The sequence below is a fragment of the Podarcis melisellensis genome (genome assembly GCF_964234715.1).
Source record: "Podarcis melisellensis genome assembly, chromosome: 10".
NCBI classification, from domain to species: Eukaryota; Metazoa; Chordata; class Lepidosauria; order Squamata; family Lacertidae; genus Podarcis; species Podarcis melisellensis.
Window position 1 is genome coordinate 61,717,416 of NC_138542.1, and position 72,089 is coordinate 61,789,504.

The window sequence follows — 72,089 nt, forward strand, 5'->3', positions numbered from 1 at the left end:
TTCCGATCCAAGCACTCAGCACAGGTATGTTCAACTTCTGAGCCCCTCTGAGCCATAGGCAGAAAGCCAGCCAGCAGCCAAACAAAGCCTCAAGGAAAACCACCGTCACCTTTCCTCTGGGAAGTGCTGAGCAAAGGCGAGTCCCCAGGCAACGCAGCTGATTTGATCAGCACAAGGCATGCAAGCTCCACCCCCCAGTTGTTCTTAGACTTCTTATTGGGTGAGCAACGCAGCCAAGCAATACAGTTGGAGCCTCCCTCCTCCCTGGCCGGCAGGTAGAGAGGGAGAGGAGCTGCTTCCTTTGAAATTTAAGGGACATAATCTAAGGGACATTTAAAGGACATCCATCAATAAGGGACAGCAGCGGGTCATGGCACTGGAATAAGGGACTGTCCCTTCAAATAAGGGACGCTTGACAGCTATGATCTGACTTGGCTGTTGTGACTGACACAGAACAATGATTCAGCAAAGCAACTTTCATATGGCCTTTATGCATACTGAATACCATTGGCTCACACAAGTAAAAATAAGTTATGACAGTAACAAAGTAGTACTATTAAACCATGGTTTCTTTATTGAGGATTCAGGCTGCTGAGGGAGCTCTGTTAGCAAACATTATTGGTTAAAGTACCAAATATGCACAAAGAGTGAAGCAGGACGCAGGTTGACACCAAGTTTGGAAAAAAGTGGAACCTGGCGATAACCTGTAAATGCAATAGCAATGAATGAGTGGATTACAGGCAAAGCGATTCACAAAGACATGTAAACCTTAGTTCTGTCCCAAGAAATGGAGCCTAGGAGGGAGCCATGTTCAGTCCTCTTCACATCTTCAGGTAGGGCTGGTAAAGACTTCTGCCTGAATCCCCGGAGAGTCACTGCCAATCAGTGTAGACAGTGCAGAGCAAGAACCCAATGTTTAACTTGCTAAAAGACAAGTTCCTATGTTCCTATAAGAACCTATGAGCGCACAGAGCAGTCACTGGGCTTGCAACCTTGAAGATGTGGCCAGTGGCATCCTGGGAATCAGGACGGATACAGAAATACAGTCAACATGGAGGTACCGGTTCACACAAATAGGTTGTAAGCACCATTATGGACCTGCACACTCCTAAAACAACTGTATGTGAACCAATGTATTAACCGCCCCCTACATTCACCTAGAAGGGTCAGCTACAATTGTAAGTATTAACACAGTAAGCATGTGGTAGAGCACAAGACAGCTCCTGCAGCTGAAATAAATGAAGATTGCAGAAATTCCAAAAGGATGTACATAAAAAGACAACATTGTTGATCTGTATAAAAGGGAAAGCAGAGTTCACACTTTTAGGAACAGTGAGGACTCAACAAGTAATGCAATTAACACCCCATTCAGTTCTGCACAATGTCACAAATTAAAGCTAGCCAACTAACATGGTTAAAAATAGTAACACCACAGCATTTTTTTGAACAGGTCTGGTTTCAGCAATGATAGTAACACAACCACTGTACCTTGGAAGCACTCAATTTAAGGCTATGTTGCATATCATAATCAAGAAGAGAAAAATTTGTTGTTAGGGATTTGTGCATGGGGACGGGGGGACGGGGACTAATACCTTTATTCATGCTCAGAAGTGGTAAAGTATATTGCCCAAGGAAGTCATTGGAAGTGAGAGAAAGCTGATCTTCTACAACAAACCGTACTAAGGCAAGCTCTGGAACTTGGATGTTAAATGTGAATGTTTCATTCCACCTGGGACTCAAAGCTGAAATAAAGAAAGCAATATAAGACAAGCAATGATCTGTTAAAACAACTCTACATTGCTAATTGTGTTCTATTCACTGACCACTAAAAATAAAACCTCCATTTGTTTCCTATTTCTTTCCCTGTTCATTGATGATTCTCACTGATTGCAGGAGTACAAGTCTGAAATGCTCCCACAAATGCAAAACAAAGGCTGGCTAAGTAGAAACTCTTCTTATGTTTTTAGCTTTTCCTGTTTTATATCTATGCTTTTCTATTTTTTTATCTGTAAACCACCTTGAGTCCCAGTCTGGGGGAATATTGTAGAATTGCAAAATTGGAAGAGACACTAAAAGTCACCTAATCCAACCCCCTGGAATGCAAGAATCTCAACTAAAGCATCCATCACTGATCGCCATCCAATGTCGTCTTAAATATATATTATTATTTTTATGATTGGACAACATTTAGCTTGCTTTAAGTTTGATGAAGAAGCACATAAACTGCTTTTGGAAAACTAGAGAATTTTAATTTATACCTTCTGAAAATGTCAGGTAATGCTAAATAATAATAAAATAATAATGGTAACATATAACTGCACGTACTTGGCAATCATTTTTAGTGATCTCTGTGCAATTTTACACATGTTTTGCTTACCAAGCAAAAGTAAATTACATTAATTTAACCAAAATATCTTTTGAATTCTCAAGTCATGTTCCAACTTTTTTAGCACGCCTCATTTTTGGGAATTTGAAAGCTGAAAAATTCAACTACACCTAGTCTTGTTTGCCTGATGTTAAAACTGGCATTACACTGCAGTGGAGCTGTCCCTTTGGAATTTAAATGATCCACTGACAGGCTTCTTCTTTTTAGTTTAATCACAACTATGCACAGTTTCCAGCAGTGAACCATAATGAGGTGAACCATTTGGAGTGACACAGTGATTTGATTCCTCCCTTAATTTTGTCGTAATGCTTCTTTTCTTTCTTTTTTTGCAGATAGATAGTGGAAAGACACCAAGGATGCATAAAAGACACAACTTTAAACATTTGCCAGGATTTTTTTTTCCTACTGCAAGCCTAAGAAAGCAACCAAGCCAAAGGCTTCTCTAATCTGGCACCCTGTTCTCACAGTGGCCAACCTGTTGGCTGTGGGAAGCCTGCAAGGAGTTAGATGCAGTAGTGTCTCCATAAAAATTTACACGTCACTTGGGAAGACAGGCAAACTAATGCCAGTGTACTGGAAGAAGGAAAGATCACCAGTGTCCAAGCAATGATTCTTCAATATCAGCTTCGTTGGACTAGTTATGTTGTGTGGATGCCTGATGATCGTCTTCCAAAGCAACTACTCTATTCCGAACTTAAAAATGTTAAACGTGATGCTGGTGGTCAACAAAAGAGGTTCAAAGACTCTCTCAAGGCAAATCTAAAAAAATGTAGTATATACACTGACAACTGGGAAACACGGGCCTGTGAGTGCTCCAATTGGAAAACAGACTTTACCAAAGGTGTCACGGGCTTTGAAGATGCTCAAACTCACGTGGTAAGAGGAAGTCCCCACTGTGGAAGGATGTGTGGGTCCGGAACTGGCCTCCACAGTCACTTACAGACTCACTTTTAAAACCATGTTTATGGTAGACCATCTTACTCAGCCACGGGTGATGGCCAAAGAAGAAGAAGAAAGAGCTCTCGGGATGAAACAGACTTTCCTGCAGGGATGGCCTTATCACTAGGCAGATCCTATAGAGTTGCAGTGAGATGCAGGAGGACACAGCTTGATGCATTCCCCACTGTCTGCCCTGCTTCCCCCAAACTAGTCTGCTGTCCTCAGGCATTGCCTCATCTCCAGTGTTGAAGCAAGATTCACCTGCAATCAGGTCAGTTTCTATAGATGACAAGGATGGGAAACCTCTGGCTCAGGGACCAAATGTGGCCTAGAGACCTCTCCATCTGCCCCAGATAGAGACATACCCCCCCCAGTGGCCCCACTTCATTCCCCAAGTGTTTTTGCCTGGATGGAATGTGTCCTTGAACTCTGACAATGCCGCCTGCTTGTCCAGATAGAGAACAGAGAGGCATGTGTGAGGTTATGTAGAATGCAGCCTACTACATACAAGTAAAATATTTATCTATTGCTCCACCCACTTTGGGCTCTGGCCCAACCCATCACCAAAAGGAAAGGGGAATTTGTGGTGTTGCAGGCACCAGGCAATCAGCGCTGCACACGGCTGGCTTGGGCTGCCAGCCTAAAGAACCGGCTTTCTATGAGCTTGTTTCCGCAAACGAAAGTGTGTGTATGTCTGTACACAGTGTGGGGACCTGTATGCTTCTGTCGTGGCTCAACTGTTCAAGTAACACACATTTGTACACACCCCAGAAGAAGCACAAAAACCACAACGGACAACTAGGGACAAGCAAAAACACAGAAAGAGAGGTATACTGTTACTACAAACATACAAATTCCTGCATTTTTCTCTGTCTGTTTTCTTCCACTGCCCACTTACAGCTCTGACGTAAACAATGAAGGCAGGAAACAAACCTGTCCACCTCCACAGAATGCAATTAGAACAAAGCTTGATCTTTCCTTTGTTCTACTTTTCCCCATACACGTGTAAATGTATGTATTTTAGCCTGTCCTTTCTAATTCATTCAAATAGTGGAATTTTAGATTTTCCATATAAGAACTCTGTCTGTGTGTGTATGTACCATTCATGCTTTCCTTACTAATTCATGCACTGCTGTTTCTGTATATAGGCCCAGACAGTTTCTGTATATAGGCCCAGTTTTGCCAAAGACAAAACTTTGATAAGCTATGTAAGCCCATGAGTTAAATCCCTAAATTACTGAAACATTACGCAACCAATAGACTGTTGCACTTACCATTGCCCTTAACTACACAGCTCTGTTGCTTTGCATGGTCTTCCGGAACACCATAAATTTCTACTAGAACTAGGGGGTCAGCTTTATTACTCCTGGAGAGACTGCTAGGTGGTAACTGATGACCACTGATAAGCTGCACAGAAAAACAACAACAACAGTGCATAAGCTTCAACTGGGATATACAGTGGTACCTCAGGTTACATACACTTTGGGTTACATACGCTTCAGGTTACAGACTCCGTTAACCCAGAAATAGTACCTCGGGTTAAGAGCTTTGCTTCAGGATGAGAACAGAAATCGTGCTCCAGGGGCGCGGTGGCAGCGGGAGGCCCCATTAGCTAAAGTGGTGCTTCAGGTTAAGAACAGTTTCAGGTTAAGAACGGACCTCTGGAACGAATTAAGTACTTAACCTGAGGTACCACTGTAAAATGCAATTGATTATTATTCTAGCATCAATGGTTTTACTGAAAAACAGACAGGGAAGCCCACCATACAGGACAAAGCTAATTGAGCATTATTTACCCTTAACTATGAAACAGCTGTAAAAACAAGTGTTTGAGCTGCTATTGGGGCAAGAGGAGTGGTGGGAGGGAGGGGCTGCTTAATCATGTCCTCTCAGTTTTCTGTGTAACACTGGGGATTCCAAGCTTCTTTTCCTCCCATATACATGTTATCGAATCACCACAGATGGAAAAGCAGCAAGAGGAAGGGCAATTTTGAATGGGGGAAAAAATGACTACATGGGTGTCAGGGAACTGCCATCGGAAGAACCGGAGGTGCAAAGGCTCATTGAGGTTGAGAGAGAAGTAGCAGCGGAAGAGGGAACCAGTAGAGGGCGAGCAAGAACTCCAAGGGAAAGTGAGTCGGAGGGATGGCTCAGAGACGCTTCCAGCGAAAACAGTGGGGAGGTCTCAGGACCTCCTATAGGGACACCCACTCCTCGCCGGAAACTGTCACGCCGAGAGTCCAGAAGACGTGTTTCCGTTAAAGAGCTTTTATGTTGGAAACGATTCCGAAAGCAACCACTTTCGGATTCTACTAGCGATTGACGCAGCCATGCCGGAGGGGCTCCGTCACAGGCAGAGGTTTGAAAACCTGATCAAACTCTGAGGGACTTGCATTTTACGCACAAGCAGCTCATCATCCCATCACAGCAATCCGAAAGTCTCCGAAAGCCAGCTTGTGCAGGGAGAGGCATCATGAGCAACCCAGCCGGAACCGGAGGAGCAGGAGCAGCTGGAGGGGGTCCAAGCCTGGAAGAAAGGTACAGGGCGTTGGAGATCCAGCTGGCGCTGCAAACAGCGAGGCTTGAGGAGAGGAGGGCTCAGGATGCAGAAAAGGGAAAGGAGAAAACCACCCCGCTCGCCAGAAAGGTGCCAGGATTGGTGCAGAAATTCGGGGGGGGGGGTCCCAGGAACTATCATGCCTTTAGAACAGAGATGCAATACGCTCTCAACCTGCAGTTTGATGACTTCCCCGACGAGGAATCGTGAGTGGCTTTTGTAATTGGCCATCTCGAATCGGGGGCGAAGGACTGGGTTAGACCCCTGATGGCAGCGAATAATGAGATCCTAAAGGACACGAGGAAGTTTTTTCGTGCCATGGACCTGATGTTTTCCAGCGACATTGAGCAGGGGGTGGTGCGAAGGCAGTTAATGGCTTGCCAGCAGGGAAGCCGATCTGTCCGTGAGTACTGGACTGAGTTTACTATGCTGATTCATAAATTGGGGTGGGACCTATCGGCGGAACCCATCCAGATGCTTTTCGAAGAGGGGCTTTCTTCGGCCGTCAAAGATGAACTTTCCCGGGGGCCCAGGGCGGAGTCTATGGATCAGCTGACTAAATCTGCGCTGTCCATAGGAGCGCGCCAGGAGGCGAGGGCTTTGGAAAAGCGGGAAGGGAAAGGAGACCGTTGGAGGGAGCTCCGCATTCCAGACATTCCAGAGCCACCTTTCCCGCCGGCAGAGCCGATGGAAGTTGGAACAGCGCGGGCGCGCGCAGTTTCAAATCCCAGTGAAGGGCGGAAGAAGGAGGGAAAGAGCGCCAAGAGATGTTATCTCTGCCAACAGCCAGGGCACTTTGCCAGAGTCTGCCCACAAAGAAAGGAATGGCAAGGGATGGCAGGAGCTGTTGGGGAAAAGGAAGAGGAAAGCAAGGAGCAAGTAAAAGCCAACGCCTGGCTGCCACCGTCGGGGCACAGCAGCCAGGCCAAAGAGCAGTGAAAGTGCCCACGCCGGAACCTCCCAGACCTGCTTTAGTGATAGAGGTGTTACTAGAACTGCCAAACGGACACCCACTAAAGATCAAGGTGCTTTTGGATTCAGGCAGCTCCTGTAATTTCATGAGTAAGGAGTTTGCAGCTGAGCACCAGATACAGACCATCCCTTTAAGTAACCCCTTGCAGGTGACTACGATTGACGGCAGAGAGCTGTTGGGGGGAGAAGTTAGCCAACAGACTGTCCCGATGATAATGAGGGTGGCAAGGCACACCGAACGGATAGCGTTTAATGTGGCCACCTTGGGAGGAGCTCCCATCATTTTGGGGATGAGCGGGCTGGCGCTACACGATCCGCTAGTGGGCTGGCATCAGAGGGTGGTCTCCTTTGGGTCAGCGCATTGCCTAGAACACTGCAAGGAGGGGAAGGTTCCGGGAGGAGCCAGAGTCACCCTAGCCGGGATGGAAGTAATGGACAAAGGGAAGGTGCCCCCGCAATACACAGATCTGAGCAACGTATTCAGCGAAAGGGAAGCAGACAAACTGCCACCGCATAGACCCTTTGACTGTCAAATCAACCTACTCCCTGGGGCCCAACTCCCAGTGGGCAAGCTGTACGCCATGTCAGACAGGGAGATGCAGGAGCTGAGGGAGTTCATTGACAAAAACCTGAAGCGAGGTTTCATCAGAGAGTCCCGAGCGGTGGGGGGCAGCCCAGTGTTTTTTGTGGACAAAAAAAACACAGATAAGCCGAGACTTGTGTGTGACTTTAGGGCCCTGAATGCAGTGTCGGAACCCCTGGCTTTCCCTATGCCCCGAATTGATGACATTTTGACCAGGGTAAGGAAGGGAAAGATTTTTACAAAGCTGGACCTGCGGGGGGCGTACAATCTGATACGCATAAGGAAGGGGGATGAATGGAAGACCACCATGTTCACCCCTTTGGGAGCCTTTGAATACCTCGTTATGCCCTTCGGTCTACAAGGAGGCTCCGCGTGCTTTCAAGCTTTTATTAACCACGTTCTGGGACCTTTGCTCTACAAGAATTGTGTGGCCTTTTTAGACGACGTGTTGGTGTATTCGGAAGATGAGGAGCAGCATGTGAGGGACGTTCGAGAAGTGTTGGGCAGGCTGCAAGCCAACCAGCTGTGGGTGAAGCTGGAGAAGTGCCAGTTTCATACCAAGGAGGTGGAATTCCTGGGGTACCGCTTGTCAGACAAGGGATTGGCCATGGATCCAGGCAAGGTCCAAGTGGTACTGGAATGGAAGACACCGAAGACCAAGAAGGATGTGCAAAGATTCTTGGGGTTTGGGAACTTTTATCGGAAGTTCATCAAGAACTTTGCCCACTTGACGGCGCCCATCACCGACTGCCTCAGCAGCAAGAAGAAATTTGTTTGGACGGCAGAGGCGGAGCGAGCATTTGAAGAACTGAAAAGGGCTTTCGCCTCGGAAGAACAACTTCTGCATGTGGATTTACGAAAACCCATGAGAGTGGAAACCGATGCGTCCGACCGGGCGGTAGGGGCGGTACTTCTTCAACCGGGGAGGAGTACGTCGGAGTGGAGACCGTGTGCCTTCTTCTCGCGGAAGCTGAATAAATCCGAGAGGAACTACACGGTGTATGACAGGGAACTACTTGCCATTCACGAAGCGTTCCGGAGGTGGAGACATTTATTAATTGGGGCACAACACAAGGTGCAAGTGTGCACCGACCACAAGAATTTAGAGTATTGGAGAACAGCTCGAGTGCTCAACCAACGACAAGTGAGATGGGCACAGGAATTCTCCAAATTCCACTTTGAAATTTGTTATGTGCCAGGCCCAGAAAACGTCAGGGCGGACGCGCTCTCACGCAAACCAGAGTATTGGGAGGGGGAGGGGGCGATCGAAGAGAGACATGTCATCCCTGAGGACCGCTGGGTGTGTGGGGCGGCGCTGGTGGGGCAACGAGAACTGGTAGAGGAAACGGAAAATGATGAATATGCCCAGGATAAGCTCAGAGGTCTCAGGGGGGAGGGCGAGAGCCCCGGAGGTTTTGAGGAAATAAATGGGGCATTGTATTACAAAGGGGCACTGTATATACCCGAAGGTGAATTGAGGGGGAGAGTACTCAAGCAGTTGCACGATAGCCCCACGGCGGGACATTTTGGGCAACACAAGACCATGTGGTTGGTTACCAGGGAATTTTGGTGGCCCAAGGTGAGGGAAGATGTAAGGGAGTATGTAAGAGGGTGTGACCAATGTCAGCGAGCCAAAGGGGAAAGAAGGGCACCGGCAGGGTTATTAGAACCATTACCCACACCAGAACGGCCTTGGGAAGCGGTATCAATAGATTTTATGACGGATCTGCCGAAGTCCAAGGGGAAAACAGCCATCATGGTAGTAGTAGACCTGTTAACTAAGATGTGCCACTTTGTAGCATGCTCACATGCAGTCACAGCGGAAGAAACAGCGAAGTTGTTTGTAGAACACATCTTTAGGTTGCACGGGGCTCCCTTGAGGGTGATCTCAGACCGCGGCAAACAATTTACTTCCAGGTTCTGGAGGAAGCTCATGAGCTTGCTGCACGTGGAAGTCAATTTTTCAACTGCCCGGCACCCTGAAACCAACGGGCAGGCGGAAAGAGCAAATGGCATTCTTCAACAATATCTGAGGTGTTATGTCAATGACAGAGAGAACGATTGGGTCGAAAAGTTGGCGCTGGCAGAATTTGCCTACAATAATGCGGAGAATGTGTCCACAGGGATGAGCCCCTTTTTGGCTAATTACGGGTGTCACCCCAGGGCATTTCCAGGGGAAGGAGGGGAGAGATGGAGCGTCCCAGCGGCTGAACATTTTGTAGAAGAGATGGAAGCGATCCATCATCAGCTCCAGCTCAACTTAGAAAGGGCCAAGGCACAATATAAGAAGCAGGCAGACAAGAACAGAAGGGAAGGTGAAACCATAAGGGTGGGGGATCAAGTGTGGCTGTCAACCCAAGGGTTGCCGTTCAAAGGGGGTTGTAAGAAATTGAGGCCCAGAAGATTGGGACCCTTTGAGGTCATTCAGCAGGTCAACCCGGTGGCTTTCAAACTCCGGTTACCCAACCACATGAAATTGCACCCAGTGTTCCACAGGTCGTTACTGTCACCATACAGGGGGGGACGTGAAGGGGAGCACGTCAGGGGACCAGCCTTGGAAGAGAGGGAACGCCGCAACCATGTAGCGGAAATCCTCGATTCCAGGTGGAAGGGAAATCAGGTGGAGTATTTGGTGGCATGGGAAGGGGAACCGGAGTCAGAAAACACCTGGGTGATTGCAGAGGAAGTCAATGACGAGGTTTTAATAGAAACGTTCCACCAAAGATTCCCGAGGAAACCTCAGCCAGTAGCAAGGTTTAGGAGGGAGTATTTCGGCACCACCGACGAGGAAGAGGAACTGGAAGGGTTCGCGGAGTCGGAGTTGGAAGAGGGAGTGGACTCCGATGACGAAGAGTACCGAGAGACCAGGGACAGCAACAAGTGGAGGGAAGTGTTCGAGACTTCGGAAGATGAGGGAGGTTCTTTCAGGGGTTTTACCTCCTCACCGCCCGTAGGGGAGGAGACGGGAGGGGGTGAAGGGGGCCCTGGAGGGGAGGTGGATGTCAGGGAACTGCCATCGGAAGAACCGGAGGTGCAAAGGCTCATTGAGGTTGAGAGAGAAGTAGCAGCGGAAGAGGGAACCAGTAGAGGGCGAGCAAGAACTCCAAGGGAAAGTGAGTCGGAGGGATGGGTCAGAGACGCTTCCAGCGAAAACAGTGGGGAGGTCTCAGGACCTCCTATAGGGACACCCACTCCTAGCCGGAAACTGTCACGCCGAGAGTCCAGAAGACGTGTTTCCGTTAAAGAGCTTTTATGTTGGAAACGATTCCGAAAGCAACCACTTTCGGATTCTACTAGCGATTGACGCAGCCATGCCGGAGGGGCTCCGTCACAGGCAGAGGTTTGAAAACCTGATCAAACTCTGAGGGACTTGCATTTTACGCACAAGCAGCTCATCATCCCATCACAATGGGAAAGGATCAAGAAACTCCTCACCTGCTATTCCTCCACTTGGGATTACAATTCCCATGGCCACTTTTCATTTTAAAAAGAATGTTTTAAAAAAACCACACATCTGACATATAATATACCCAGTTTACCTGAAGGAGCGTCTCCACCCCCATCGTTCTGCCCGGACGCTGAGGTCCAGCGCCGAGGGCCTTCTGGCGGTTCCCTCATTGCGAGAAGCAAAGCTACAGGGAACCAGGCAGAGGGTCTTTTCGGTAGTGGCGCCCGCCCTGTGGAACGCCCTCCCATCAGATGTCAAAACGATAAACAACTACCTGACATTCAGAAGACATCTGAAGGCAGCCCTGTTCAGGGAAGTTTTTAATGTATGATATTTTAGTGTTTTCTGGTTTCTATGGAAGCCGCCCAGAGTGGCTGGGGAAACCCAGCCAGATGGGCGGGGTACAAATAATAAATTATTATTATTATTATTATTATTATTATTATTATTATGCCTAGTATGAGCTTCTGTTTTCCTTCATTTATGTGCAATCTTTAGCATTTTCTGCACCCAAGACCCCCAAGTGGATCTGTAACTAGGTAAGAGGAGGTCCTCATTCCCTCTTGCAAGTAAAAATAAGTACAGTGAAATTGAGCATGTTTTTCTTCCGCACTTCCCCTCCTCTCCATCTTCTGTGCCTCTTTTTGTCTCTGTTCTGACAGAATGCTGCTTGCAACAAGCTTCTTGGGACAAATACTTCTCCTTTTTGCTCATGCTACTTTGCAAATCACAGTGTGTACCAACGGTTCTATATTTTATACCGAGTAATGATGACTTATGATTTCAACACCACTTTTGAAAATCCCAATGGATAACAGCAGCAGTTTGTCACTGGCAAAATATACTCAGTCCTTGGTACTAGATGGGCTTCTTGCTTTGCTTGTTATTTGCATAAATCTCTTTTGTATAGTTAGACCAATCCTGCAAAAGCTAATGCCCATAAGTCTTCTCTCAGAGTATATCAGGCGAAGTTTGAGTAGAATGCTATGCAACACATCTTATATCCTGCTCCAAAGGGTGTTTCCATGCCTGTATTTCTCAGACTTAGGCACTGCCAGACAGTTGCTATTCTCAAGTGGAATTTAAACATATATTTGGCAAATTCAAATTGTGTGTTTTATAGTTGATTGGGAGGTCTTGTGCAAAAACCCCGCTTCCCCAAAAGATCGGACTTTTGCAATAAAGAAAACGATGGGAAAAGGCACTGCGACGTATGAGTTTACATATGCTTTGACACAAACTCATCTAACCTCAATGCAAACAAATAAGAATGAATTCTCAATAAACAATCAATGTCGTCTAATCATCCTGCAAACAAATCAGGGTGAATGCTCGATAGGTCAACTGGAAATGCCCTTAGTTTCTCATAAAAAAGGCCCTAGTATTACTGCAATACTCTCTATATTGCAAGGGCATTTCATTTCATCACATCTCTTAGCAACTGATCCACCACAAAACTGTCTTATTAGAGGGGTGTTTTTTAGTACATATTACCCATTCACTAATCACTTGCTTCAATCACCACCTACTTAATCCCTTCTCTCTCTCTCTGACCTTGAACAATCCTGATCTCCTCACAACCCCACAGACATTTTATAGTCTTTCCCAACCTTTCACTGGAGAAAAAGAAACTCACTCAGTCTCAGTAGAGCTATTGATATGGGTATGTGCATACACTGAGCTGTGTTCTGGCTCCTAAATGTAATAACCCCATTCCAAAGCCTAGCCCCACGTTTTAAGCAGAGGCACTACACATTTACAGAAAACCCATTAAAAAAGGGTTATGGGATGTCAGAGGGCTAAGAGGGGTGGACCAAAAGCCACTAAAAGGGGGGGGGGAGAATGGCAACAAAGAGAAGTCGCTCAAGCAACTTCATTGAAAAGGCAGGGATGCCTGGAGTATCATAGTCATAATACTTCGACACTGATATAGGGCTTGGGGTACATTATCTCAGGGTGCTTACAATAACCTTGTACAGCAGGTTAAGTATTATTATACCATACTGCTGGAGTGACACTGAGACAGAGAGAGCATTGGCTTCCTCAAGGCAATCTAGTGAGGTCATGACAGAGGTGACATTTCAACCAGGGATTTCCCACTTCACTTCCTTGCAGAGCAACCCTAAACCGTGGTTCTGTACTCCTCTGGGCAAGGGAGCGGCGGGTTCGGATGCGGCAGAGGTTTCTCCACCACCAACAGCTCCACAGGTGGCAGGGGGCTGTTTCTGCTGTGCCCACCAACAGCACAAGCTGTTGACAACCTACCCGGGGTGTTTGCTTCCTTCAGGAGGCCCTGAAATTTGTGGGGATGGGGGGAGTGGCAGAGCTGAGCCAGCCATGGATCCTCCTGGCAGCCACAGATGGGGCCCAACTGGGCCTTTCTGCAGCAGAAGCCTAGAGCTAGCAAAACGTAAAATAGGCTTCTACGCAGGCCAGTGCCAAGAGCAGAACTTTGAATGCCGTAGTGTTGCTGTCCCTCTGCCCAGCACTACTGTTCCTTGGCTGGGACTGTGGATTGCTCCCTTAGCCTTGCAGCAGCTCCCTTAAACAAAAGGCTCAAAGCCCAGTAAAATTGCAACATGTTAAGTGTTTTTTGGATCAAACCAGAGAGACAGTCCTTACTTAAGTGAAGAATTACTCTTAATTAAAAGCACACACTGGCATGAACAAAATATTTCAGTCTTTTTTCTTCTTCTTGCAATTAATTAAGTGGGGCAAACTTTTTGAGTGCATTTTTAAAAATCTGAATCGGTGTTACAAAGCTGGCTCGTTGTCACGTTTGCAAATGCAGGGCAAAATGGCAACTGTGTAACAAGACAATGAACTACAGCAGTGGTATTTAATAATGTGCCAAATGCCTTTGATGACTAAATAGCATTTGCAAGAAGCTAGTCTCAGCATCTGTGGTACTCAAGGTATTTATTTCCAACAGCAAGCAGAGGAAAAGCACAAGGAAATATTACAGATAATAAATCAAGCAGGTGTGATTTATTTTAGTTCTGACTGGCAATTTTTCAGTACCACTGCTATGTATGAGCCTCACAGCTTGAACTAAAAGGTCTATTTCACAAAGTTTTAGCACACAAATGATATTTATAGGTTATATGTGAAAAATAAGCTGGTTAATCTCATCATAACAAAAACAATAGCTGATAAGAGGAAAGCCGACCTGCCTTCTGAAAGCAGTAAGGTACAGGAATGGATTCAGACCGCATTACTAAACTGAGTGCAAGCCCTGATTTAACTGGATGGTGCCCTGCAGGTTCAAGCAACCCAAAGTTGAGGCCACTTACAGCAACGTCTGAAGAAATTTGGAACATGCTGCAAATGTGCCCTAAACCTTCCTCCAAGGAGGTCAGTTTGCCATTTAGCCTCACAACATGCCTGTGGGGCAGTTCACAAAAGATCCCTACAACCAGTCATTAAACTTTGCAGTCCAGAGGGGATCTGAAGCAGAGTTTTCCATATCCAAACCTGACCCTCTAGCCACCATGATTCTCCAGCATCCATCACTAAGATGGATGGACATCTGATCAGCAGCACCAGCTGTGGGGGCAAGGTCCTTATGAAGTCAAAGGCAAACAAAACAGAACAGGCAGGGAAAGGGTAAGCTCTTGTTTTTGAGCTCTTTAAGTCACGGGGCAGAACAAACCACCAGTATGGGAGCCAGATCAAGCAGCTTTGGAATAATCAAAGGATAAAGTCGGACAAAAATAAATAGAGATGATTTCTGTGACCAGGTAAAGGTAAAAAGTGGTAGCGTACCCCTGGACAGTTACGTCCAGTCAAAGGTGACTATGGGGTTGCGGTGTTCATCTCGCTTTCAGGCCAAGGAAGCCGGCATTTGTCCGCAGACAGCTTTCTGGGTCATGCAGCCAGCATGACTAAAAAACTTCTGGTGCAATGGAACACCTTGAGGAGTGCCAGAGCACACAGAAATGCCATTTACCTTCCCACCGCAGTGGTACCTATTTATCTACTTGCACTGGTGTGCTTTCGAACTGCTATGTTGGCAGGAGCTGGGACAGAGCAACAGGAGCTCACCCCATCACAGGGATTCTAACTGCTGACCTTCTGATCGGCAAACCCAAGAGGCTCAGTAGTTTAGACCACAGTGTCACCTGCATCCCTAGTTAATAACCAGGTAGAGACTAGCAAACATACACTGGAATAAAAACCCTGTTGTGCTCTGGGTGTGCTAAGGGCTCTAACTCTTTCCACAGACAACGCTTCCCCAAGCTAGTGCCCTCCATTTGTTTTGAACACCAATCAGTTCCCACCAGCACAGCTAGAGCTGATGGGAATCGTAGTCTAAAACATCTGGAGGGCACCAGGTTGGGAAAGGCTGCTCTGGAGCTATCTATGTTTTAAAACCTGTATCCTGTTGATGTAATGCACAAACTTTTGGAGGCTAAAGTGGTATTTGCTGCAGCCAAGGCTATTTGGTTGGATGGTTGTTCATTAGTCATTTAAAATATTTATATTCCACCTGTCTCAACAACCTGATTAAAACAATTCATTAATCAATTAAAAATAATTACACAAATTAAAAAAAGAAGCAGGTAATATACAGTAAGTATAAAACAGAGCAGGTAGTCAATCAAGTGCCACCAGACACCTGAGCAAACAGGAGTTTTTAATTAGCACCTACAATTTGACAATGTAGGCATATCCCCTTGCAATCAACTCATTTCATACTTGCATCAGCCCCAGGACTTCCCTTTGCACATTCCTAGGAGGAAAATTCAGAAACTGCTTATGCAGTGTCACTGGAATCAGTGGGACTGCAGCAATATATATATGTGTGTGTATCGTTCCTCCACATTTCATAATGGCTGATCTATAAGTGTGACTTGAATCATGTTTATAGCTGAGTAAGTGCCTTGAAGCTATTATGCATCTTCACAAATCTACCGGAAAGCAAAGAGAGAGGAACCATATACAAACAATAGCACAGGGGTCCTGCTGGTACACATTTTTATTTTAAATTAACTATAGGCCACCTTTCACTGTGAAAAATAACAAGGTAGTTTACAAAATAAAACCAGTACAACACAATAACAATAAAACATTACGCAGAATATCAAGGGTTTGGTAAAGTCAGTATTAAGGATCTGAGCTTGGGAGTGCCCATGTAAATAGTTCAATATCTACCAAGCTGCAGAACACCTGCACCATAGGTGCCCATCATATATTTAAGTGGAGCTCATTATACAATGTGGGGGCTAACACAAAAAAGGCCCTCCTTCGAGTTGCCAGATGTGTCTCTACTAGATGCCTAGAAGGACCTCATCTGACAACCTAAGGGAACAAGCAGGTCTAGGTAGAAGGGTCCTCCTTCTCAGATAACCTAGTCCTAAGCTGTGCAGGACTTATATGTCAACAACAAAATCTTAAACTCAGCTCGGCAGCAATTATGCTGCCAATTGACACCAATCAGCTATCGGGTACAGGTTACGTGAAGTGCTTATCACGAGCTGAGGTGGAAAATACAGAGAAAGTATTAGTATTTATTTGCAAAAAAAAAAAAAAAAAGCACAAGTGGTCTGGCAAATTAGATAAAAGAATGTTATCAACAAAATGAACTGACCTTTATAGTAAGAAGCACCGGTTGACAGTTTGCAGATATAGCATGTGGAGTAAATTGTGTGTCTCTATTTCTTAGGTATTCTGGTTTTAGTATATAGCCAGAACCACCATTATCCAAAAATTTCCCAGTTTGAAGATCCATTTGCAGTCCTGCTGTTTGGAAATTTAAGGCCACTGTATGAAAAAGCAGAATGTTCAATTACAGAAAGGTAGACAGCAGGAGGCTACAATTTAAATATATATATTTACAATATCCACCCTGCAAGCTGCTTGAATATACACACCACAGTAACTCCAGCTATGGATTCAAAGCACTTGAGTAGATACAGCTATTATGGTGTCTTCTTAGAAGGTTTTCCATTTTTAAAATAAGCATATTATGGACAAACTAACCAATCTCAGACTGAGTAGAGCAAATCAGTAGGACATTAAGAGGATCAGGCTGGAATTAACTGATCAGGCTGCCTTAGTTGACGGCACTTTGAAAGAGGGATCATAGCACATGGTTATGTAAATTCATCCAATGCTTTTTGTTTTGCAAACCCGGGTATATTGCAAGGCTGTGGGTGAAATTTTACTGTGGTGCAGTAACAAGGCTACAACTTTTATTGGCAGCAGTGCCTTAGCAGTTTGGCTTCACATATGGCAAGGATCAATTCATGACCTAGCTCATCTACTGTATGATGTGAAAGCCCCACCCTTGGTCCATGTGCTGGGTAGTTAATACACATTTTGCTGCTGCTTCTTTTTTTCTCTTTCTTTTTTTATTTGTTAGCTTCTTTTTAAAAAATGCTTTGTAGTTTTACTGCCTCCAGAGGTCCTCCCCTCCCCCAAATGTATAAAATGGAAGGCTGCTCTGATTTGTTTGTTCAAACACTCATTTTTGCCTTCATAAACCAGTATGTGCAAACTCCATCTATAATAATTTTTCTGCTTATTGCGGGCAGCAGTGCTCCAAAAATATGACCAATCTTTCAAAATTATGGAAGAGTGGCAGCCATACCTCTCTGGAATTCCCAGTTATTAAAATTCTCTGCATGTCTCTAGTGTATGGAATTGCAACAGATGAACAAGAGCGATGTCGGCTGCAATCCTAAACACACTGTACTAAGGAGTAAGCTTTGTTTGTTTGTTTTAGAGGATTTGAAATATTCAAGGCAAACCCTCCCAAGGCAGGTTACAAAGATAATTAGCTGCATATGCATAGCAGGAACATGATGCTTCCAAATAATTTATAGAACAGCCCAGCTGCAATTATTCCAGCCCAGGTCCTCAATGACAATCTTTTTACCCATCCACTCATAATCTCTCCTGTCCTGCCTATCCACAGAAGTTGTTTCCAGCTATCAGGCATTGGCCCACACTGGTTCCACTTCTCTGGTAAGGGTGGTCCAGTGCCTCAGTTAGTGGAAGTTTTGTTCTAATGATGAAAAGATTTGGGGATTTGGGTGGGAATGGCTAGACCACCTTTCTGTTTTCCAAAACCTTTGAGGTCTACATAACATTAGTGATGGGGAGGAAATTAGATTCAGTTCGCATGTATAGTGGTACCTCAGGTTACATACGCTTCAGCTTACAGACTCCGCTAACCCAGAAATAGTGTATCTGAAGAAGTGTGCATGCACACGAAAGCTCATACCAAGAACTAACTTAGTTGGTCTTTAAGGTGCTACTGGAAGGAATTTTTTTTGTCCAGAAATAGTGCTTCAAGTTAAGAACTTTGCTTCAGGATGAGGACAGAAATTGTGCTCCGGCGGCGTGGCAGCAGGAGGCCCCATTAGCTAAAGTGGTACCTTAGGTTAAGAACAGTTTCAGGTTAGGAACAGACCTCCAGAATGAATTAAGTACTTAACCCGAGGTACCACTGTAAAGGCAAATGTACCTAATCAACACTTTCTGAAACAATATGCAAACTGAAACACAGCCGTCCATTGAAAATTCCCTGAATTTTGCAATGTATTATTATTATTTTATTATTATTTATTTGATTTCTATACCACCCTATACCCGAACGTCTCAGGGCAGTTCACATAAAATATCAAATACATAAAATCAAAACAAAACCAACAACCCAAGCAGACCCCCCCCCCAAAAAAAAGAGGCAGCATTTTTTTAAAAAGGGTGTAGATCAAGTCAGGCAAAGGCCTAGTTGAAAAGGAACATTTTTGCCTGGTATAAAGGTGTATAGTGAAGGCACCAGGTGGACTTCCCTGGAGACAGCATTCCACAGACAGGGAGCCACTGCAGATAAGGCCCATTCTCGTGCTGCCACCCTCCTGACCTCTCACGGAGGAGGCACACGAAGAAGGGCCTCAGAAGATGATCTCAGGGTCCAGGTAGGTTCATATGGGAAGAGACAGTCCTTGAGGTATTGTGGTCCTGAGCCATTTAAGGCTTTATAGGTCAAAACCAGCATTTTGAATTGGGCCCGTATTGAATGTAGTTTTCTAGCCAATGGTGTGTACAAAAACGCATACTATACTAAGAGAAAGGCTCCATAAACTGCACACACACACATTCACCTATACACACATGCACTAGGGGCTGTGCCCCTGCTTATCTTACTGGCAAATCCAGCCTACCCCACTCCTCTTAAACCTTGCCAATCTCTCAATCCCCTAACCTTACAACATGACAACGCCCCCTTCCTCTAACGGATCACCAACCCCACCTCTCTCCTTAAATTGTGGTAGCAGCAAGTGTTGCTCTGCCACAATCCCAACAGCACAGGTAACACTTGGCATTAGCTGTGTGGCCACAGGCTAAGGGCCCAGTGGCATCACTAATACGTCGCCAGCCTCAGATGCTCTGATGTGGAAGAGGACCTTGCAAACATTGGCCTCAAACAGCTGACTGCTTTATGGCTTCGTGGAAAATGTACTGATCCAACATGCTGAGACACATTTATTCACAGGGTGCAGTTCCTTAGTCTGGAGGTAAATTTCATTTAAAAAAAAAAAACACATCATACTTCAATTAAAACAGTAAAAAAGTAAGTTTTGAAAAATCCATTTACCTAGGTGCATGTACATAAAAAGAAATATATTCCATGTGCTATATAGCAGGACTTTATGAATTTGTACTTTTCAATCAAACTGAAGGGTTAGTTTGGTACCTGCACACCAATGAATTCTGCAGCTCCCAATTTTCTGTATGGATTTTAGAGTTCCATTCAGAGTGGAGATCGCACAGAAATGGAACCAATGGCCATAGCTCACTGGTAGAGCATCTTGCTTTGCATGCAGAAGGTCCCAAGCTCAATCAAAGAGGGCTGGAAAACAACCCAGACTGAAACCCTAGGTAAAAAGGTAAAGGGCCGACTCAATCTCGCTTTAGTGGCCGAGGGAGCTGGCGTACAGCTTCCGGGTCATGTGGCCAGCATGACTAAGACGCTTCTGGCGAACCAGAGCAGCACACGGAAATGCTGTTTACTTTCCTGCTGGAGCGGTACCTATTTATCTACTTGCACTTCATGCTTTCAAACTGCTAGGTTGGCAGGAGCAGGGACCAAGCAACGGGAGTTCACCCCGTCGCGGGGATTCGAACCGCCAACCTTCTGATCGGCAAGTCCTAGGCTCTGTGGTTTAGCCCACAGCACCACCTGCGTCCCGAAACCCTAGGTAGTCACAGCTATTAAGTGTAGACTAGAGGTGGGGAACACGTGGCCCCCCAGATTTTGCAGGACTACAATCCCATCCTCCATGGCCATTGACAATGCTAGCTGGGAAGGATGTGAGTTGACAATTCTGAGCTAGATGGAGCAATGGTCTCCGTATAGGATGTTCTGTGAGGTCTAGTCATGCCAAAACACCGGGGGAAAGCCTACCTGGAATTCTTGAGTGCCTTTCAGATTTAATTCCCTTGTGCTATGAGGTTTGAAGGAGCTGTAAGAAAACTACGAGCTGCACAGAAAAGACTGCATTCTCTCAGATGCTTCTAGCATGTTTATTCAACCACACAGGGACAAATCTGGTAGCAGGGTTGGTGGAACCCTTACCGTGCAGGCTGAAAAACTGCTCAGGTGCTTCTATGTCATTGTATGCACTAATGCAGAGCTTTTCTCAGCCTGAACTCACTGGAAGTCAGTTCCAGCACCTTTCAGGTGGGTGCCATTGCCATTCTAAGAGAACGAGGGAGGTGTTCATAGTAAGTCCTGGCACCTCTTTTTCTAGAAAACTTGCACTGCACCAATGCCATAATATACATGAAAGTGCCTGTTTATAATTAATTTGGACAGCCATGGTTTCTGAATTAACTATTCTGCAGCACCCCTAATAAATTTAAATTATGAATTAATTACAAAGCAGAGCTGACAGATCCCACTCACCCTTCAGCGGCTGTTCAGTGTCGAATGAAAGAGAGAGAGAAACAAGATCTGCTCTTCTAATTTAACGATAAGTAGTAAAACCTAATTATAGTAAAAACAACAACACCTGTACTGAAAATATGCTTGACAATCTATGTAAGTTATGTGAAAATGCACCATTCTGTTGTCTAAACATTTTGAATTGCTACCCAAGCCCTCCTTGCAGTTTAATCATAAAGCACTGGTCTTTATCTTGAACACAAAACTGTCAGAATTTCCTTTTCTCAGAAGCTCAAAACACTTTCCGTTGTTTTGCTGCTGCAGTTTTGGAAATAAAACAGCACACTGCCTGGAACAGGATATTATAATTCATGGGGAAAAGACAGCACAGTTATCACTGGCATGAAGTAAAATCTTCCCTTGTCTAGGACTGTGGTGCTCCTCATATTGAAAATTCACTAGTCAGCCTAGTAAAGCACAAACATGACACACATAAAATAGATAAATGATTTTGGGTTTTTAAAAAATCAAAGGAACTTGATTGTTTGCCAGAGAGAAATACCGACCCAAAGAGGCACAAGTCATGTTTAAGAGTAATTCAGAAGAGGCTTATTCTCTCTTCCTATGAGATAAATGTAGAGCTACTGACTGCATGCTGTCAACTTCACATTTTATATCTGAGGAAGAAATGTCTGAATTTTAGAGTCCTTGGTTTGTTATGCTGTGTGGGATGTGTGCGTGTGGATCCTTCTTGGTGTCACTGTTTTGAGTTCTGGATTCTGAACTGGCATCCTTACAGGCTGATCTATAACTGATATTTCCGGACTCACTGGAAATTCAGAATTCCCAAAACAGCATGCAAACAAAAATGCAGCTATTTTTCAAAATTTGCACTTCTACAAAATTTGCTGCCCTGTGTGCAAACATGTGAATATTAGGCGAAAGTGTGCATTGAAAATGCATATATTTGTGAAAACAGCATTATTTAGAACTTTAGAAAGATAGGAAATGGAGAGAAATTAAAAAAGAGGTGTAGATAAGCCCCTGGTCAGTTTGTGCTGGTCTACTGCATTTCCAAATATGTGTACAAACAGTGGTGCTGTCAAGGCAGGTCTTTGAGGCAGATTTCCAGGGGGCCTACTCAGCAGAATAAGCAGAAGCAGGGCAGGCTAACTGCTTACTGAAGTAAATGAAGTAATACACACCAGCATCTAACGAGGGCACTTAAAATGCCCAATTTCATCGCTGCATATTAATGATCAAATCAGGAGTGCAGGAAGCACTCGGTCCATCTAGATCAGGATTGTCCACACCAGGTGTGGGAAATCTTTGGCCCTCCAAATGTTTCTAAGCTATGCTTCCCATCAGCACAAGCAAGTATGGCCAGCTGTGGTTCAGCAACATCTGGAGAGCCAAAGGTCCCCCCCACACACACACACCTAGCCTGCCCTGAGTGGCAGAGGCTCTCCAGGGTTCAACATGGGAACATTCCCAGTACTGCATGGAGATGCTGGGGTTTGAATCAGGAGCCTTCTGGGTGCAAATCAGAGGTTTCTGCTACTGAGCTATGGCCCTTCCCTAAACACACAAGGAATTTAGCCCCATTGAACAGCGTGGGACTCACTTCCAAGTAAACATGCAAAGGGAATGTATGTCATCATTCACTTTCAACGTAACTGTTATAGGTAAGAATGATGGTGGGTGCGGGGAGGGAAGATCTCAGATGAGGCATATGGAAGGGCATATGCTTTGTGAGATTTGGCAGAAATTATGTAAGCAGCCGCAGTGTCAAGAAAAGTTTGGACTAATTACATTTTATAGCTATAAAGTCATTTTCATCTGCAAAGTTAAAGGTCTCGGTTACTTTAATGTTTTTAATTACATTCATTTTCCCCATTTAACTGCAAATGTTGGTGCCTCCGCTGCAAAAGCATTTTTAAAGTTATTATAAATCATTCATTGCCATTTCCCAATTACACCTGAAAACGCATTTCCACCAGGATCCTTTGTATATGGGGGTAGGAGAGGAATATCTGTGGGGTGGGGGGACTGCTCATTAAAAGAAATCTAAGCTGGGGTTTTACTGAAATGGGCAAATCAATCTGATATTCACACTTTGGCCTAAAAGAACTTCCTGAAAGAGACCGGGGAGATGTTTTTAATATCATCTAAAATGCATTGTGTTTTTGACAGCACACTGCCTTTAGTCAGGTTCATTATTCCCTGTTGCCAAAGTAGGCCTTTAATACATTAATTAAGGAAATATGATAGCAAAACCCTTAAGATTGTCAGGAAGACTCAAGGGGAAGTTTAATACCTGAAATCATTTTGGTTCCTTATTAATTACCTAGACTGGATTTCAAGATCACTGTGTCCTCTAAAAAGTCTGTAGCATACACACACAGAGAGAGAGTGAGGTGGGGGGAGTATTTGATCCCCTGCCAAATTTGCCTGTTTGCTCTCTGATGAAGAAACGACCAGTCCATAATTTTAATGGTAGGTTTACTATAGCTGTGAGAGACAGAATAACAACAGGAAAACCCCCAGAAACCCAGAAGACAAAAGCCAGAGATAGATGTGCATTATAATGAGTGAAATAAGTATTTGATCCCTTTGCAAAAAATGACTTAGTACTTGGTGGCAAAACCCTTGTTGGCAATTACAGAGGTCAGAGGTTTCTTGTAGGTGGCCACCAGGTTTGAACATATCTCAGGAGGTATTTTGTCCCAGTCCTCTTTGCAGATCCTCTCCAAGTCAGTAAGATTTTGAGGCTGATGTGTAGCTACTCGAACCTTCAGCTCCCTCCACAGATTTTCGATGGGATTAAGGTCTGGAGACTGGCAAGGCCACTCCAGGATCTTAATGTGCTTCTTCTTGAGCCACTTGTTTGTTGCCTTGGCCGTGTGTTTTGGGTCATTGTCATGCTGGAATACCTATCCTCAACCCATTTTCAATGCCCTGGCTGAGGGAAGGAGGGCTCACCCAAGATTTGATACATGGTCCCGTTCAATGTCACTTCAATGCGGTCCTGTCTCCTTAGCAGAAAACACCCCCAAAGCATAATATGTCCCCCTCCATGTTTGATGGTGGGGATGGTGTTCTTGGGGTCGTAGGCAGCATTCCTCCTCCTCCAATCACAGCAAGCTGAGTTGATGCCAAAGAGCTCAATTTTGGTCTCATCTGACCACAACACTTTCACCCACCTCTTCTCTGGGTCATTCAGATGTGCATTGGCAAACTGCAGACAGGCCTGTACATGTGCTGTCTTGTGGGCTCTGCAAAATCTCAGTCCTTCACGGCATAGTGTATTACCAACTGTTTTCATGGTGACTATGGTCCCAGCTGCCCTGAGATCATTGACAAGTTCCCCCTGTGTACTTCTGGGCTGTTTCATCACTGTTCTCATGATCATTGCAACTCCACGAGATGAGATCTTGCATGGAGCCCCAGACCAAGGGAGGTTGACAGTTATTTTGTGTTTCTTGCATTTGTGAATTATTGCACCAACTGTTGTCACCTTCTCACCAAGCTGCTTGGCAATAGTCTTTAGCCCAGTCCAGCCTTGTGCAGGTCTACAATCTTGTCCCTGACATCCTTGGACAGCTCTTTGGTCTTGGTCATGGTGGCTAGTTTGGAATCTGCTGGATTGATTGCTTCTGTAGACGGGTGTCTTTTGTACAGGTACTGTAACGAGCTGGGATTACAGGGGAACCTTCAGCCTTCCAGATATTAAGGACATAGGAAGCTGTCTTATACAGAGTCAGACCACTGGTCCATCTGGTTCAGTATTGACTATGCTGACCACTATCAGCTCTCCATGGTTTCAAGCAGGGGATAATCCCAACTCTACCGGAAGATGCTGGGATTGAACCCGAGACCTTCTGCATGCAAAGCAGATGCTCTACCACTGAGCCACAGCCCTTCCTGTTGCTGAACTACAAGTGCCCTCAATCCCAGGCAGAATGGAAGGAAGTTGGCCAGCAACATCTACAGAGTCAATGGTTCCCCACACCTGCTCTAACAGGAGACAGTGGACCAGGTTCTCTTCTGCAGCTTTACTAAGCAGCTGCAAAGATGATTGTGGATGCAATAAAATTCCAAGGCTGGGGACAATTTTGGCAACTAGTCCAACTCTAGCTCCAGCTCCACAGAGTTGGGGTCTTGGATTTATTTGGAAAACATTCTGAGAGCTTCTGTTTCACACATTCTATCCAAGAAGACCCCAGGACTAGTCTGGGGCATCTACATTCTCATGAGCTCAGCACCTAGACTTCTAATATTTTTAATGGGTAAGTATATAGGTAGTAATGATCGGGGGAGGTAGAGTCTCACGCTCTCATTTTGAAATGTTGCCTCCTGACTGTGGGGTGTGAATGTTCAGACTGACTCTTTTAACAGTTAAATAAAAAGAATATGTACGCCAAATGTTACACGGATGCTGCAAAAGATAATATCTAAGCTCACAAGGCAGGCAGCGCCCGATATGCATGGGTCATGCCTAAAACATTCATGCCATATATCGCTCATGCTTAAAATGGTTGCTGCATGTAACTCCAATGTAACACTTTTACTCCAATGTTATTTTAAAAAACAAAAACACAACAAAGTAGACATTATATTATTTTAAGACTTCATTCAAAAAAGAACCAAACCGGAACCACAATGAAAATGGCTCTGCTTTCTCAGGCTTTGTTTTTTGGGGAGAAAGCAGCAGCAAAAAACATCTTATACAAAATAAAGAAACACTTTAATCCATTCACATGCATAGTTTCAAGATTTAGTCTTGGAAAGAAAGGGTCGTGAACTTTTTGCTTTCCCAGACTCATATTCCTTGGGAATCCTCAGATTTATTTATTATCCCCACCCCTGCACAGGGAGTAAACACGTGCTTATAGAAACTGTGAAGCATGAGTTGGTCATTTCAAAACAATAATACTGATTCATGATTCTCTTTGCTTAAAAGGAAACCCAGACAGCAGAGGTAGGACCTGGTATACTGGACATCCTTCTAAATGTCCTGCTGGATTTCACAAGGCATATTTCAAGCTGACCTTATACCTAGTATAACTTCTCCGAGTCAGGGCCAAATAAGACACGACTCTCAGGTCCACAATTAGGATCTCATGTTGGGTGGTGGTGGTGGCTGTTTTTAAGTAGACACAGTGAAGTTGTAGGGGTTTTGGACTGTGGGAGGGTAGGTCAAGCCTTTCCCCTCACACATTTTCCCTGATCAAAATTGCCCCTCCTGGAGCCGCACAACTTATTGGTATAATGTGGGTATCTTTAAGTTTCTCCATCAGGCCAATAATAACTTGGAGGGGGAGAAAAGGGTGCAGAAGAAAAGGGTTAACCCCACTCCCTTCAATATTGCAGTCCCAATCTGATTTCACTCACCCCATATCTGCCATTTTAAAAAAAGAAAGAAAAGAAATTTTGTGGGAGATCTCTCGTGACGCATCTAGTTATGCCCTCAGACCCACAGCTAAAATGAAGGTTTTCCCTCCTCTTAGGGCTTCTTTCCTCTAAAAATTGGCTGTAATTCTGCAAAGACTGGAATTTTCCCCATCCTGCCGATACCTCCCTCTTGTGTGTGCATGTGCTGTCTTAGAACTCACAGCCTGAACACTGGAAATAGGTAATACTGGGGAAGATCTTGTGAATATAATAGTTCCATGTGAAAGTCTGATCTTCCATGTCTGGCAATAGCTTATGGACTGGACTGTTAACTGTTCATCTATAAACAGTTCGGATGCATTGTACTGTTGCATGGAACATTAATATCTCTAACTTGATTTTGATAACATGATAAATACTTCAAAAATATTTGTTGGCATTAAATGACTATTTAGCATTGCTACAGTTGCACTACGGATGCAACCACACACACACACACCTGTGAGTAAATCCCATTGAACCCAGGCTTACTTCTACTTCTAGACATGCACAGGATTGCACTGCATTTGTGTGAAAAGTTCCCATTTCATTAATGCTAAGGCAATACCTCAAAAAGCATTTTGAATTCTACAACCTTTTTTTGTTATCTCTTACTGTGTCAGATAAATGCAATGCAGACAATAACACTTTATTTAAATAATCACCGTGCATTTTCCTCTAGTGTATATATCACTGCTTTTCATTTTACTTCATAAATAAAAGAAAATAATTGTATAGCTGTACTAACCCAGTTGTTTCCAACCTACACTGCAGTTGCGTGTGGGAGGCATACTAATTTTTGCTGAGTGTAAGGTTCTATTGTATATGTTTTGCTACATTAGAAGGCTTGTCTTTCAGGGGCCTTGCTATTCCCAAAAGTGTGATTTGATTCTACAATTTACCCATGCCAATTTCCTCACTGCACGCCATGTTCCTGTTTTAACATTTACGGATGCGGTAGCTAAATACTGCGTGTGAGATATCTGTCTGTGATCTGTCTCAATATCAGCAAATCTTCAGCTACAACAAATGTTAGCTACAACAAAGGAGGGCGTAGATTTAGACAGACAGCTCAATACATGACTCACTCTTAGCTCTATACTGCAAAGCATGCAGCAAGACAGGAGCGGCTATAATGGGTGGAGAAGCAGGTGGGACCTGGAGTCAGGATAGTATGTAAAAGAGGCAACAGCAGAAACAGGTTCTCTCACCTACTCCATGGACAGCAAGCAAAGAAGAGCAAACGTCTACATGGGGAAAGCCAAAACACTTGCACTCTTTTACTGGAACTCAGGTGTCTCCAGTGATCTGACTGTAGCAGGAAGAGGCTGGGAATGTCTGGGCAATGCTTCTGAAGCTAGATACATAGACTAGTCCAGTCTCTTCATCAGCAGTTCACAATCCACAGAAATAACTCCACTGATTTGAATGGGAATTAAGCACCCTTTCTTTGCGTTGTATCCAAGGTGTGCAAGAGCAAAAGGTTGAAAAGGAATCCTTGCTGACAATCTTTCACAGGAGTGAAAAATTCTTGTAATGAAATGTCAAGCCTTGTGCCATACATAAGCAAGAAGACATGTTCTGAACGACAATAACAACCACGAGAACTTGAAATCACCTACCTATCTGACACCCAACGTTCCAGAATTCTTGAGGGTTATAATTGGAAGAGTTGGCCCGGGTTCCTTTTGGGTATATTCTTGTAAGAAATCTGACGGTATGCTGAACAAATTCATTAGCTACAAGACATTTTTAAATTCATGTTATTGGTACACAATAGCCTAACCAATTGAAAGCAATGGTTTTTTTAAAAAAAATCTGTTTGAGTACATGTGCACATTTAAAATTTTCTGATGTGTATTGATGTGACCGTTCATTTTGTCATAATCTGTTCCTTTACCTTAATTGTTAATGTCCTGGAAGGATGGGGTAGTACAAAGTCATTATCAAAAATCCATATATTTATTAGCTATACTTATATTAGCTATAAAAACATTCTTTATATAAATCAAATGGTGTGATCACTAAAAGTGAAGAAATTCTGATTGTCTCAGGTATATACAGAAGACAGTAATTTCTGGTAGTGGAGCACATGTGACTTGAAATTGGATGGATATTAGCCCTATATTTTATTTATCAGGATCTTTAGGCACCAGGCAAAAACTTTCCTCTATAACCAGGCCTTTGGCCTTGAACTATCTGTCTGTCTTTTAGAAATGGGTGGAATGTTTTTAATGTATTTCTTTTTCCTCTTGATTTTGATGCAACTATGGGGTGTTTGTTTGTTTGTTTGTTTGGCACTCTGGGTTGCCCTGGGCAAGACAGAGCAAAGAACAAATTCAATATGTAATAATAATTATGATAATGATAAATACTGTGGCCCAATTATTTGTTATTCACTTATTTGACAGTGTTCTTAAACTAGCCACCATTTTGAAGGAAAAAAGCAGCCATGAAGCCCAATCTGGAACATCTTCCTGATGCAGATTAGGGGCTCGCACCCATTTCCTGCTGACCCTCCCTCTCTATACCTGCTACTTGCCCCTGAAACGGCTGTTTACTGCAAAAGAAGGCACTCAGCAGCAAACAGCAGCCAGAGGGGGGTAATTTTCAATAGGGAATGAGTATGAGGCCCTGATCCAGATGAAGAGCAAGCTCTGAACAGGGAGCTCACAGCTGCTGACCCCCACCCCAAGTAAAATTCAAGCACCCATTGCCCCCAAAACGCATCAATAAAATAACATGCAGTTTGGCCTGTACCTGATATATTTCTGTTTCTGGGGACTTTACGTCCAACACAGTAGAAGCAGGTCTTATGGATCAAGAGACAGTCACAGACTCAAAGCTTACTGCATCCTACTTAGGCACAAATCACTTCCCACCCCCCTTTTTCTGGTGTGGTGTCCTGATTAAAATGTACCTGGTTCAGTCTGGTCATGAACTTACTTTGGAAACCCTGATGAAAACAGTACTCTCTGTATCAACCGAGAAGAGTATTCAGGCTTATTTTAATCAGGGTTAGCAACAGATAAATTATGCCAAACCAGTTTAGAGAGTGAGTGGGCGTTTTTGTTCATTTGTTTGGGGGTTTTTTTGTCCCACCACTTCCCTCAGGAAAACCCACTGTTTACCACTCAGTCTGATCAAATGTCAACCCACGAAAAACCCAATTGACGTATTTTCTGCAGAGCGAGGCAGAAGGGAAGATACAGTCCTGCATTCCAGGCCAGGCTCAACTCTGCCTGGACTGGATCCAAGCAACACTGGACAGCGGAAGAAAACTGCAGTCACTTATCCCAGATTTCTTTTATTTTTATTTTTAAAAAAACAAAAGAAAACCCTGCAAGCTTCCACTTACTGATATTTTTCTCTTTACGTATATTTTTGGCTTGGATGAAATGTAGCTAACAGCCAATCAACACAAACCTTTAGCCACTCAACTCATGCAGAGCGCTGAATCAACGCTCAAAACATCTCACTGCCTGCCAGCTGGTGACAAGCTGCCTCATAAAGTTTATTGACAGTTCAGAAGGCTTAAGCAAGAGAAAACAGCAACATTACCTGCGAGTTTTGCCAGCTTTCGGGCTTTTAGCTCACCAATTGAATTGTTTTCATAAAAAAACTGCTTTTCTCTGGAGTCTTCAAAGCTTACAAACTTCCGAGATTTGGTATAAATCACAAGTTCTGACAGTGCCAAGGCAATCTTTATTTTCTTCATCTATAAATAATATGGGAGATGACTGAAGGTTTGTTGATATATTTTTTTAAAGATACTATCTCAGTTTCAACTGAGATGTCAATTTCTGTTGAAAGCACACCAGGAAAGGGGTTCTATTCAATGTCAATCACACTCTGAGTTAAACTCATTAAAATTAAATAATGAAACAAAACTAGGTCCATTAATTTCAATAGGTCTACTCTGAGTAGAATTCAGTTGGCTGCAACTCATAGTCAAATCACTATTCATATATGTTTTCTACCTTCATTGCTCAATGCAGCATACATGGATTCCCTTCTCTTTATCTTCACAACAACCCTAAGAAGTAGTCTAGACTGAAAGATAGTGACTTAGCCTAGCCAACTTCATGAGTATAAACATGTTTTCCCAATCCCATTCTGAAGCTGCATGCACACCACAGGTGCCAACTCCCTGGGGCCCTGGGTGCCCGAGCACCCACAAAGTTCCTCATGAAGGGGCCGGGCACCCATGAATTTCGGTACCAGGACCATGCACACTGCATGGCACCCACAGCCACAGGCACCCACAGTCACAACCATGTTGGCATTCCTGATACACACTATACATTTTAAAGCACATTTCCCCTCGACAAGAATCCTAGGGACTATTGTCTGCTAAGGGTGCTGAGTACTGCAGTTCTGCTAGAGGTAAACTACTATTCTCAGGATTTTTAGGGGTGGGGGGGATGTTCTTTAAATATATGGTGTCTAACTACTATACCGCACCGAAGATCTGTAAAAGAAGATTTGCACCCTTTCTGTGTAACACTTAATGGTTAAACTATACAATATGGAACATACTGATTAAGGCTGCAGACAGTCGTTTGCAGGAAGTGCAGGTAGTTGGCACCTGTCGTATCTTGACAGGGGATACTGTTTCACAAAACAGGGGCAACCACACTGAAAGCCCTGCTCCGAGTTACTGTAGAACAGGCATCCACTAGCTTCAGAACTTAAGGAGAAGCTCCCCTGCAGAACACACTGACCTACTGGAAATAGGAGAAGGAAGTCTCTCAAGTAACCTTTGCATGTGCTGCAAAGACCTTATATATTACATTTTTTCATCTCCGCCAAGCTAAGCAGTTGGTTCCTTACCTCTCTCGCCCTGACCTAGCCACTGTGATCCATGCGACGGTCACCTCCAGACTGGATTATTGTAACTCGCTCTATGTGGGGCTGCCCTTGAGACTGACCCAGAAACTCCAGCGGGTGCAGAATGCTGCAGCGAGACTCCTTATGGGGTCTTCGCTGCGAGACCACATTCACCCGATGCTATACCAGCTGCACGGGCTCCCGGTGGAGTACAGGATCAGGTTTAAGGTGCTGGTTTTAACCTTTAAAGCCCTATACGGCCTAGGACCCTCGTACCTACGGGACCGCCTCTCCTGGTATGCCCCACAGAGAAACTTACGGTCTTCAAATAAAAACATCTTGCCACAGAGAAGTTAGGCTGGCCTCAACTAGAGCCAGGGCTTTTTCGGCTGTGGCTCCGATCTGGTGGAACGCTCTGTCACTAGAGACTAGGGCCCTGCGGGACTTGACATCTTTCCGCAGGGCCTGCAAGACAGAGCTGTTCCACCAGGCCTTTGGCCAGGGCACAGCCTGACTCCCTCCCTCGGCAATCTTCGTGGAGCTCTGGTACAATGGTTGCCAGTGGCTTGATTTGAATCAATTTTACAATGAATGATTTTAGAGTGTTGTTTGTACTGTACTTTTGTACTGTTTTATTTTTGTTAGCCGCCCTGAACCCGGCTTTGGCTGGGGAGGGAGGGATATAGATAAAATTTATTATTATTATTATTATATTAGCACCAAAGCTTTGAACTTGGCTCAGTAGCAAATTGGCAGCCAGAGCTAATCCAACAAGAAGGTGTTTTGTGATGGTGTTACACTAGCTGCAGCCTCAGGACCAAAGGGCAGCCCTACACAGAGCACATTGCAGAAATTTTAGAGCAGTGAAAAAGATGTCATAAAGAGGAGGGAGGGCTGGTGTGTTTGCTTTCTCGTAGGTTTTAAACCCAGGATCTAACTAGACATGACTTCAGGTCATACCTTTTGTTTTTTCCGAGGTGGAGCTGAGCCCTTCCAGCGTGCCCTTCTCTTTTTCAGCAGCGGTTGCTTTGGGTGCGAAGGGTTGTCGTCCAGCTCCTCATCACTTGTTTCTTCCTCTTCAAATTCCCCTGTCTGACCATGGCTATCCGTGCCCTTCCTTGCAAGCGTTTCTTCAAGTGTCCCAATTTTCTTGTTTTTAATCATTATTTTGAATTTCAGTGACTGTGATAAGAAAGCAATAGGTATTAAGAATCATAAGTAACACAAGAAGGAAGAAGAAAAAGTAATAAAAATGGAAGGCAGTGATTCAGAACGTGTGGGCCTCCGGGAAATGTTGCTCCAAGTCCCATCAGTCCCAGCCAATGGTCAGGGCAATGGGAGACAACATCCAAGAACCTCTGGAGACTCATGGGTTCCTATTTTGCCGTTAGCCCAAAGCTGTGCCTAACACTTGACTAGTTGTTCACTGGCACTACTTGCTGTGCTATTGATGTGTGTGCTTTGTTTGTTGGTTTTCCTCACATGTTAAACTCAGAGGTTGCCTGAGTTTGAGCCAGGTGATACCAAGCAAGCATTATCATCTTGATCAAATGAATCCTGATGGTATTTTTCACATTTCTAGTGAAAATTTAGCTTGAATGAGGTATGAAATAGGAAGAAAAGACACACAGACAAAAGAGCACATTTCGAGTTTCCATAGCACAGGAGAAAAGAAAGGGCAGGTACTCTGATTTTACAATAACTGGAATTCCAGCCCCCTCCAAAGTCCTCATACCTCCTGAATCAATTTACAGCAAATCTTTTGAGTTCTGCAGTGCATTTAAAGTTATTTATATCCCTTTCCACCTGAAATCAAGAAACGTGAACAGTACTTGCAAGATGGCATTATTTCCCAAGAGTTCTGCTTTATATCTGTAATTCTCTCCTGATCCATTTGTTCCTTTTTTGCAATTAAGAACAGTACTGCTGAGCATCTGTATGATTAAATTCTCCTCATAAAAAGTATTACACTGTACTCCCGTGTAGGTTTTAATGGTGCACCATAGCTGAAAGAGATGGCTTTAACCCATTTCTTCTCCTTTTTTTTAAAATAAAAGAACCCACCCAATTGCCAAAGTTGCATGTTTAAACTCTTGTGCTGATCAGGTTGCAATGGCAGCCTGAGCACCACATTTCCTTGTGGACAGCCTTCGGGGGGGGGGACATGCTCACCGTGGTGGGTGGGGTCAAAGGCAAAAGTGTGGAGCAACAGAAGTGTCTCTCGCTTTTCTACAATAGCCTATGTTCCAGCCATGCAAAATTCAGAGCTGTCAGCCCACACACCTCCCCACACTCAACTGTTTATCTAGGCAAGCAAATAGCATTACAGGCAACTCCCCATTTATGCGGCGGTTGCATTCCAAGGCACCATGCGCGACCGTGAGACGCCCGTCAAGTCTGCCCTCCCACTGTTCCGCCCTCTTTTGGTGCAAAAAAAAGGCACGTAGTCATGCGCATCCTGGACACACAAAAATGGGGAGTTGTCCCTATTAGAGTCCAAGGACAGATTCCAGCAAAAGAAGAAGAGTTTAGATTTGATATCCCACCTTTCACTCCCTTTAAGGAGTCTCAAAGCGGCTAACATTCTCCTTTCCCTTCCTCCCCCACAACAAATACTCTGTGAGGTGAGTGGGGCTGAGAGACTTCAGAGAAGTGTGACTGGCCCAAGGTCACCCAGCAGCTGTATGTGGAGGAGCGGAGACGCGAACCCGGTTCCCCAGATTACGAGACTACCGCTCTTAACCACTACACCACACTGGCTCTTGAAGCAGTTGAAGAGGGCACAGAGTGGGGAAGTGAGGGATGTAGCCCAATGAGAACCCTAGGGGCCAAAAAGAGAGGTCTGGAGGGCAACAGCATTCAGCACCTGGGCCTGCGGTTGTTCACTCCTGGTTTAAAATTAGAACCTATTTGCTAACAGTGGACAAATCTCCAAATAAAAAACTGGGACTGTGCAAATAAAACTATTCAAATAGGTACCTTTCAAATTCACATGGCCTGGGATCCTTTCCGCACATTATTGCTACAGGAAACTCATCATTTGTGTGACTTCAGCACATGTGCGATCACCAGTGATCACCATTTTCAGCGCCAGAAAGGGGCAGAACGGGGTGGGCTTTCGCGCACACGGCCAACTCATGTGGTTCATGGGCTGTCACTCGGATAAGGGGGATGTTGAGTGGATGCCACAAATAGTTTAGAGACACAAGGAGCTTCAAATCCACATTAAACTCTGGTGCAGACAAGCCCTTTAAACTACAAAGGCTGGGACAAAAGTGTCGATCTTTATCACTCAATTGTTGTGCTCCATCCCGGCTTTTCCAAATGCCATCCCTTGAAGCTGCCATGGGGAAAAGTTGCTAGGATAGTGCATGAAGTCATTGGCCCCCTTCTTTTGTCCTGATTCATAGTTGTGGAGACAAAGACAACATCTTGCAGCCAAGTAGCTTTCATGGCAAGCCATGTTTGTCAACCTCAAGTAAGTACAGTTGCCTATCTGGTGTTTTCATTCAAGAACTCTGGAATGGAGATGTAGGATGGGGGGAAAAACATGTGCAAACTCCCAGAATGCATATTTTAAAGTCTGCTTTGAAAAGCAAATGAGGGATATGGAGCTCAGATTGTGAGACTTTTAATGCATTCCACACAAGTACCTTTCTGACATGTTGCAGGCTTTTGTTTTGTTTTAGAATCGCATAACTAAAATCGCATAACAAATATAAGGTGTGTTATCATCCTTAGGGTAATAATAAATCATGAATACATGCACTGGAAGGTTCAAGGGAATCTACAATGCATTGTATTTCCAATGTTTTGGTCTACACTTGAATTTTGTGACACGCATATTTTCTTCTTAATCTGGGGGGTGGCGTACTGGTGTTTTCTATTTGTACAATAACTCTATACCAAACAGACTGCATTCCAGGTGTAGTTAATTCTGCATATTTTAATGGGAGGAACATGATAAACTTCTTAGGAAATAACCATGCCAACTGCAGTGATTTCCTCCTTGTTATCTTTTATGAAAGAGCAACTCAGTTTTGTTACCTCAGGGGAAGGGAGCTCAGTTGGCATTATATCATCAATCGCAGATATAACCAACATGTCACCCAGGATATTTGTCAGATAATCTGCCATTACTTCCTGCTGTTTAGGGCTACAGTGATTCTCCAAAGACAGTATCAGAGGATAATCGGAGGCCTGGAAGTACAATTCAATGAATACTGTAATTCCCAGTTACACAAATATGAAAATATAAAACAAGAGAAAAGAATACTATGAGAAGCATGCACTGTTATCTGCAATAAAGATACAAAACAATACTGCGACATCTTATATCCCAGCTGATTTGTCTAGGCAGAAGCAACCACTCTCAAAGAAACGACAGACCACACACAGGTGCTGTTCTGGGATTTGGGTATACATTTTACCTTACAGAACCAGTGGTGGTATTGTAATGTGTGTGCATCAGTGATAGGTTAAACTTCGAAGAGCTACTTCAGGCATATCCAAGAACTCGGTTTTCTGGCTATTCCCCTTTACGCAAGTAAGGCCAATGCCATATTATGAACAGATTTGTGGGGGTGGGAGGTGAGGTGAGGGGACACACTCCTTTTCTAAAAGCAGTTTGTTGTATGGCATGGGGGGAGATGCTCTTAAGAGAAGCAGACACTCTTGGGAGTGTCTTAGTCCCTTGGGAACTAGCAGCATGGTTCTCTGGACCTTGGCTATAGGCATTTTCCCTCACCCCACAATATTCCTTCAAGCATTCTCAGGACTGTATTAATGTGGCGATTTCTCATATGAACTAGGATCATCCTGGATACAGCTACTGATTTATGCGATGCTCGCAGCTTCAAGCAAAGAGAACTGACCAAAAGTAGCTATACCCGTGGGAAAGCCCAAGAGACATTCCATGGGGAAATGTGTGTGAGAATTACGTGGAAACAAAACAGGCCATGAAACAGCCCTACAGCTACAAACCACAGCTTGTAAAGGATTTGGATATATGGTGAGTCATGTTCAGATTACTATACTGAAGTTTCATTGTTGCTGCAGTGGAGGCTGGTCCATTAGGGTGAATGAGTCACTTCCCCAGCAACCTTACTCTGCTCTCAGAAAATCCCCACCTGTCTGACTCTCATTTGCAATTAAACCAGCTTTGCCATAGCTTTGCAAAACTTTGGCTCTGGTTCCACCTTCTGTTAGTCTCTTTACCTTCTGCCCTACCAATCGCAACGGGTACCAACCACCACTGTGTTGCTTTAGTTTATGGTGCCATCCAGACATATACAAAGAGAAAAGAGTATGTTAAGTATATATAAGATTTCCCTTAATAAATAAATGCCAGATATGTGCAAGAATTACTTTGGGGGGAGGGCTGTGCAATCTCCTTCAAAACCAACTGAACCAGATTGCCTTTTGATTTAAAATGCTGAAGATTTAAGACTGACAGGTGAAAGCCTCTTTCATTTTTGTCCTTGGCACCAGATGGAAATAGTTTATCTGCCACATTTCATCTTATCCTTTGTTGAAGGGAAAATACTCCGGATTATCCCATTTTCTCTTCACGAGAATTCTGTGAAGTAAGCTCGGATGAGAAATAGAACTTGCCTGTGGCCACAAAGTAAGCTTCCTGGCAGAGCAAGGCCATCTTCAAAAGACTGTGCAGGTATAAACCATGGAAAGAGTGCAGAACTATTAGTGCCACTCACACTGGCTGCATCTCCAAACTTCCCCAGATGACAATCCCATGGTTAGGTTTTCTTCTGGCCATATTATCCAGAGTTCAGACTCCTTGCTTCTATATTGGTTGAAATTACAGCATATGCCAGATTCAAGGTTGCCCCAAAAGACCATTATTTGAAGCAAATTTCTAATAGGTCTGCGCAAAGCTGGGCCAGCCAATGTGAAATCCATATAATCAATTATAGACTGATTGTTGATGGTGTGCAAGATTGCAACCCCTATATTTGCAAAGTATTATAAATGAAGTTAAAGGGTGGGGCCTTCTGTTAGCTACTGTAGATCTCATATCCAAATATGTAATTCTCGCCAATTTATTCAGGGAAATCCAATCATGGTCTTCCAGTTTTGTTTTGTTTTTAATTACAGGTTGATGCGTTGAGGAAGGTATGCACAGTTTTGAGATTTCAAACTATACCCACAACATATCTGGGTGGGAGATATACCAGGATACCTGCAAATCTAATGTTTGTATACTGTGGCCAAGGAGAGTTGGGAATATTGTTCATTATGTACTGTATTGCTCCCTGTTTAATTTTCCTAGGGTTAGTTTTTTTAAAAAGAATTCTCCAGTTTCCTTTTTTGAATAATAGGGAGAAAACCTGTCATTTGTTGATGGATGAGGATAAATTCATGACATAATAAGGTTTCTACTTTTACATTAGAAGCCCAGCTGATCAAGCAAAATTTCATTGTACAACATGGGGCCCCATGTGCTGTTAAAGTGAATATTATTATTATTATTATTATTATTATTAATTATTATTGAATGACCAATAGTTGACTGGCACTATTAGTTGTGGGAGTGAATTTCATAGGTTAACTATGAGCAATGGGAGTTAAGAAGTACCTCATTCTGCCTGTACTGAGTCTTTCAGCATTCAGCTTCATTGGACATCCCTGAGTTTTAGTGTTTATTAGAGAGTGCCCTTTCTCTATCCACTTCTTGTCTCAGCTAAGCATGTGGGAAATCCCTCTTCTGACCTTACTACATTAAGTGGGAAAGTCAAGAGTGGCAAAGGTGGTGCAGATGATGGGGGCAGATCTGGCAAAAAAAAACACAACCCACCCCCACACCTCCTGCACAGTTTATGTCCACACGTGTTCAACAAATGCCAGAAGGCTACTGACGTACTGGCTTTTTGCCCTCTGGTGACCTCTGCACTGCATCCCTGCTCTCTAAGTGTTGCAACTTGTTTCATCTTGTGGGGATGGTTAAGGAATGGGCCAAATTACCTTTAGGTCCTTTCTAACACTTAGAATTCTCTCATTCATTTTCATTCACCTACCCACCCATAGCAAACATGGTCAAAACAGCAAAACCTGAAATGCACTATTTCTTAACATTATTAATTTTAAGACATTTCTACACCCGAAGCTAAAATTCAAAAAGCAAATATCATTAGCATATTTACAGTGCAATGCTATGGATGCCTACTCACAAGGAAGTCCCACTGAGCTCAGGGAGACTTCAATCATATGCAAAAGTGTGTTGCAGAGATGGGTAACCAGTAGCTCTCCAGATGTTGTTGGACTCTTGTCTCCCATTAGCCCTAGCCAGCATGGCCCATGGTCAGGGATGATGGGAATTGGAATTCAACAACATCTAGTTCCCCAACTGTGGTGGATGCAATTATCAGCTTAATTTAAAAAAACAAAACAAAAAAACTAGCAATAGTAAGAGAACAGCATAAAGATAAAATAAAACTCAGAAAACAATCAGAAGCAGCAATAAATAATTACCACCCATAAGCATAGGTAAAGGTAAAGGTACCCCTGCCCGTACGGGCCAGTCTTGACAGACTCTGGGGTTGTGCGCCCATCTCACTTAAGAGGCCAGGGGCCAGCGCTGTCCGGAGACACTTCCAGGTCACATGGCCAGTGTGACATCGCTGCTCTGGCGAGCCAGAGCTGCACACGGAAACGCCGTTTACCTTCCCGCTAGTAAGCGGTCCCTATTTATCTACTTGCACCCGGAGGTGCTTTCGAACTGCTATGTTGGCAGGCGCTGGGACCGAGCAGCGGGAGCGCACCCCGCAGCAGGGATTCGAACCGCCGACCTTTCGATCGGCAAGTCCTAGGCGCTGAGGCTTTAACCCACAGCGCCACCTGTGTCCCTACCCATAAGCATAGCTGTCAACTTTTCCCCTTTCTTGAAAGGAATCCTATTCGGAATAAGGGAATTTCCCTTTAAAAAGGGGAAATGTTGACAGCTATGTTCATAAGAAAGAGCTTGGGCAAATATGAATCTTTTCACCTATAGCTCTGCACAGTCAATGCCGGGCAAACATTCTTGGGAAAGTTCCATGAGTAGGGACACCATCACATACACTATCTATGGCCAAAACTCTGAACGCACCTTGGTCATTGTGCTCTGTTAACCGACCCCCAATTTGTCACACATGTACCTACCAAAAAGGCATACTTGCTGATCACCTGGATGACGGTCTTAAAGCTAATTTTGCTTGTTAATGTATGTCCATGATAAACAACAGGGTCATTGTTTGGTCCATCCCAGCAGTCAATTTCTAAGCAGCGGCATCCTTTCATTAGAGCACTAGAAAGAAAGAAAGAAAGAAAGAAAGAAAGAAAGAAAGAAAGAAAGAAAGAAAGAAAGAAAGAAAGAAAGAGGGTTGCTGTGAGGATAATATGTAGAGTGGGAGATCCAGGTACCTCATCCTGGGCTCCTTGGAGGAAAGGTGGAGTATATGTAATAAATAAAGGAACAAATCTCTGCAAATGCAAAATAGCACCCCAGGTAGATGATCTGGCTAGCACCCTTCTCTCTGACAAAGGGTGCTTCCATACAGTTGCTAAATGGGCGATGGGTGCTCCTCATGCATGCAATTTTTTCACAGCATCTATATTTCGCAACATTGCTGGTATCTGCTTTGTCTTCCTCTGATTCCTCCTAAGAACCTTACACCATGAATAAAGCTACCCCACAACTCCCACTCCCGCTCGGCATCTAGTGGAGAGCCCCACAGGAACCATCACCTGAAGGATAAGATATGGATCCATGTAACTCACAGCAGCTTTTCAGAGAAAGCAGAGCTAGAGGCAACGCTTAGGCTGCCCAACTATGAAAGCTCACAAGTGGGGCCAGGCAATGGTGGAAACTACATCCCTGGTTTGCTGCTCTGAGCATCTTTGCATCCAGTTAAGAATAAGGGAGAAATTTCTATACCGCTTTGCATTTAAAGTCGAATCTACCAAATTCACACTCCAACCCTTGTGGTGCAGTTCTCCCATCAAATGGAAAGCAAAAAATGCATATACCAGGGGAAAGTGGGCAACAGTGAGTATATTAGTGAATGCAACACACTAAAATGTGTTGTATAAGAGGAAATTGCCTGCAAAAAATCTTTATTAGGCAAAACTGCATATAAAAATGTGTGTCTTAGGAGAGATATGCACTAAAATGCTGGTGATTTTTCATGAGGACTTTTCTAAACACACACACACAAAAACTGATGTGGAAATGTGGAGAATTGATATTAAGATTGGCAAAATAAGAAATCGAGAAACTAAAATTGACAGATTTACCCACCCCTAAATCCATTTTCTGATATTCATTCCATAAGCAGCTGGCTGGGATCCTAATCTCCTACAACTAACATGCTCTCCTGCCAATACCCACATAGAGGTCTAGTTGGAAGAACATGTTAGTTATGTATGTATGTATGTATGTATGTATGTATGATCTGATTTCCATCATGCCTTTCTTCCTGAAAGAGCCCAGGGCAGCAAACACAGCAATGATTTAAAAAAAAAACCAAAAACTAAAGGCAATTTTAAAACATTCTTTAAAAATAAAAGTTTAAAAACATTCTCAACCAGCAATCTGGTGGGAAAACATGAGGCGCTGCTTCTCTGAATTACTTATTCTACCTGATAAACTACTATTTTAAAATGGGCACAAATACCTTGCATAACCCCACAGGTGACTTGGCCCTATTAGCTGGTCAGATATGAGGTAGGTGTTGTGAGAGGATGAAATAAAGTATTCACACAGTGGACGGGTCATATCCTGGTAAACAGTTTTGTGCTCAGATTTAAATACCATGCATTCCTCAGATGTCATGTATCTTAGAAATCCTTCAAATGTCATCTGTGAATTTTTCTTTGCTGAAAGCCAGAATATTACAGGGAAAATAATTACTGTACATCTCTACTATGATTCCTTACAGAATTAAGCAAAATTTCAAACCATTTCAGATTAAATATGTTAATGCAACATGGAGCATGTGGGTGTCAAATCACATATAAAGGCTTTTGCTCTTATTTTGGGGATGAAGAATCCGTGGCCCACCAGATGTTGTTGAACTCACAACTTGCACCATCCTAGACTACTAGACTTGCTGGCTGGGGCTGATGAAAAGGGTCCACCCAAGTTATCTCAAAAGAATATTGGAGAGATATGATTTTGCTCATTGTTATCCGGGATAACCACTGTAATGTGTGATATATAGGGCTGCTTTTGAAGAGCACTTGGTAAATCCAATTGGAACACATTGCAGCAGCCAGTTTTAGGGTTGACTGAGAGAATGTAAAGGTAAAGGGACCCCTGACCATTAGGTCCAGCCGTGGCCGACTCTGGGGTTGCGGCGCTCATCTCACTTGATTGGCCGAGGGAGCCGGCGTACAGCTTCCGGGTCATGTGGCCAGCATGACTAAGCTGCTTCTGGCGAACCAAAGCAGTGCATGGAAAGGCTATTTACCTTCCTGCCGGAGTGGTACCTATTTATCTACTTGCACTCTATCTACTTGCACTCTGACGTGCTTTCAAACTGCTAGGTTGGCAGGAGCAGGGACCGAGCAACAGGAGCTCACCCCGTCGCAGGGATTTGAACCGCCAACCTTTTGATCGGCAAGTCCTAGGCTCTGTGGTTTAACCCACAGCGCCACCCGCATATGCCATTAATCCATGCATATACACTGCGTGCATGTGTAACAAATAAACACGGCGCATGATCTTTGCAATCAACCCCAGTTGCCAGTGTGGCTCTGTTAAAGGTGCAAAGGTATATACTGGAATATTGTGGAAGACCACTGTGATTTCAAGGCATTTTAGGTGGGGCAAAACATTCCTGGAAACTCTCTGTGGCATCCTGAGGCTTTTAAGTGCTTAATCCTATTTCTATCTTGTTTTTCTATAAAATATAATACTCTGAAAGTTAGTTATACATCGAGATGGTACCATGCGGAAATTTTAATCTCTATATAAGTCTCAGCAGGATCCCACAGCAACATCTGTTGACTCACGTTAAGCTCATGGTCCCCTAAGATCCCAGGATCCTTTTCATATGCACTGCTAGTAAGCAGGCATCCTCTATCTTATATTTGACTCATTGACTCAACTCAATGTGATGCAGCAGCAAAAAAAAGGCACCAATATTCCAAGTGTAGCCTGACCAAGGCAGAATAGAGTAGCACTATTACTTCCCTTGATCTAGATACAATACTTCTGTTAATGCAGCCTAGAATAGCATTAGCTTGATTGTGGGGGGGGGGGACCTCAAAGTGGCTAACAAAAAGATAAAACAATAAAATTGAGAAAAAATGTTTTGTGTTGCAAACTGCCCTGAGATCTTCAGGTGAAGGGCAGTATACAAATTTAATAAATATATAATAAAATTCATGACCATACTTTTAAACCATACAAAAAGTTCCATTCTCATGGATCATATAAGGGCATTTGAGCTACTTTTTGTGGGTTGTAAAAAGTTTTGTCATTATTGTGTTTGGTATTCAAATTTGCATTTGAGGCTGGGGGTGTTTGTAGTGGGGGGGATAGAGAGAGTTTGAACCTTTTAAGAGGTGCAAAAGGGAGGAGACAGCTTGGTGTTCACAGAGTTGCGAAGTGCTTAGCCATCTTTATTTCTACATAAAGTACATTTTATCTTTACTTCTGTTCTTCCCTTTGATCCCAATTACTTCCAAGCCTCTCTTTCTTAGACTGCAAGCCCTTTGGGAAGAGAGAAACCATATTTTTCAAGGAGAAAGACTGTTCTGCATCTGAGCCCCTGGGAGAGGCAGGCTGTAGCTAATTAAATAACAACCCAATTCTTTGCTTTACTACAAAGTGGGAGAGGATAGGATTGGGCTGTTAGGCTCTTAGAAGCCGTGTAAGAAGGCAAGCCATCCCCTTGCGCCAGTGCTGAAAGCAAAACATGCATCTAAACTGTTCCAAACTTTCAGGAACATGTCCTTCCCAGCACCACTGTATTTTAGGAACCCGGTATTGTTTTCCAGCACTGCTGGTCACAGGGGCTAGTAAGACAGATGCAAAATTAATATTCACCAAATATGTAGCTACGTATCTTGTTTTTCCTAGCATAATTATGAGTGCAAGACCAAGTCTTACTGGGGACAGAGGTTATTGCCTAACACAACTTGAAACATGGGTGGGGGGGGGAATCCCAACCAGTGCCGATAGGGGATTATTTTCCTAAGACTCCTACTTGCCCGGGGGTGGGGGCTGTACGTCACAATGTGGGGGTGTGAACAGGTAAGTCTCCCCTCCTTGTGGACAGCCTTCCCAGTAAGAATTGTGCTGCGTGTCTGTCTCCAGAGACAATGGAAGAGAGTGCCGGGGAGGGGTGTAAAATCAAACCATTGGAGAGTTACAGTGCTTGCTGTACACAAAGTGGGAGAGACATGTTTTATTGGAGGTAGGGCAAATGAAGGTGTCCGGTAAAAGTAGCACACACAGCTGCCTGATATGTACAAAGCAAACAACTACTTTATCTGTACATTTTGTAAGGTAAAGGGTAAAGGGACCCCTGACAATTAAGTCCAGTCACGAACGACTCTGGAATTGCAACGCTCATCTTGCTTTAAAGGCCGAGGGAGCAGGTGTTTGTCCACTTCCGCAGACAGTTTTTTCCAGGTCATGTGGTCAGCATTTTGTACTACTGGATACAATGGTATTTTTGTACAAAGTTATCATCCCATTGCCTTGATTTGCTTACACTGCAGTATACTAGCCGTGTCTACTCAGATGTAAGCCCCACTGAGTTCAATGAGACTTAGGGCTTATCCCCACTGCCATACTTATCTTTTGCCCCAAGCTTTCAAGGCACAGGTCCGCGCTTTTAAACTCCAAATCTGAGTGAGCTTATTTTCATCTCGGCTTTCCCCACAAAGAAACTCTCTTTAAAGCTGGAGCTCAATGAATGTCAATTCGGGTTTTCCACGGATCACTGTTTGCTCCAATTCAGCAGTAAAGAGCAGGCTTTCGTGTGGAAAGCTATGGGGCAGGGAAAAGTGCTCAGACACAGAGCTTTAAAGTGTCAATCATGCCTGAAAAGCATGGAGGAAAGTTAAGTTTGGATAAGCCCTTACTCACAGGTAAGTGTAGGTAGGCCTACAGTCTCATCTCAAATTGATAAAATAAAACAGTTTCACTGGTTGACACTCTATCCACTATGAAACTATCACTTTACAATAGCCCCCCCTTTCTTCCCACATTGTTGGTGCTGTGTTGGTGTTTTCTTCTGAGTAATTTGCAATTGCGATTCTGACTGCAGTTAAAAGGCAAATGATCAGCTCTGCATCTCATTCTGCAATTTTTAAGGCTTGATAACCAGGAAGAGTCACCAACAGTTCCTGAAGTACAACATAACAACCTATTGATTTGATACTTATTAATGATTTTGGGAAATGTGCTATAACTGGACTGTTCCCAAAAAGACATAAAATCTGCCCCTTGAGAACTGAATCTCCAGTAAAGATTGTGAGTTAACTTTTAAATCCATTTGAGTTTAAGTAGGGTCCAATGCTATGTGTAACTTCAAAAAGAAGAATGATCACATATTGTACTTCGGCATGTGCACTAGAGTACAAATCGTAATAAAAGATGCAGCCCAGAGACTGAGAATTCTTAGTGGCTCATATCAACAGACAGCTGAGGGGTGGGGGTCAAATAGCAGAGAATCAGTAAATTATAAAGGTGCAGTTCTGGGATTAAGGTTTTGAGATTGCGCTGTTACATTTTTTTGTGTAGACAGCAGCCAACTGAGCTGGCACAATCTCACTCCCTTTAGAAGGTTTTTGCTTTAAGTGCACCACTCCACTTCTCTCATGTTTTACATCAGCTGAAGAAATGAGGCCACAACCATTATTTCTCTTTCCATCCTGACTAGTGTGAATAATTCATTTCTGTCATTTTTGCAACATTTCCATGTAATATCCAAAAATATATTGCTAGTCATTTTCCCCCTGCTGTCTTTTCCTTGGGCTAATTCGACCTGTTTCCGTAACATGTTCCTTCTATCTTCTTCTTTTCTTAAAAAAAAACAAAACCTTTTTTGATCACTTCTGAACTTTATCCAAATTGGAGTTTTTAAAATACACTGTCCACAACTGAATAGACTGTCACATAATGCATAGTAAACTAGCTCTGAAACTAACAAAAAAACAACTACATAAAAAGACCAAAATTCTTCTTTGGTTAATGAAGTCGCTGACATTACTGACAAATAATATTTTGAGAGGGTCAGGCCAATTTTCCTGTGCTTCTCACACAAAATGTTTGAACAGAAGAACGTGGGTTCTCTGTAATAGCTTGAACAGCTAGAGGTAGAATGGGAAAGTATGGAAGTTATTGAAATACAGGGTTGATATTTCAATAACTTCCATACTTTCCCATTCTACCTCTAGCTGTTCCAACTATTACAAAGAACCCACGTTTCAAGATGGATTGGCTCAGACTGCCCTACTTAACAGCCAGTGAACCAGACAATCCTTTCTGAAATCACTTTGTTCCTTACTTCTCAGATTACAATCACAAATTTTCTTCTTGTTCTCACAGTATCCAAAGGTAAATATATGGACCCTGTTTCAAAGATATATTTTACCTGGCTCTGCATTTTTCTGATGCTGCAAGGTTCACATCCCTTTAGCCTTTTCTCATTGGAAAAATGAACATATTTAATGTTTCCTTCTGTATCTCTTCCTAATGTACTGTGTGTTAGCGGGGGTTGGGGTTGGGATGCCTCTTCTAGGGAAGACTGCTCTACCTTCCCAAATATTTAACTCACCTTGTAATTGGCATGGTTTTTACCATTTTGGGGGGCTGTTGGGTTTATTTTTTTGCTGTTTTATACAGTATTGATTTTGTATAGTCACTTGAGATTGTGTACTACTTTACTGTTGTTATTTTTATTTTATTTTATAAGTTTATTATAATACACCTTGTACATTCCAGGAATAGGAAGACAAAATATTTATCTTTTAAATACTATTTCACAGGCAACCAACGTTCTGTAGAGTACTCAAACTGTGAACGCACCATTATTTTACATGCATGCATTCTATTTTATGCATTGTTTCCAACAACTCTCTTGATTGCTAATCCTTGTAAGCATAATTATTGATACTTTTTTTTAGCTTACATCATTTCAGATTTACCAGCGTTGGATTACACCCACTATTTCAATGCCTACCTGCCTGATGCATTCTCTTAACTCTCTAAAGCCTACAGCTTCAAGCACATCTAGATGATATTTTTCTCCAAGCTACATAGCTTGTGATGTTGATCTAAACCTTTGCACAGAGACTGATAAGGAGAGTTATACTTCAGTGATTTAAATAGATATGTCTCTGGCCTATTATGCCATTTATGAATTTCTGCTGGTGGGTCTACAGGATCTGGAAGGTTACCAAGTTTCTTACCATACATATTTATTTTTCATTCAACCTGTCCTACCAGCATTTTGACAGGCTGAGAAACTAGACTTGTCAATTGATCTTGGTTAGGTTGGATCAAGGCAAGATTGAAATATCAAAGGACTATTAATGTTATATTCAAAAGAGGGCACTAACTCCCCTCACTGAGGGAGTCCAACTTTCCATAGTAATACAGGCCCATGTAGTGTGCCACTCGTTATCTGCATATTTGAGATGGCCACTATCTTTTCATCTGATCCAGTCACCATCATTTGCACCTTTGTAGTCAGGACTGGACTACATCAGGACCCCTTTAATAACCATTTGGAAGTTTCAACTGGCACTAAATATAGCAGCCCATCTTACAATAGGTGAGTTGCTAACATCACATTATACAAGTGTTCCAGCATTTTCATTAGCTTCCTGTTGCTCTCCAGAGATAATTCAATATGCTGGTTTTGATTTATTAAACTTGGCCCAGCCTATGTATGTGAGAGATTTCCTCCTCAAACTGTGCCCAGGCTTTTCCTCAGGGAAAAACAAAGGATGAGGGAGATCAATGCGGGTCACTGCTCAAAGACACCACATGTACCTTCTGGTAAAAGAGCCCAGTAGCCCAGTTCTCTTACCCTTGTCTCATCTCACAGGACAAGACTGGAGGGTGTGTTGGGCACCACTTTCCAAAGGTACTCTGTCAACCTTTCAGTAATTGTACCCAAGAACAGACACTGTCCAACTTCAAGCTCTAGCGTAAAAAATAGCTACCAGTGATTAATGCTAATAAAAATATTGTAAGAACAATTATGAAATTAGATATTTAAAAATCCAGTGTACCTTCTTCGATGGGCTCAAACTTTGCAATGAGTTGAGCAGCAACCATTTCATCAACTTCAGGCTGAAACTGTTCATTTCTAAGAAACTGGACTAGATTTGAAAGTGGGAGCAATTTGTGGTTCGGAGACTGAGTTTTGAAAAGATCATGGATTTCACATCTGTGTGCTATCGTACGATAAATTCCTCTAAAATCTTCTATAGTAATAGTTCCAGACTTCAATGAATCACTTGCCTGCTTAAAGGGGAGGGGGGTGAGTTAAGAATAATGCATAACAAAATGCACAGCATGACATCATTAATGCAAAAAGATAAGGACAGGCACTTCAGATACAGTACTTCTTAGACAGAAAATTTGTTTTTTAAAAAAACTATCTATATATTTCTTTTATGGTGATAATGTTAAAAATGAACATAAAAAGTACTGCTGTATTAGACAAAAGGCCCACCTACTATAGCATTCTGTTTCCAACAGTGGCCAGCCAGGTATCTCCCAAACGTTTGCAGGACGACATAAAAGCAACTGAGGATGACAGATGTCTTCAAAAAGTACACAGTCCACTTAAAAAACCTGCACATTGCGCTCTTCAAATCTTATGAACCAATGGAATGGGACTTTGGGAACACCAGGATCAGACAGAGAAAAGGGCTGTGTAGGGAAAGGGATGCTTTGCATTTCTCGGCATGGAAAGGCTTTTCTCTGATATAATCAAATGTGGTGGTTGTCACAGCTCTGGGTTATAGTAAAGCATACTTGTAAGTAGCATATAAGAACACCAGGCATAACACCTTGACTATGGTTTCTTTTCTGAGCCACATATTACTAACAAAGCTATAACAAGTAGACTAATAAAAATGCTTGTGAGCTAGTAAATTTCATTTGTGAAGTTGCAGTAAAGGCCTCCCTTTTATCCATTAGCTGTTTCATAAATTTTAAAGCTCCGTCAGGTGTTCTGCATTATTAATGTTCCCCTTACAACTTGTGGATACAGCCAATGAACATATCTGCATACTGTTGTGCAAAATTATCATTTGCAGTTAACCACAGGGAATATTACATGCTCTTGCACAGACACACCATTAATTCTGCACACTACTACAAAAATTGCAATCTTGCCATGTTTAATTGATAATATAATTTCTCTGAACAACAGTACTCAGATATAGGTTGGTTAACATGAGTGAAACTGATTTAAGGGACAATCTAAAGCCAAGATCTGCTGGGATGCCCAGCATAGCATAAGTCCCACATCCTCTGCCTCAGCGAGAGATACCCCAGTGTAGCATCCTCGTGCTGGCAGTGCTTTGCTCAGCTGACTAAAATGAAACCAATAGATAGTATGCTGGGATAAGCCCTTAAGAAAATGGGCATTCTGGGGGCGGAGCAGTGGTGGGTGGGGACTAATGGTGGGTCCCAACTCTGTTCAGCTCAACCACATGACCTGGCCACCCAGTGGAATCTGCATCAGCAAAAAGGGTGGTGTGAATCAAATTCTATTTTGAATGTTTGCTTTCCCTCTTGCAAGGCTTAGGCCAACTCAGCCAACCATAGCCCCACAACTGAACAGAGTTTCGAGTAAAGGTAGGTTCCACCAGCTTTCTGTATTTAAAATAGCCTGTCAGGTTGTAATCCTAATTCTCCTTACTTGGGTGCAAGACCTACTGAATTTCACTTATGTCCCTCTCACATTAAAATGGGAAGGGGAAGTCATTAACTAACTTCCACTGATTTCAATGGGAATTAAATGAAATGGCCTAAGTCTGGCTCTTACTAACAGTTCTTAAAGGTTCTGACAAATAAAACTTCAGTCATAGTTTTTAAGCAACATATTTTTGACTACTTCCACTAAAGTCAGAGATATTATATTGAAGTACTGAAGTAGTAGCCTTTCAGACAGTTCTTAGTGAGATCTGCCCTCACTTCCCATGACGTGCTTTGATCACACCAAGAGGAGAGTAGCCCCATAAAGTTGTATAAATTAAGAGGCAGTGTTTCCTATTTGGAGGGCAATGACCCATATTTTATTTCATTTAATTTGCTTCCTACACACATTTTCTCCTAAGCACCTTAAGGCATATCTTAGGCCCATGTGCTCCTATCCTTTCCCTTCTATTTGATTGCCCAAGGCATGAAATGCTGCTGTCTGTTTTCGTTTTTAGATGGTATGCATTAGGTTTAATTTACTCCTAATTGCCATTGTTGTTTCATATTGCTTGTAGCACACTTGCTATCTGATTGCTCCTTCCAAATCTAATTTAGAACAACTTCCAGAGGGGTAGTTACAGACTGCTTGCTTCCTTATAGCCCTGCCCGGTCACTGATGTCTTCGGGGGAGTAACTGTTAGCAATCCCCAGGGCTTGGATGCACAGCTCATATTAATTCAATATTGTGGGTCAATTTTCTGGAACTCCCTACCTGCTGAGATCAGTGCCATCAGATTTCAGTGCCAAATAAATATATTTTTATTTCAGCAGGCACTTTAAGTGATTTCTGATTTTATAGTTAGGCACTTTCAAGTTGTTATTACAGTGAGCTTGTTTTATGGACATGCACATGTGTTTTAAGGGTGCTTAACTTTGACTGGATCGTGCCAATGGGTGAACACTGTAACTGAAGGAGGTATGAAGAAAAAGCACCTGGAAGAGAAAAGCAGCAGAAGGGACTATGAAGGTGGTGGTAAAGACTGCATAAGAGATGATTGGATATTGGCTGGGGGAATGGAACAGAAAAACACACACAAATATTTTCAGGGAATAACATATGGAGCAAAAATGTAAGGGCATGATCCAGCAAAAATTGAGCATTTTAAATGAAAATTCCATATGTGTCAATGGGGACCAATAAAAATATACTTAAATATTTATTGTTATCAACCTAATATTGGCTTGATTGTGCCTCAAATTTGTAAAACATGTTTCTCTCCTATGTAATTAATGGATTTTTTGACATCTGCATGAGAACTTAAAAAGCTTGTTTTGCACAGTAACTTAGGTTTGCATTGCCACTGCATTAAGCAGCAGCAGAATCTTCATTCTGTACAAAAGCTACACACTCATAAAATTAAAATCAGGTAACTAAATTCTTCAACAAATGTATCCAGCTGAAAAGCATCTTAACTTTCTAACTCTCAAGAGAAAATGAATACAAACTTATTTTGATTTTTCACACGGGAAATGTTACTTTTCATACAACAAATAAAGAGTCCTTACTGTTGGAGAGGAAATGTTTAATATTTTTTTAAAAAAAAAATGTTTTGGTTTAAGAAGAGGAAATACATTTGAGAACATTAAGGTTAATAGTTTTTCCTTTTATATGCAGTTTATTTTAACTGTTTCATTTAAGTGACAAAATAGACAGATGATATATAAACATATTTATATTTTAAAAGCAGTATTCAAATAACTGAGTATGGCCATAAAATTGTTACATATATGTATATATTTAGCTAAACCACCAGTTACTTTTGTAACACTGTTGGATACTGAAACAGGAGAAATATGGAATTGTGTAACATTAGATAAGTGTGTCAAAAGTAACTTAAAATTTAAAACGTAAAGGAGAAAAAGGGAACCTCCGACAGAGACTTTAATAATAATAATAATAATAATAATAATAATAATAATAATAATACTTTATTACTTATACCCCACCCATCTGGGGGGCTTCCAACAGGATATTAAAAACACAATAAAACATCAACTTCCCTGAACAGGGCTGCCTTCAGATGTCTTCTAAAAAATCAAATAGTTCTTTATTTCCTTGACATCTTACATAAAATGAGGATGAAAACATATTGTTCCTTGTTGTGAGAATGATCTTTGTCAGGCCAGCAGGAAGTCCTAGAGAAGCATTGTGTGGAAAATGCTGCATATGAGGGCCAAACTTTAAGTTCCATTGAAACTCCATACAGGATTACAAACTTCAGAATTGGGGACACAGCAGGGGATGCGGAGGGAAGCTATGGCATTTATAACATGCCATATGAATGAAAGAGGCTAGACTTTTGAGATGTTGAATGTATAAGGCCAATGCAAAACATGACCACAATGTGCCAGAAGCTGATGAGCAAATATTGCTAGCTTGAGGAAAAGTCGATTCTGCAACAAGCTTTTTTCTACTCCGCTCTGCTGCTGCTAGTACTGTTTAATATGTAATGACCTAACTCCAACAATGTGCTAGAAAGCACTGTACAGAACACAGTAATGACACAATCCCCGACAGAGACTTTACAATACTGAACAGAGAATAATGTATCCAAATATCACTGAACTCAGTGACAAACTAATCTGCTCGGTATTTCACATATAGTAAATTCATTGTTAAAACCTTATTTTAAAGTAACAGTTTGCAGATTAATAGTACTTCCAATCCTATTCAGTTATACAGGTTTTCTCACCTTAAAAATGTATTTCACATGAACATAATCAAAGGGGATGTCAAATTTAGTAAGCAATTCCAAAGTACTTTCAAAATTAATCTTTCCTTTTCTAAACTTGTCATGGATGACGTTTAAAAACCACGTAAATGGAAAGCTAGTTAAGGAAATCAGCGATCTTTATTACGCATTTATCATTTTTCTCCCTTAGCCAGATTGTGCTGGATCCCCAATGCCATCCTTCCCATTACACACAGTTTTATCCAATGCTAGTCCTACTCATAGCAGACCCATTGAGGTTAATAGACATGACTAACACACAATCATTAACTTCAGTAAAAAAAGGTAAAACTTCAGTAAGTAAAGGTAAAGGTAAAGGTACCCCTTCCCGTACGGACCAGTCTTGACAGACTCTGGGGTTGTGTGCCCATCTCACTTAAGAGGCCAGGGGCCAGCGCTGTCCGGAGACACTTCCGGGTCACATGGCCAGCGTGACATCGCTGCTCTGGCGAGCCAGAGCTGCACACGGAGACGCCGTTTACCTTCCCGCTGGTAAGCGGTCCCTATTTATCTACTTGCACTTTGATGTGCTTTCGAACTGCTAGGTTGGCAGGCGCTGGGACCGAGCAGCGGGAGCGCACCCCGCAGCAGGGATTCAAACCGCCGACCTTTCGATCGGCAAGCCCTAGGCGCTGAGGCTTTAACCCACAGCGCCACCTGTGTCCCTCAAAACTTCAGTAGTCTACACTAAATACACCTTAGATACAACCCACAGGTTCCTGCACCAAGTCACTTAGATTATAAAAGTGAACAGTGGGAGCATTGAAGAATATTGTTTTGTTATTTAAACCACTGTTTTAGATGTATTTTTCTGCTATTTTTATTATCTATGAAATAATCCAAGGCACTGTGAAAATTGCTGCAACTGTAGGGCAAATCTATACAATTTAAATAAATGGAGAGCTAATAGTAACACACAAGATAGGGTGCAATAATAGTAAAAGCAAAGATTAAAAGGTTCCTGTGATATATGTAATTTTTTTTCCACTGGGACTATATTAAGGGTCCAATATACTTCCAAACCTCAACACACAAAGATTTGTATAGGTTGCAATAGTACAGAAACATTTCCGAAAGTATGACCCATTGCATTCGAGGGCTTTCTGCCATATAGTACTACAGTGATAAACTGCCTCCAAAGTGCCCAGATATTGATTTTGGGGGTTGTATTGGTGGTGCATTTCCTTCTGGAGAACTTTAGCACTATAGTGTATAAGGACTCCCCGATTGATCTATCCACTTCCAGACTTTATATTGCAAACTTCTTGGTGCAGGGAAATCCTGAATGGTGCTTGCAAATTCTACATGTCAACAGCACATAATTTCCTAACAATTTCACCACACAGGTATCCCATGCTTCCTTGCAAAGCAGCTCCAGGCTGCATATGTGGATAGCCACTTAAAACAGTATTTCCGTGAATGAAGCATTGCTCCAACAGGGAGCACGAGTGGTCTCATGGGGGGGGGCACAAAGCAGTTCACTGGATTTTCCGGTATGTTGAGCAAGGTGCAATGCTCCTTACTTGGGAAAAGCTCTATCCCATTTCCCCAGGAATGGTTTGCCTTGAGTTTGAACTTAGCCTGATCTTTTATTCCCCTTCCTTCCCTCCCCCTCCCCTTTTCATGAAGATTACCAGCTCTGGCATCCCACAGCTAATTCTCCCTTGGTCTCCTCACTGGCCCAAATAGGACTAATTTAGCCAGCTAGCCCTGGTGGTCATCTAATGTTTATTGGATGGATTTCTCCCCTAAATTGATTTTTGAATTCTGAACTTATCGTTATTCTAGTTTTATACTGTATTTTATTTTGTTTTTTGTTGCTTCAATTAAGTGGTTTAAATTTGCTGTTAGCCACCCTGAGCCCGGTTTTCTGAACCGGGAAGGGCGGGGTATAAATAAAAAAAAAATTTATTACAGTGGTACCTCGGGTTAAGTAGTTAATTTGTTCCGGAGGTCTGTTCTTAACCTGAAGCACCACTTTAGCTAATGGGGCCTCCTGCTGCTGCTGCTGCACCGCCGGAGCACGATTTCTGTTCTCATCCTGAAGCAAAGTTCTTAACCTGAGGTACTATTTCTGGGTTAGTGGACTCTGTAACCTGAAGCATATGTAACCTGAAGCGTTATGTAACCCGAGGTACCACTGTATTATTATTATTATTGAGTTACTGATGCACTTTCTAGCAGTGGGTGAGATTGCCCCCTGCCAAATGCAATTCTGCAATTGGGTGTGTGTATATATATACATGGGGATGCAGGTGGCGCTGTGGGTTAAAGCCTCAGCGCCTAGGACTTGCCGATCAAAAGGTCGGCGGTTCGAATCCCTGCGGCGGGGTGCGCTCCCGCTGCTCGGTCCCAGCGCCTGCCAACCTAGCAGTTCGAAAGCACCTCCGGGTGCAAGTAGATAAATAGGGACCGCTTACCAGCGGGAAGGTAAACGGCGTTTCCGTGTGTGGCTCTGGCTCGCCAGAGCAGCGATGTCACGCTGGCCACGTGACCCGGAAGTGTCTCCGGACAGCGCTGGCCCCTGGCCTCTTAAGTGAGATGGGCGCACAACCCCAGAGTCTGTCAAGACTGGCCCGTACGGGCAGGGGTACCTTTACCTTTACCTATATATATATATATACATATATATATATGCATGTATATATGTATGTATGTGCAAACACCACAAGGACTGTGTGTGTATGCATATACAACGTCGTTAGCTCTCCCCCGGTGGTGCTGGGGAATGAAAACAGCGAGGAAGGATATCTGGATTCCATGGTGGTCGCTCCTCATGGCCTGTTGCCCTCGCTCCTGGCTTGCTCGGGTGCTTCCAGCAGCTCCTGGCGCGGCATAGTTTTCGCCCCCCGCCCCTGGGCCAGCCAGGGGTCCGAGGGGCGCCAGGCAAACGCCCCCACCCCACCCCGCGCCCCCCCAAAGTGACGCTCCCCTTCCCTCCGTCCACGCAGACGAAGGGGAGCGGGGTGGGGGGGTAGGTGGGGAGAAAGTGGATGTTAAAAAAAGGAATTGGGGGAGGGGAGGGGGGACAGGGCGGAGGCAAACGAGGAGGAGGCCAGCGGGCGGGGCACGCGCCACGCGCGAGGGGGACCCGAAAGGAGGAGGATGCGCGCGCATGCGCGGCGCCGGGCGAACGCCTAGGAGGCACGCGGGGCTCTTGTGGCGTCACGAGGCCGCGTTCGACGCCAACGGTTTCCTCCCGCCAGCGCCCGTCACGTGGTTGGCGGATCTTTTCCCTCCAACAACTCCCCCCCTCCGCCCCCAAAATTAAAATTCTCTAAGCGCGTCATCCTCGTTTGCCAAACCGCTCGCGCTGTCTGTCTCTCTCTCAGAAAATGCCGTTATTTTAAAGCGCGGGAAAAGGGATTCTCTCTCCTGACGAGAACAATATGCTATGGAAATTTAGTCAATAAAATTATCCGTCCAGTGCAAGGGGCCTGTGAGCGACTCGTTTTAAGAGCAAAGAACCATCCAGAGAAAAAGAGAAACAAAATACCTCACAATAAAAGGCGTCAAACACATGCACACACTCCATAAAGCCAAAAAGGAAACACCAACATAGCAAAAATATCGCCACCCATCAAATGGGGGAAATAAATACTTCCCTTCTACCTCACCTGGTGCCGAAAGGATATTAAATGATGGCGCTGGGTGGGCCTGGCAGGTGAGAAGAATCTTTGTCACTGGGGAACCTCGCCTCAAAATTATCATTATTCGGAGCAGTCAGTGCTTGTTGGAGAAAGGGGGAGAGTCCCTTCAGCCTGGCCCTCATTCTGCCTCAGCAGCCCCATAAGTCACTTCATGCCTAAGGAAAGCGCCTGAGAGAAAAACCACACACAAAAACACTCTCGAGCCTGGTACTCCATTTCGTATCCTCAGAGAATTGTAGAGCGGGAACCATATTCTAATCACCATATTCTAGTCCAACCCCCTGCAATGCAGGAATGCGCAGCTGTCCCACATGGGCATCAGACTTTGGCATTATCAGCATACCATGCCCTAACCAACTGAGGTACCCAATTTGAGTGGGTGGAGTTGATGGGCAGATCATCCATTGATTGGTGTATTCTTTATTATACATGATACCCCACCTTCCCCCCAAGGTAGTTGAAATCATGGCATATGTGGCTCTCCCCTCCTTCCCAAAGGAACCTCCCACCTTGGTTCCAACAATATGCTTTGTGGCTAACTTGAGGGGAGGGGGAAATGCACACCCCGACAGTACTAATGTGAACATTGGGATTTAGAGCCACAGATTCGCACAGCATTGCAGGTCTTGTGAAAAGAAAAAGGGGAAAAAAACTCCTGCTTTGCATGTGTTCTTGCGTGAATTTGCAATTCCTGCATGAACACTGTTCAGCTTTTGTTTCTTGTCTTGTCAGCCACTCGGCTTTCCGTCAATAATAGCACATTTCCTTAAGGGAGTATTGCTAAAGGCGACTTTGCAAGACCTTCCTTTAAATGTCTGCTCTGAAGGATTGCACATAATGAAATTTTCATATGCTCTGAGGTTCCGCTGTCTATTGTGCAATGTGCCCAGAAGAGCACATAACCCCACAGCTGCTGACTCCATATCAGGCACCACTTCTTCAGATGTATCCTCCTTGTTTAACGACCACAGGTCTTTCGCTTCCAACGGCTGCCGATATCCCTGAACCATCAACCCAGTGATCCACCAGAATGTGATCCTGGACAGAAAAGAAGTGCTGGATTCCGGGCAGGGGTTAGGGTCATGAACTGTTTCCGAAAACAAAGGCGGCCTCTCAGGAAAACAGGATAGTATCAGCTGGATTAGCACCAAAGTGAAATAGATGTAGAATGTAATATAACGAAAAACATCGACTTCAGAACCCGTACTCGAGGCGTGCATAATTTTGGATCTAAAAGTTACGGTGGTGCACAGGAGCGCAATAAGCTGCTGACTCAATGTAAGAAACAAAACTGATGGAAGCAGATTAGTATATTTAAATAAATAAATACGGAAACTGAGCTGCCTTTTACAGCGTCACATTTAGGCTAACCCCAAAACTGGATTCAAAGTAACAAAAAATATTTTTGGAAAATAAGAAAGCAGTTACATTTTTGCTAGCTTAAATGTTTGTACTTCCCTTTACAGCATCACATTTAGTCTAACCCCAAAACTGGATTCAAAGTAACAAAAAATATTTTTTGGAAAATAGGAAAGCAGTTACATTTTTGTTAGCTTAAATGTTTGTTTGTTTGTTTGTTTAACAGTGCCTCCGGCCAGCATGAAAATCTCTGAAACTGCAGTCCCAGGTAAATGCAAACCTCGCTGGACACAGCATGCTTCCTTTTGAGTAAACACCGCAACTGTGAGTGTAAATGTATGAAATATTCGAGTAATATGTTTTCTTCTTTGGCTATGTATCTTTTTTTTCTTTTTTGGGAAAACACTTCAAGGACATGATTAAAACTTCTATTAATAAAGTGTCAGATTAATCATGACTGATCCCTCTTCTAGGGGCCCTCACTGCGCAGGGTTGCAGTCTAAAGTGCTAGATGAGAAAGAGGTTCATAGAGGTCAGAAACTCAGTGGAGTCCAGGTCTGTGTTCTGATGATTATTTTTATCAAGCAACGAGCCAGAGCCCAGGCATAATTCTCCACTACCAAAAGGTAGTGTCTATTTTAAAACAATTGGACGGCTGGTTGGTGGCCTATTGCTTATTTAAATCCCATTGTTTTAAGCTCCCCCCGCTTCATTTCTGACGGCTTGATTTGTATTTATAGCCAGGTACTGTACAATATATTTGCATGTATATTCACAATACATACATACCCTGTAACCGCCCTATCCTTTTAATTGTATTTATTTTAAACTGGTTTTAATGTTGTGAACTGCCCTAGGATGTTGTGGTGAAGGGTGATGAAGAAATTGAATAAAAAAATACCATAATTATTATTAAAATTACACACAGGTGAAAAATGCCCTTTGGGATCCACTATTGGGATTGACTATGTCATGTTACCAGGAGGGGCAGTATCTCTGGTCGGGGACACAACATGGGGGGAGGAGCACAGAAAGAAGAAACGCCATGGTGCATCTGCAGCAGCACAACCAGGTGCCTTCAACTGCCCCAGCTGTAACAAAACATGTCTCTCCCATATTGGTCTCTACAGCCACAGCAGGTGCTGTAACTCTCCAACAGTTTTTCACCCCCAAAGGCACACTCCTCCATTGTCTCCTGAGACAAGCAGATGTCAACCAATCAACAATACCCTCCATAGGTTTTTGGCCACACTTGCTGGGGCTGATGGGAATTGCAGTTCAGCAACAAAGCTCAAAGATTCCTCGCACCTGCATCTGTGCACTGGAGATGAAGAGACCTGACTCCCTTTGTGGTATTTCAGCATTCTTGGACTACAGGCAAATTTCAGAAAATGCTTTATTAATTAAGTTAGTGCAAAGATTATGTTACAATCTGGAAAGTATTTTGAGGTGGTTTTTTTAAAGGAACATTTCTTTTACTAGATAATCTATCTTTTCTGAAGGACTCTTCTCCCTCGGAGGTTTTTAAACAGAGGTGGATGGCCACCTGTCACGGATGCTTTAGCTGAGGTTCCTGCATTGCAGGGGGCTGGACTAGATGGCCCTTGGGGTTCCTTCCAAATCTAAGACTGTTGTTGTTGTTGTTGTTTAGTCGTTTAGTCGTGTCCGACTCTTCGTGACCCCATGGACCAGAGAACGCCAGGCACCTCTGTCCTCCACTGCCTCCCGCAGTTTGGTCAAAAATCTAAGACTAATTATGACTAATTCAAACTTGGAAGTGCGTGTCCCGGTTTGCGACCTTTTTTTGGATTACAACCCCTTTTTTTATTATGAACAATTTTTTTTGGTTTACGAACAATTTTTTTTTGATTACGACCTTTCCCCCCCCTTTTTTTTGGAGACCCCGTTAGCGAAAGCGCGCCTTGGGTTACGACCTGTTTTGGTTTACGAACGGACCTCCAGAACAGATTATAGTCGTAAACCAAGGTACCACTGTATAACTGTGGCAGCACAGTACAAGTTTTCACAAAGATTATGTATGAGGCATGTGCTATTGCACACGTGTGTGCACGCAAGGCCTGTTTAATATTTGAGCATAATATAATACTTGGTGTGTCATATAATAATTGTGTACTTTTTCACAAAAGCACCAAAATCACACCAAATATGGTGATCATTTGCAGATATTGCAGGGGTGTATGTGCATGTGCAGCTGACAAAGCATAGCATAACACAAAGTGAGTCATACACAATGGTCTTCAGACAATGCATTATACTTTGCTCCATCACATGCCCAAAGATGTGCAGTACCACATGCCCTGATATCTGAAAATGGTCGCTACATATTAGTCTACATTTAATGTAAATTTAGGGCTCTGCTAAAAAAGCATAAGATTGTTACAGTATATGAGTCACTGTGCATATTATACCATGCTCAGTTGCCTATGCATGCTCACATGCCCTAATATCTTAACACGATCACCATGTATAAGCCCACACATTGTTTAATTTGGTGCCTTCTCAGTGCATGATTGTTATATAAGTCACTATGCTCACTTGGCTATTTTTGTTTAATATAACATACAGCCTCAAAGAGACACCTAAAATGATTGTTGACTGTTTTGTAACATTTTGCTTAATCCCAATAAATGTTTGCTTTTATTGTTTTATTATTATAATGGACCAACGTGGCTGCAAACATTATATAAATAGACCAATTAACAGTAAGGCTTAGCTTTTCTGGCTTTTTCCCTTGCTAAATCATGAAAAAGAAAAGTTCTTGTCTACTTTTGAAAAACTGGGCAATTGAATGGTATCCTTTAGCTTATTTTAGTTTCCTTTGTTCAGCCTCATTACATTTCTGGTTGCCTGATTTTTATTTATAGCCAGACATGACAGTATGGTGTGTGCACTAGACATTTATCCGCATGTTTGAGTGCTGGAAATTCTACCCACAGCACTCGCTCACTGGATTGAGTGTTACTACCGTATAGTGCTTTCCCTTCAAAGAATTCTAGGCACTGTAGTTTTACCTCTCACAGGTTTACAATGCCCTGAAGGAGCACACTCCATCTGAAGGAGCACGCAGCTTGGGAGTACTTCTGAAGGGCTGTCCTCTGTAAAGTAGGGCACATGGCATCATGGTCCCTCACTAAATAGAGGGGATCTTGAAAATCTGCCCCATCTTCTGGAATATCATCAAGGATACATAAACATCTCAATATTGAGATGAATACTGTTGCTTTTTAAAAGGCATTCTAATCTATATCCTATGAGCGAACTAAATCATCAATGCATTCTGAAACACAAATTAGAAATTCAAGAAAATAGCCATGCATAAAATATGAGTGAAAGAGCTGGAAGGACTTCAGTAATTCTGCTAAAGATGTAACTAACTGTTCTTGTTAGGAGGTCAGAGATAGCCTCTGGAGCTTTAGCTTTCATTCATGCATCCACTACAAATGGTTCAAGAGAGGTAAACAAGAGACTTTCCACATGATTGGTCTGAGCATGTAATTTGAAAGCTAGTATACTCCTCTGTACCAGGACAAGCTGATCCAATCCAATCTATCATCTTACAGTTTTAGCATATTCTTAGTGTATCTCTTTCAGCTGCATCTCTGACAGAGGAAGCTCATGTAGCTTCAATTTTCCCTACTTGCCTCAGGCTCTCACTATCTCAAGGCAGAAAAAAGTTTTTTTGCTGATTGAAAACTGCCTTTCAACTCAGCTAAGGCAACAAGTGACAATTTTCTAAACTTTTAGGGACCATTTTTTACACAACCCTTTACATTTTCATCTTTCTGAAAGTACTAGGATGAGATGAACATATTTTTCTGCTTTTCGTATATATATGCATATTCAGTCATATTTGTAATAGCCTTTTATCAAGTGCTTGCATTGATCTCTGGCATATGCATACCCTGCGGGATTGCTTCAGCAGGAACTGCCACTGATGGATATCTCAATTGCTCTGCACAGCTAAGATCACAAGGCACATTTCAGATGTCAAAATGATCACATTGACTATCGATGATGAAGGAACTGGAATACCATTTCAAATTTGGGTGGGTGGGTAGAAGAGTTTTCTCTGAAATGGGGAAAGATTCTCAGTGAAGTGTAAAGGCCCACACTTTGATACAATCAAGATTAAATTACAAGAAAACAGTATTTTAAGAGCACATTTATACCTCATAGTAATTGCTTATTTTGTGTGTGTCCAATCTCTCTTATTCAGAAGCAACCAGAGCAGCTTACAAAATAAAAATTATGCTTGAACAATAAAAACATGATTACAACAAATAAGAACAGTAAGGAAGTTACAAGTGTTTTATCTCTTTTTAGCTAGCATCAATTTGTTGGTTTTCATCGTCTTTTGAATGCTTTTAGATCCCTGTTTTTATTGAGAATTTTAATATATTGTAAACTGCTTAAAGGTTTGTTAGCATAATAAAGTAGTATATATTTTTGTTAAATAAATAAACAAACGGCAACATAAAAGCACCAACATAATCATAGCATAAAAACAAACAAAACAGAAGATCCAAAAAGATGAGGACTCATGCCAAAGACAACTCTGATACCCCACTACTCCTTGTACCCTTCCATTAGAGAGAGTGAGGTGGGTACCTGAGGCAGCTAGTTTTGGATGAAAAGGCAACAATTGTTAGTTATTTAATTTATTATTACTGGATTACTAGGGAGCAGGAGAAGTAGTTATAGTTGTGGGATTTTCTGCCTCAGGTGCCAAAATAATTTGACCATGTTGTGCTTCTCAACATGGGATGGGGAATCCCATTAGCTGCTCTGCCCAGGAAACAAAATGTATTATGCTCATTCTGGTTTTAAAGTAGAATAAAAAAGCATATGTAGTGTTGTGGCTTAGTGGGCCTGCCTACCGCATATCCTTACATCAACTTTCAAATGAATCCAAATCAGAGGCTTGGAAGTTGAACAAAATGCTTGGAGAATAAAATATAAGGAGAGGTGGTCCTTTAAGTACCTATGTCTCTAACCAGCTGGGGATATTAAAACAAGAACCGATGCCATAACCTGAAAATAAATAGGTTAGTAGTGCAGATCTAATAGCAACTGGGTTCAAGATACCCCTTTCCAGAAAGCAGCAGCATCATTTTCTGGGGAAAAAAACAAAGGGGGACACGGGTGGCGCTATGGTCTAAACCACTGAGCCTAGGGCTTGACAATCAGAAGGTTGGTGGTTCGAATCCCTGCGACGGGGTGAGCTCCCGTTGTTTGGCCCCTGCTCCTGCCAACCTAGGAGTTCGAAAGCACATCAAAGTGCAAGTAGATAAGTAGGTACCACTCCGGCAGGAAGGTAAACAGCCTTTCCATGCACTGCCCTGGTTCACCAGAAGCGGCTTAGTCATGCTGGCCACATGACCTGGAAGCTGTACGCCGGCTCCCTCGACCAATAAAGCGAGATGAGCGCCGCAACTCCAGAGTCATGCGTGACTGGACCTGACGGTCAGGGGTCCCTTTACCCTTTACCTTTACTACATAATAGCAGTGATAACTATGTAAGTAAAACAATCCACTTTTTGAAGCGTTATAAACATTTTAAGCAATCTGCATGCATTGTGTACATCCCGTGCTGGGTAGGAGGAAGGTCCACCAGTTAATGACTGGGAAATTTCCATAGGATCACTTGCTGCCTGCAAGTTGCTGAAGTGGTTAAAACATTGTTGGACTGGGGGCAAGGGAACAAAAATTCACAGAAAGCCAAGCATCTATTAATACCAAGCAAAACCACAAAATTGTGAGCAGGTTTTTCAGGTCTATTCACTGCATTCCCTTGTTTAAGAGAGAATACACAATCCAGAATTCTTTATCAAGTTGTACACTAAACAAAGCTGGAGGATAGGACGCTAGCTTGATGTTGAAGGCATAGAGTTTGAATTTAGTTCCAATCTCAAAATGGAGTTTGAGAGGAGACAGCAAAATTAAATAGATGAGGCTCAACGACAGGGTAGCAAACCTTTTGCAACCCCGGGCTCTTTTGGGGGAAGGGGCAGGACAAAAATATTTTTTTAAAAAAAAATTTTTTTGGCCAGTGGACCGTATTGACTGTCAGCCACCCTTGAATGGGTCACATGTCAGAACTGGGCATAGGCAATGTATGCGTACATACATATGTATGCACACTACGGATATATAGTGCACAGACGTACATATAGGCCACACAGACATACACTCACCAGCACCAAGTCCACAATAACAGAGAATCATAGTGTTGGAAGGGACCACAAGGATCATCTAGACCAGTGCCCTGCAATGCAAGAACCTTTCACCCAATACGCAGCTCAAACCTATGACCCTGAGATTAAGAGTTTCATCCTCTACCTTCTGAGCTATTTTGTGATGGTCTGATGATTAGATGCAAATCTGAATGTTGTTTTTGGAAGTCTTCTTGGGTAGGCATGATTTGGCTTTAATTTGAGTTAATGACTTCAAGGATTGAGACTTGTAGATTTCATTAAGAGCTCCTGGCCTTTCCCTCTATAATATGACTATTGACCCTTCTTTTCCAAGTTTACTGTGTCCCTCCACTGCTATTCTGTGTCAAGTTTTGATCCAAACCCCCAGAACTGCATGTTATCTTAAACACACCCCATAATTTGGATAAAGAGTGTGTTGCACTGCATACGTATATTTCCTATCTTGTTAAAGAGAGGCAGCGAGTATCCATTTTCATTCAAAATTTATTTTCATGTTGTGATTTTGATTTATGTTCTTGAAATGCTGCCTAAGAATCACGGGAAATTAGAACATATGGTAAGATGCGGAATTGTGCCTCAAAGACAACTTCACCCCCTTTGAAAACTGTCTTCAGCAAATGCTGCTGGCCAAGTAAAATATATAATCATCCTCTCCATTCCATAGTACTCACTCTCTTAAGGTATATTCTCACATAACCCTGGGATATCAAATTCCACAGGATGTATCAATCTAGTGACTAGGGCTACAATTCTATATACATGGAAATACACACAGGATTGTTTCATAATTTCCATTTACCTTACTGGCATTATAAGGGATGCGGGTGGTGCTGTGGTCTAAACCACTGAGCCTCTTTGGCTTGCCAATCAGAAGGTTGGCAGTTTGAATCTGCACAACGGGGTAAGCTCCTGTTGCTCTGTCCCAGCTTCTGCCTACCTAGTAGTTCGAAAGCACACCAGTAAACGTAGATAAATAGGTACCACTGTGGCAGGAAGGTAAATGACGTTTCCATGTGCTCTGGGTTCATCACGGTGTTCCTTTGCGCCAGAAGCAGTTTAGTCATGATGGCCACATGACCTGGAAAGCTATCTGTGAACAAACGCCAGCTCCCTCAGCCTGAAAGTGAGATGAGTGCTGCAACCCCATAGTCTCCTTTGACTGGAATTAACTGTCCAGGGGTCCTTATTGGCCTTATGGATATGTGACCATCAGTGCCATTGAAGGTGAGAAGCATTTTTCCTTGAAGGCTAAGACACAATTCATCTAAAAGTACCACACAGTACAGGGGCTTGCAAAAATGGAAGTTCATTGTGGCTTATGTCAGTAACATTGTTCATCTCTTGACAGGTTAAAGGAGAAACAGCCCAATGCAATCAGTATTTCATACAAATTACAGTAATGAAATTACAGCCTCTGAGAATGCCCAGTGTATTTTCCTTGCCACTTAATTTCTACACTTATCCCCTACCCATCTGGGGTTAGGGGCACAGCCTTCTAGGACAAAGGAAATGTCCCAGGGGGATGGAGAGTCACAGCTCAGTAGCACAGCATATATTTTGCAAGCAGATGATAAAAAGTTTAATACCCGTTGTCTCTAGTAAATAAACATTAATCAGGTGGAAAGAGTTGGGAAAGACCATAACCTGCTTAAGACTTGGAGCGACATTGCTCATCAAAATACACAGTACCAATGAAGATAAACCAAAGGTCTGATTCACCCTAAGGCAAATGTCCATTCAGGCATGTGGTGCTACCAGTTGCTTTAGATTCGACTGTGCAGGCTAGAGAGATGGTGCTTCTTTTATAAATCTGCTGTTAAAAAAAAAGTGTAACTATTCCTAATACCTTTCCGGTTAAAAGGCTCTATTTTTAAAATCTCCATACATTTCTTAAACGGAAAAGTAATGTTCAGATGTCAGTCTTTTAAAACATGCAAATTATAAAGGAGAAGGTTCTTATCAAGTCTGATCTTAATTTTTCATTCAACCACTTCCACAATTCACAAACTATTTAGCAATCCCATTTTCTTCAATGCAGCTATCTGATTTGGTTCTGGTCAGCTCTGAACAGTCAGTATTTTGTGGGACATACTAGAAATGTAGGCATAAAATTTTGGCTCTGGTACAACAAATCCGCTTTTTAAAAATGTACTTTTTGCAGTTAAGAAAGTGATGGGATAATGCACCAAAATGTATGATAAATGCATTTGCCCATCACTTTCCTTACCGCAAAAATACATCATTTTAAACAGTGGGTTTCTTGCACCAGAACAGCTTAGTTGAATGCTCATCATCATAGAGCCTTTCTGCAAGCAAATCAGAACAAATGCTCAGTAAAGAGCAGACACTGTATAATTGCCATGTAACCTTTGTGCAAATAATCAGGATGAATGCTGAATAAACTGAGGAGCCCTCAGACTTAAGGATGCATTTGCTCTGTTTTGCCATTTTATGAAAGATATTTCAATTCAAGATCCAAGTTCTACACTGAGGCCTATGCTTTCAGTCCTTCTGAACAATATAAATCTTAACAGCACAATCATACACATGTTTACTCAGAAGTGAGTTTCATTAAGTTCACTGGGGATTACTGCCTAGTCAGTGGGTTTAGGCGAGAAGCCTCAAAGTCTGTACTGAACACCTAAAAACATTATAATTGTCATACTGAATCAATGCAAGATCACACCCATCCTGCATCCTGTTTCCAAATGGTAGTCAGGCAGATAGATGCTTCAGGGAGCTCAGCTGCTTAATTGTCACCTGATACTAAGTGGTATAATGCTTGTGGACCTGGGGATTACCCATTTAACTGTCATGGTTAGTAGCTGATGCCAAATTTATGTCTTATAGGACTATGTCAAATCCTTGTTTAAAGCCATCTAATCTAGCAGCCATCATCACATTTTGATGTGTGGTATTACACATCAAATACTCCCTTTTCTATTGCCGATTTCTTTCATCAGATGAATGAGTTCTAGATGTTATGAGAAGTGGGGGGAGAGAGACCCTTTGTGCAATCTCCCATATCAAATTTGCCCTGAGGCTTTTATTGCTGCTTGTAACTCTGCACCTGAGGTTTGTTTTAATTTCCTAGGCTGGTTAACTGCTTCCAACTTGCATTAATATTTGTTGAACATCGGCATTTAATATTTATTCTCAGATTGATTTTATAATGTTCATGTAATGAAATTCTCTTAAGCAGAAGCCAATAATGGAAACGGCTTTCCTATTTTTTAATATTGCATTTCTGTTGTGCTGTTATCAAATTCTGGGACAAAACATCCATAACCTTTGGAGCTTTCAGAATGCCAGTTGTACTTTAGAAATGTCTTTCAAATTGAGCTTTCTAATTTATTTGCTTTAAAATTATATCTTTCCCTCCATGCCCCCAAAAAGAAAAGCTCACACAACAGTTTCATAATGATTTTTAAAGTCAAAATCCTATTATCTGATTGGCAAGTTCTTGTAGGCAACAGTCAATGAATATTTTTAAGACATGATGTTGGTGAAAAGTATGCCTGCTCATTACAAGCTTTCTTTTAGTGCTGCTACTAGTGTGGGTTTTTTCAATTTGCTGTTTAATACTTACAGTCCAGATCCAATTAAAATTACTAGAGGCCTCAGGACAATGATATTTAGTGGATCCCTGAATGTTTGACAGGAGTCTTCACTATGTATCGTGAAATTGCCTGTCTTTGGACGTTTCACCCTTGGTAGGACCCAGAGCTTAAAGACAACAAGAGATGCCAGTAAACAGGTAGGGAAGATGTGCTCAGTGCATCATGTCCATTTCATATGACACTAGACAACAAGAGATAGAAAAGGTAGCTTCAAACATTATAGTGGCCACTTGGAGGCCACTGAGGAATGCCTCTATGTATGTGGTCAAAGTTCAAACTGGGTATCTGCTGTATATAAAAGCAAGGAATCAAGTGTGTAAAGAGGAAGTAGATGTATACAAAAAGTAGCATGTAGCTCTAATTTGTGCACAGGTTTACTCAGCAGTAGATACTATTAAGTACAGCTGGATTTATTCTGAAGTAACAAAGCAAAGACCCTATCTGGTTTGGGATACGGTTTTGAGAAAGATCACTTGATGTATCTTCAGAATTCCTGTTGCAGGTGTTCCCATCTTCAGAGGTGGATGGTGACTAGTGATAGGGCCTTCTCTTTGATGGTTCCTCAGCTGGGAAATACCATATGCAGGGACATTTCACATCCTATTAACTTTGAGGCATCAGGGTAAGGAAATTCTATTCTCCCAAGTTTTCAATGGATGGTATACTTTTTCCTTGCTTTTTACTGCTATCCTATGGGACTGCCATATCATTGCTTTAATGTTGCTTTACTACCAATCCTTTCTTATGGATCCTTGTTCAGAATTTAATTAATTAATTACCATTGTTGGCATTGCTGTCTCGGGAGACAATGAAAGAGTGCGCCTTTGGGGTGAAGTCAAACTAATTACCATATCAGTTAATTTGTTGTTAGTTACCTTGAAACTGTATACTGAAAGGCAGGATATGAAACATTTCAAACAAATGAAGAATGAAATGGCTACAATTCTTCCTTATAGTGTGAGCCATGGGAGCAGAAAGAGCAAAGGGTTACCATGTGCCCTGTAACAATCTATCTTGCGATCTGTGGTACCTTAGTGAAACCACTATATCTAAAGAAACTTTATTTTGGCACCTCTTGCTTAACATTTGCACTATAATGCATGCAAAATAGTTATCACAGCGCCCCTTCATCGGGTATTTTTATCTCCTCTAGTCATTAACAAATCACAGCTCCTTATTTACATACCAAGTGCATTAGAGTTGAATCAAAAGCACTAAAGTGCACTGTGTGGAACAATTGCTTTTTTAAACTTTTCGACTGAGGATGCTCTGGTTACTGGAACAGTGTAGTAAGAAATGGTGACCTGAAATGTCACACTAATGGTAAGCAGAATAAATAATGTAGACTCAAGCATTCATATCACATATCTACTCAGAGGTAAAATTCATTGAATTCAATGGGCCTAACTCCCAGATGTGTGTGTATAGGATTGCCATTTTAGCATTCCGTATCATCATCATCATTATATTTGTATGCCGCCTTTCCATAGTTAAAGCCATGTTCAAGGCGGCTTACAACATGACAAGATTTACATAATTACCAACATAACAAAAGTCATAAGCAATAAATAAAACACATCAAAAAGTACACAACCAAATGGAAAACAATTTCCACATAAATCATAAAATCTAAAACTAAGAATACAGCATTAATCACAATTTAAAATGACATAGATAAAAAATAAAAGCAATTTAAATAACAAAAATGGAGCCCTTTCTGCCCAGATGGAAGGAGGCAGGCAAGGCCCTTCAGGCCCTCAGCAGCAGGTAAGCCCCTTGCTGGGCAGCAGCAAACAACAAACAGTACCATAACAATAAAGTGCCTCTATCACCAATCACAAGACTTCACTGTGATCTTCACATTTATTATTATACCACTAAGATGTGCAACAAAATATTACAGTCTATCTACCCCTCTAACAGGAATGCTTTTATTCAGGGTTCAATCCACTAGAACATTATAACTTATTAAAGGCTCAAGCAAGCCAATTCACAATACTCTGTGACTTCTGGTGTCATGAGCATGCTCAGTTCTCACTGGACTGCTTTTGTGGGGGGGGGGTCATCTCCCCATTCTGCGTGTTTATAATGTTGTTTTTGTACTTCTGCAAACATTGGCGTCCCCCAGTGATGATGTCTTCCTCTTTTTTTGTGTTCCTGATTTGCCTTCATTTCTGTCATCAGGAGAGTAATGAACTCACTATTGGAGGAGGTGATTTATTTCCTCAGATGATAACATGTTCCTGAAGTAGCTGTTATTCTTTGAAATTATACTCATAATCTTTTGTTTACTTCTTCCCAAGTTCACCAGCTCCATTGTATCATTAGTACTTCTACAAGATACATGATAATGTATGAAATATGGCTGCCTTTGTTTTGGTTTTTGGCTGAAATGAATTCTACTTCCCAGGATCACTTTGTGGCTGTAAGCTGACAACCTCTCACAGTCTCTTCACATTAATTAAATTTTCAAATAATGAAACCCATATCAGAATGAAAAACAAACCTATACATTATTTGGATGCAGCTCTTCCAGGGCAAAATATATTGAGAACAAATCTGTAAATATTTAAAGCAACTAGTTGGAAATATGAAGAAATAAAGAAAAATGCAATAAAGAAAACGCAATTAAAAAGATTTTCCCCATTTCACTGTCAGCAAAATTCAGGAACTGAATTTCTTCAAAGACCTGAAATTTATATCTTATGCTTAATTATATTCTCATTAGAGAGCAGATATGAAAAAACATCTATTTTCCAGTACTGGTTATTTACTGTTGATTTAACCTTTCACCTTCCATTTCTGTATCAGGAATTATTCGTTATCATAATACATTCTTTTTATAGCCTATTTCTGGTGACTAACAGCCTAAGTGACAATTCAGCAACTCTGTCTATGATCCCAGATGTGCAAAACAGGTTTTCTGTAGGGAGAAGCTATAAATTGAATTAAGTTTCTCACCTTTAGATAGATGCTCCTAAATTCAATCCTTCCACACCTATTTGATTTTCCAGTTTCTACACAGATACATCAGTCAGGGGACATTCTGTGGCCACTGAGTATGGTGATTCTTCATTGGGCTGTTTCCGTTCCCTTGAGATTCTCCTCCTCCTCCTCCTCATACTAATACCCCACTCCTCTACTAAGTGTACATAGACTAGTATAGAAAATAATAGGAGAAAATAATAATATAATTAATACAAATGTAAAATGCCGTCTTCCTTGGGCTTTAAGGCGAGATGAGTGCTGCAACCCCAGAGTCGTACGCGACTGGACTTAATTGTCAGGGATCCCTTTACCTTTAAGTGCAACAAACAATTTCTAAAAGCAATAACAAAAATCTAGCAACACTTAAAGCAAAGCAAAACAGAAACCTCATAGCGGTAATAATAAAAGTAACAGTTTTACATTAAGACTGTCAACAAAATGAGGTGCTGCACATTAAAGTCTTTTAAAATAAGTGTCTTCAATTTTTCATGAGACACATACAAAGAGAGAACCTGATGAATTTCTGCCACAAGGCAGCCCTGTTTTTTGTGCACACTCACTGAATTTCCCAAGACGTAAGCTGCGCCCTAAAGTAATATCTTTTCCTAAGCCATTTGGTGTTTTAAAAGCTAGAATCAATACTCCGAATTGACCCCAGAAAGAAACAGGAAGCCAATGAAATTTATATAAAATCCGAATTATGTATGCTTTGACGTATGAACACCAGGCCAAAGTCTGGTAACCAATTTCTAAGCAGTTGAAGCTTCCAGTCTCTCTTCAAAGGCAGACTCATGCCAAATGCATACCTGTTGCTTATGTAGGAAGCATTCTTGCAGATCTGCTGCTAGAGGGACTCCTTTCACACATGATACCCAACAGCCAATGCAAGAGATGGCAAGTGGAACAACCCACCTGTCGATCATGTGATATAATGATACCATGTGATTGATAGGCGGGTAGTCCTGCCCAACTATCTAATTTGGCCTGTAACACCAATCCTGATATAAGGATCAGGCCCATGTAGCAAAAAAGGTTCTCCACCCAGTAAAAGCAGAATTAAGAGGGAGAGATCATAACACAACTCCCATCCATCTTGGGTTCCCTTCTCATTGAATATTTCTTTCTATTGGATATTTGAAGTCAGCTTTCTTTAAGTCCAGAATGCTTGTCCAACTACACTCAGTCTTCCCCTGCCTCTGTATCTTGAAACCCAAAAGAACATGATCACTTCCTTCCAAGGTTCCCAGTACTTCCACTTGGTTGATCAGTTCATCTCTGTTGGTGAGAACCAGGTCTAAGATACATAATCCTCTGGTTGCTTCTTCCACCTTCTGGAAAATCAAATTGTCAGCAAGGCAACTGAGGAATTTGTTGGGACCTTACATTCTTGGCAGAGTTTGAGTTCCAACAGACTTTGGGGAAGTTGAAGTCTCCCATGACTGCTATATCTCTCCTTTTAAAATGTTTGGTAATCTGCTCTAGGAAGGCATCATCCAGGTATTTAGTCTGGCTTGGGGGTCTATATCAGACACCCACAGTAAGGTCACTGTTGTTTCTCTCTCCTACGATTTTTACCCATATACTCTCAATCTGCCTCCCCTGCTTTATGTCATTGCTTTCTTCACAAGTGTACACATCTTTTACATATAATGCTGCTACTCCTCCCTGCTTGGTCTATTACTTTTGAACAGGTTATACCCCTCAGTTCCTACATTCCAGCCATTGAGTCTCATCCCACCAGGTTTCAGTAATGCTTATTAGATCATATTTGCCATCCTGCTCAATACTGATCAGGAATAAATAAAATGGCTGAAATTATAAACAGGAAAATTCAAATTATAGTCACAGTATCCCTGAAAAGTATCAACTTTGCTTTTCCTACTCACATTGTACAAGCTGGTGCTTCAGTTGTTATTTAATAAATGAATTAATAAATCATAGGTCAGAAACATCAACATAGGACACACCAGAATACAACAGTTTGGCAGTGAAATCGTATGGATTCCTCATAAAAATTGAGTGAACAAGAGTGGCAATTCCAGAGAAATGGACTAGAGTAGAAGCAACCTGGAGTAGCTTACCACTGACATTTTAAATGTACATCAGCTCACGTAGACCTAGCAAAAATTCATTGGAAGTAGCTTTGTTTCTTATGATGCCTCTTTTTAAAGTAATTAGTGAAACCAAAATGAATCTCTACCAGACAATTGTATTCCTGTGGGCCTCTGGTAATTAGGACAAATGCTTCATTGCTGCATTTCTCCTTCTACCAATTAGAACATGCCAATTAATGCTGATTTGCAGTGAGTTCAGAAAAGAAAGGAAGTGTTTAGGAGGATACTAAAAGTTTAGAAATAACAAGGTCAAAAAAGAACTTTATAGCAGGCTGAAGTAAAATATTTAAGCTGGTAAATAACAGTTACCATAAATTCTCATTGAGAATTCTCTATATATGACTATTTAGAGGACTGAATATTCCTTATGTACGGTATTATATATTTAATGTTC

At 42.5% G+C, this 72,089-nt stretch overlaps 1 protein-coding gene and 1 long non-coding RNA gene across 5 annotated transcripts in view; one reads left to right on the plus strand and one right to left on the minus strand.

Moving 5' to 3' along the window:
* Positions 1–551: 551 nt before the first annotated feature.
* On the minus strand, positions 552–47,482 carry LOC309378649 (1-phosphatidylinositol 4,5-bisphosphate phosphodiesterase zeta-1-like). Its single transcript, XM_081927135.1, has 11 exons — positions 47,295–47,482; positions 40,715–40,916; positions 39,201–39,345; positions 35,091–35,243; positions 32,004–32,225; positions 29,775–29,931; positions 27,836–27,952; positions 16,476–16,648; positions 4,600–4,732; positions 1,593–1,742; positions 552–704 (listed from the first exon to the last, which is right to left on the minus strand). Exons 1-11 carry the CDS (start codon positions 47,338–47,340, stop codon positions 616–618), a joined length of 1,587 nt encoding a protein of 528 aa, XP_081783261.1. The 5' UTR covers positions 47,341–47,482; the 3' UTR covers positions 552–615.
* A 7,788-nt stretch (positions 47,483–55,270) lies between these two features.
* Positions 55,271–72,089, plus strand: part of LOC309378852 — a 156,640-nt gene continuing 139,821 nt past the window's right edge. For 3 of the 4 annotated variants that reach the window (XR_014172197.1, XR_014172198.1, XR_014172199.1), the window contains exons 1-2: positions 55,271–55,392; positions 56,964–57,061. This is a non-coding gene — a long non-coding RNA (uncharacterized lncRNA). Of the gene's footprint in view, positions 55,393–56,963; positions 57,178–72,089 lie in introns of those variants that run through there. The other variant, XR_014172200.1, reaches the window with a different exon arrangement.

Coding starts and splice junctions, on each gene's coding strand:
- LOC309378649 (XM_081927135.1), bottom strand. CDS start 47,340: ATGGTTGCTGCTCAACTCATTGCAAAGTTTGAGCCCATCGAAGAAG. Junction 40,917..47,294: donor GTTTGAGCCCATCGAAGAAG/GTACACTGGATT, acceptor TCTGGCTTTCAG/CAAAGAAAAATTCACAGATG. Junction 1,743..4,599: donor CTGTGTAGTTAAGGGCAATG/GTAAGTGCAACA, acceptor TCTTTATTTCAG/CTTTGAGTCCCAGGTGGAAT.